This window comes from Ixodes scapularis, unplaced genomic scaffold, assembly GCF_016920785.2.
Source record: "Ixodes scapularis isolate PalLabHiFi unplaced genomic scaffold, ASM1692078v2 PGA_scaffold40__2_contigs__length_1045541, whole genome shotgun sequence".
Classification (NCBI taxonomy): Eukaryota; Metazoa; Arthropoda; class Arachnida; order Ixodida; family Ixodidae; genus Ixodes; species Ixodes scapularis.
In genome coordinates, this window is record NW_024609869.1 from 803,966 (window position 1) to 876,054 (window position 72,089).

General features: G+C 44.6%; 2 protein-coding genes across 2 annotated transcripts; both read right to left on the minus strand.

The window, feature by feature from the left end:
• Window positions 1-941: 941 nt before the first annotated feature.
• On the minus strand, window positions 942-36,696 carry LOC115309677. Its single transcript, XM_040209883.1, has 5 exons — window positions 36,583-36,696; window positions 34,916-35,082; window positions 29,454-29,539; window positions 28,147-28,218; window positions 942-1,084 (listed from the first exon to the last, which is right to left on the minus strand). Exons 1-5 carry the CDS (start codon window positions 36,694-36,696, stop codon window positions 942-944), a joined length of 582 nt encoding a protein of 193 aa, XP_040065817.1.
• A 15,521-nt stretch (window positions 36,697-52,217) lies between these two features.
• LOC120839579 lies at window positions 52,218-66,832 on the minus strand. Its single transcript, XM_040209888.1, has 5 exons — window positions 66,719-66,832; window positions 65,266-65,436; window positions 63,311-63,389; window positions 62,121-62,192; window positions 52,218-52,372 (listed from the first exon to the last, which is right to left on the minus strand). Exons 1-5 carry the CDS (start codon window positions 66,830-66,832, stop codon window positions 52,218-52,220), a joined length of 591 nt encoding a protein of 196 aa, XP_040065822.1.
• Between the last annotated feature and the right edge of the window lie 5,257 nt (window positions 66,833-72,089).

Here is a 72,089-nt window from a genome sequence, read left to right on the forward strand (position 1 = left end):
AAGCGTTGCAACACATGTGTTCTTGTTGTAACAGGTAACGGCGTTTTTTTTTTTTGTTTTTTTTTCCTTTTTGAATTGCGGTACTTTTGTTACCAAAAATAGTGTTTCTGGCCCTCAAGTTCTGAACAGCGCCTCTGGCGTGCTCTATCGAATATTTAGGTAGCATTTTAGTTTTGTATCGTCACGCTCATTCATTTTGCCCATGAAAGCTAAGCTATCACGAATGACTACATTAATTAATAAGAATATAGGAGGGAATACAAAAAAAAATTGCGAAAATATTTTTTACGTTTTGATAAGACCTGGCTGCAACAGTATTTTGTTGATTTCGAACTTATATTTGTTCTTTCTAATTCTCTGTTAGCGCACTTAAACAGACGCTCCAATAAACATATAACTCTTATCGAAAATTTATTTAGGTTATTTATGTTCTCGCATGTTTATTGGATACAAACCCTGAACTCGGCTAATGAGTCCTAAAACCTGGCCCAAAACGCAGTCAAATTGTTGCCGAGGTTCCAGCGAAATGTAGAGGTGGGGGCAGGCTCTTGGAGGGGGCCGAAGTTCTGACGTACTAGAAATACAATGTTGTTATAGTCACCTGGTGCTCAGGTTGCCCTTATCAAAAGGAATAACAGTGAAAACATCATGGTGCTGTTTGATATAAAGACTGTTTTGTTGGTTTGTTTTTATTCGGGTTGCGAAACCAAACGAAACGCTTTTTGGACAAAGCAACCTTCCGTTTTATTTTATATGTAAAGACCATACCTTCGACCCAAATCCGTATAATTTAATTACACGTGGTGCTTTTTTACAGTAAAACTTCCCTTTACGCTCATGAGTTCGTTGACAGTTCTCTCTTTTATAGTGCTCAATTCATTGCTGGTACATAATTGCATATGTACATATATATGCATGGAATAAGGCAGCATTACTTTCTTTTACGGGCACGTTTCATTGTAGATATAATATTTTGGAATATCTGTAAGGCCACCAGTCTCGTTCACTTTTTCGTTGTAAGTAGAATGGCAAGTCTCGTGTATCCCTGTCATATTTGTCTTTCCAATTATCCACACCTGCAAAGCTGAAACAAAAGTGTTTTTCCGTTAATGTACTTAGGGAGTTGTAGAATTGTGCACTGAAGTTCAGCACACGTTCACTAACGCGTGCCGGAAACAAAACACGTCTACGCTAACTTTGGCGCAGACTACGTCAGAGAGATTTCAAATGGCGTTCTACCCCCCCCCCCCCCTCCCTTTCCCTCGGCCCTCTTTTTCAAAAAAAAAAGGAAGAAAGAAAGCTCAAGCATTTGCAGCGCCACCAAGACACAAACTGTAGACGCAGCTTTTACTGTGCACGCGAACTACAATAACAAGATAAATAAACCAAGAGTTTGCTCTGAATAACATTTTAAATTTGTTTAAATATGAGGATACAACATGAGTGGTTGTGTGGACGAGTCCGCTCACGTCAAGAGGGAGTTTTAGCGAGTCGTATCCACACCACAAGAGCTTTAGGCTTACGATAATGGGAGGCGATTTGCCATCCTGTAACTCTGCTTCGTTTGACAGGTTGAATCAATCAATTTCGACGGCGTCTCACAATGGTATAAGCTATAGCGAATGCTGTAAACTACGCATTCTAGTAATTGTTTGCTTGCGATCTGCGGGTTGAATTGCTGCCGTGGCGGCCGCGAGCCGACGAAATTATTTGATTCGATGGCACACAACGTGAATGATATCATTCAAGATCAAGATGACCGAGACACCACCTGCCATTGCTGTCGTTCAGAAACTTTTTTCTCTATCTAAATTTCAGGTCTTGAAATTCAGGCCGCAAATGTTACGTCGGTCAGTCTTGTTTACATCCGTTGTACGCCGGAACCACGAGCCGCCACGGTTTTGCACGCTGCAGAATGTTTCACATGTTTACTAGAAGATAACGCTGCCGGTCAAACGTAATCATCATCGTCGTTTACACGGTTGCGGCAGTGTACGGTGCGCTAGAATATGTTCAAATTCACGTCCGGTTTCACGGAATGGACCAGCTGCGCCGTTCATGATTTCGAAACCGTGTGCTCCAAAAACGACTCGCTAAAACTCCCTAATGTTCTTGGATCACATCGAGACGACCACGCATCGCCTCGGCAAGAGCAGTCTCGCATTGTCATGAATGACAGTTAATAAGGCGACGAATGACTGAAGGAAAAGAAACGTTTATTTATGTAGAATGGCGCCCAGAGCAAAATAAAAAAAAGGCTAGCGTCACAGGCGTCGACAGCGGCGTAACAGCAGGCTCGAGCGCTAGGGTGAGACTGACACCGTAGGGCGCGGTTTCTTTTGAGCCTTCCCTGGGAGCCTAGAACATTCTACCTCGTTCGTTTTGTAAGTGTACCTTCTGAGTATAAACAAGCAACACGGCTCTCCACGTCGAGAACCGAAAGCGAGTCACCGGCACATCAGTGCTTCGTATGAAGCGTGGACTCCAATTCAAGGAATCACCATGGCACGCGACATAAGCAGCAGGGATGTCCTGGTTTCTCGCTGCCGCAACGCAGTCAAACGCAACTGTCTGAACCAGGCTTTACTGCTGCCATAACCTCTTCTATACTGACAATGCCTGGCAGATCGCCATGAGAAGCAGCCGCCGAAAGTGAAACGCTACAGCGGCACACAACGGATGAAAGGGGAGATATGTAACGGGCGCCCCGCTGCGGCGAGACGCCGAAACACACTTGTCCCGAGTGATAGAACAAATACTTTACTAGGGGAATACATTCAACTCAGCTCATTTGCATTAGACAGAACGCCTACAGCGCCGAACCCAGCCCTGACGGTATGGAGATCCGCGTCAGTCCACGCCCAAGTGCACGTGGATGTTCGCGGCGGCCGCGGCGGTGTCTTCTCCGATCGCACCTAGAGCCCCTGCATGTTTCAAAAGTAGCGCAAGGTGCGTCGATGCACGAGGCACGTGGAACGTGCGACCTTTGGGAACATCATGGCGGCACAGCACAGCAAAGTATTTAGCGCACCACTGAGCTAGAGTTTAGACGCCATGTTATTCATAGAAGTGGCGCGCGGCACGTGTCTCGCTCATTGCCACAACAATGAAAGAAAGGTATGTAGAACATCAATATCATCGATAGCCGAGACCTCCCCGACGATAGATGGCCCTCGCCAAGCCCAGAAAACTAGAGTGCCTTCATACACACGCGCGCTTTTGCTTGAGTGGTGACATCTCAGCCATTTTTCCGCCCAATCGTTTTTTTATGCATTTTGAAGTGCACGAAATACGGTGTCACTCAGCTCGAGCGCGTAGCTTTGGCTAATGCATAGACGCCATTTTACAGCCCAAGTCTAGCACCGAGTGCGCGAGAGCGTCACGCGCTGTCACATTCAGGTCAACAATGGATATCTTCACCCAGAGATCAGTGCTTCACCCTGAGACAGACAGACATGCAGGCACCCTACCAGAAAACCTGTCCGTGCCGAGGCTAGTGTATTTGAGAGGAGTGGAATGTATTCCCCCTAGTAAAGTGCTTGGATAGAATCTGCGATCGTGCTCCTCGCGCTCCTCGCGCTACCGCTTCTTTTCTCTTTGAGTTTGAAAAACTTGTTGGGGTCCTTGCCTCTGCAAAAGCTGTGTGCTGAATACCGGGTTCCCCGAGAAATGCGCTCTGCCACGGCCACTCGATCCCACCTGTTGGTGCGGCCAGCCGATGTCTTTCCGGAAACAAAAGAGTGCGCGTGAGAGGAGAACTTCTTCCATTTTCCGTGGGGGCGCTGCACATCGGTGAGCGGTAAAGCCCCTTGATAAAGGTGTTTTCACAAGTACCGCCAACCATTGTTGTGGAAATGCGCAAGACACGTGCCACGAGCGGGTGCTCCGCCGCCATTCGCTTCCAAGGGCCGCTCATTTCAGTGCTGCGGCGCCATTTGCTTCCAAGGGCCGCACGAGACCTGGGCCACGTGCGCTCGCGCATTTGGCACTACTTGCAAACACAAACAAAAACATATCGAGGGGCTTTAGTGAGCGGTCTTGTGAGCTGAAAGCTATACTCTGTTTCACCCAGTGTACCGCAGGAAAGGCTGTAAGCGCGAGCTCCTAGGTCTGGGGCAGATCTCGACGGCACAAGCTCTCGTGCAGTAACGGCAGCTGTCAACGCTACGAGCTCGCGCTTCCAGCCTCCGCTGCGGTACAACATAAGGTGAAACGGAGTATAGAGAAGGCGCATAACGCGCTCTTGCTCCGCTACCCAGATAAAATATCTGCCTGTCATTGGCTTCGCCGATACCGAGGCGCTGCCGCGGTTGCACAAGGCAACAAAACTCGCTTTCCCCCCACCTATGCACCGCTGTGCTCGGCGAAAATATCGTATATGTCACACTGCGCTCATGTGTGTGGTTTGTGTTGGCATTTTGGAAGCTGCCGGAAATGTAAATGCGCGTTCAGTTCTGAGTGCCAGACGGCGATGAAATGTGCCATCTCCACTCGCGAAACAGGAAATCCTGCAGTTGATGAAGTACAATAAAGTCTTTTCCGAACTTGAGTTCGCACCGCTGACTTACATGGCTAACTACTTGGCCTTCGTTTGCGAACAAAAGGTGACCATTTTTATTTGTAGAAATTTTCGTAATTTCAAAGTAATTAGCTGAAACATTCAACCTAGCAAAGCACTAAGAGTTTCCCAGTGAAAGCAAGGAAGGCTAATGTGTAGAACCCGCTAAACTTTGCAGGTGACGTGTCCTGAATGCAAGCGCAACTTAAGGAAAATGCATCACGTGACGGAGCATATTCGTCCATGTTTAGCCTTGACCAAGGCGGACTCAGCTATCCACAAACTGAAGCTGTCTGGCTGTGCAAGCTCGTCTGCACCTTTGTCGAGAGGGCTCTACAGTCGGCAGAGTTTCGTGGTTGTGGAAGGATTTGCCAGGTCCTCTCGAGCGCTGTGCTTCCACACCTTATAGACTGCCCGCTGATGTGGTGTGTTAACTGCCGAGACCCCTACCACAGCGAAGATCTCTGCGAGCTATTTCTCAGAAAACTCCTCAGACCTTTTTTGGCAAACTGGGCTGGTAACCTAAACAGCCCACTAGACAATATATTGAGGCTTTCGCGGAAGCCTTCCCGAAAGGTACTCCGCTTGTGAACTATATGACTCCCTTGGTCTGTTTTTTTGTGAACAATGAAGTTTGTAATGCTGAAGTTATGCACGCGGAATCCGATTTTATATTGTCCTTCACAGATGAATAAAAGGCACAGCTCGCGCGTGCTCGAGCGTCGGTTAAAACCGGAAATCATACGGCCTAGCTATATCCAACTATAACTCCTATATTACAGTGGTAATAGAAACGGGGCAACAGTTACCAGAACAAGAAAACGACAATTCCCTCATACTGCCAGCAGAATGGAGCTTTAACGCGCAGCATGCAGCTGAGTGAGCTTTTCGCAGAAAGATTCATGTGCTTTTATTCTACACAGACTTGTCACATCATTCATGCAATCTGGCACTCGTTTCAATTGAGACTTGCGGCTTCACGAAAAAAAAAAAATCTAAATACCCACACCGGGCCGGGCGTACTGCTCCTCTCTCACTATATTTCGTCTTACCTTAGCATGGACTAACCGCGAACGCTGTGCTAGCGCGAGCGGCTAGCCTTTACTGCCTTGACTGGAGCACTCGCTGCACGAGCGCTCATGCAACCGCCGGGGCTTCCTTCGAAGCAACTATCTCGCGCTTTTAGCTCGCGCGGCTTACAAGTACATACTAACGTGAAACGGAGTATAGAGTTCCTCGATATGCTCCGCCGAAAGGAACTCTATCTCTCACCGATAACGAGCGCCAAGGCTGGCGCTGCGGGGTAAAGTAGAACTATCGCTCTCACCGGCGGAGTGAGGCATACGGCAGGCCGCTCCCAAGGGGAGTCCTAATCGAGTGGCCGTGGATCTGCTATGCTTTCGTTTCAATTCTGCGACCTGCACTCATGGCTCCGTCGTCGAATTACCAGGCATTGTGCGTATAAAGGAGGCTATGCTGCTGCACACCCCGGCACGTGCGGGGTGTGGATGCGGTGCGGTGCGTGCGTGCGAAGGGAGCATAGAATGTTTGTTCACGTACACCAAAATCCCCGGAACCCTAGCCATAAACACCTTCGTTGTAAAAGGCAAGTCATACTACACCAAACAGTTGATGTCGTTCACACATTATTGCGTCGACTGCGCTGCTCTGCGTTGCGTCGTCCAGCACAGCCCATCCCCATTGGCTTGTCGTAAGGGTAGCCATAGCAACAGCTCGACGCATGCCATCTTAACGCAGTCAAACGCAGATGTCTGAACCAGTGTTACTGAGAGATTGAGCTTATATAATTTACCTGCAGTGTTTACATGAGTCAATTTAGCCAATCACTACCTAATAATGATAAGGTTTTCGAGCTTTTGTCAAGATCATTTAGTAAGGATTAGCGATATATCTATACGGTTGGTAGCTTTCGGGTGGAAATTTAAACATGTCTATCACAAACATAGAGACGGTGATGATTAAATCGCATAGCTGTATGTGGGTCACCAAGCAGGCTACTATAACCGGATAAGCCTTATTGATTTAAAAGGTATATAGAACACGCGATATAGCTGAAGTTAACTACTATGAAGAAATAATGAATGGACATAAACTTTACTCCAACACTAAAATCCAACATTTATTTGATATCAACCATTTACACACAGCTTTTTAACGTGCAATTTAAATTTATCACACGTTCGGTGACAAGTGTTTAACACCAAGATGACAACTAATCTTCATGACATTGCAGAAGTAAGCCCCCAATAACCATACTGCTGGAGAAAATACTGCACTTAATCTTATTGAGAGTGTCAAACGTTATACTTTAAGCACAAACGCCACAGCCACATAGCACACAAAACATGCTCCATACCAAACATCACATCTAAAACAGTTTTCACATATGGGGTTACATATAGTTGGCAAAAAAAATAAATATATATATGTATATAAATATATCTTGCAAAAATAAAAAAAAACTCTACACTTCACACGTACATGAATTTTTTTTTTAGTATTAAAGAAAATGAAAACGTAAACATTTCTAATGGATAATTCAATTAAAGCCACATTTCAAGAGCCTCACAACCTGAATTGAGAAAACGACGGTATGTTTGAGTGGGAGGGGTTTATGCATAAAACATCAAGTGAAGAAAACATGTGCCGCACTCAATACGTTTTTAACAACTACCACTTGAATGTACAAATTATTGCCTAAATAGGCCCTCTTCAAAATCCCGCCAAGCGTCATTAGAGGTCGTAATTTTTTGGGCAGGGAGTGTTTGATTGCATACCCATCCTCGCCGAACGCTTACACCGCACTTGTTTCTAATACACGCTTAGCTGTGTTCACGACGAACACTCAGGCATCTCTCTAAAGCTTTGTGCTCTTGATTACTACGATCGATTTATTAAACGCCCCTTTATAGTACGGACAACAGTATTAGAATCGGTAAAGGTGTTTACCAAATAGATCATGCCTCAGGTTTATATGCATCTGACTGTTCATTCTTCACATTTTTCCCCATACATTTGAAGCTCTTATAAGAAACATTTTCACTACTCAACTTATTATTTTCCTTTCCCCTGTTCTGTGCTAGAATATAGAAATCAAATCACTTTAAAATATTTTATTAAATGTAAGCCGAGCCAGGTAATTAGATGTTTTTTTTACGTCTGGAGAACGTTTTGCTCTAAAAAAATACTATCCCATTCGTCTTTAATAGAAGGCTTACCGCAGTTCCCTTCGACCTCCGGCCCGACGACGAACCTTTTTCGTCGTACCTGCTATTCGTATCCTCTGTCGTGACGGCTGTTTACCGATCACCCTCACACCTTCTGTGTTATTTCTGCATGCCAGTCGAACTACAGCTGATTCGCCAATGAACACCAAAATCGAGAAGGACACTCCCACGAGCCAAGCAAGAAAATAGGGTCTCAGGTCGCTGAGATTGAGAACCAGTTCTTCCGGGTGCATCAAACTACGCTCGTAAAAATGTCTTCTCTTGTATTCCGTGAATGCGTAATTCCTTTCGTAGAGGCCAGCCTCTACCGCTCTACTCAGCGTCGCATCGAAATCGTGGCGGTAGACAGATGATGCCCTCATTTCCGGTCCTACGGGGTACGAAAACACGGCGTCTTCGGTCTCGACGTAGCCTTTATCATAAAGCTCTCGTCTCCGTTCCTCGCTCAAACCCGTTCGAAAGTTGAAGGTAAAGAAGGTGTCCTTCCCGTCGGCGGCGATCTTGATCTCTCCATACTTTTTTGAATTCGAGTTTAGAATGTGGAAGCATTCACTTCCTGTCTTGATGGAACTTCCGTGTTTGGACCTCCATGCTGTTGAGTCATGTCGAGCAGATATGGAATGTATATCAAGAACGCAGATCCGATGACCTTTGATAAGAAGGTCCTCAAATGAAGAAAACTGAGCGACCTCTCCGTCGAGCGGAAGGTTGTTTAGAAGCGATGTGATGCGGCCCCTGAAGATAGTCGACATCACAACAAACATCAAGGCCATCACGCCGTAAAGAACCCGGTACGGTTGCCTGTTCAGCAAACGGCTGTGAAGTCGCACGCTTTGTTGAAGGAATGCCGCCACCATAAGAAATATAAAGACTACCGCATCGGCCCTCGGCACTTGCGTCACCTTCGCAATGAAGCCATAGGTCAAGACCAGGAAAAGGCAAGATACGAGAAGTCCTGTCCATACCTCTTTCAAAAATGGCAAGATAAATATTGTCTCCTTGGGAACCGGATTACGCTTGCGAACATAAAAGGAATAACCAGCCGATCCAAAATGGTGGAGAGCAAAAAGGACGTCTGACGCATCTTTATCTGGGCGATTGTTTAAGCTACTTACAAACGAGCTCCGATACATATCATTATTTGAAAAGGAGTCTCCAGGGCTAATCGAAGCATTGCGGTACGCCAAAAGCATTAAGGTAACGTTAAAGCTTGGATGCTCGCAGTCGTTATGATTGAAACATTCAAAATGTACCTTGTTCCCGTTGAGCGTTCGTCGCCGTGTTGACAACAGCTCACTTGCGAGAGTCTGGTGTTTAGCGACATTCCTTTCGAACTCGCTAGTCAAAAAAGTACTGCCGTTGTAGAAATCTATAAAGTAGCTACCGCTGGCTCTACGATAAGGGGGTAAAAATGCTACTTCTATAGACCATGAACCATCACTCGGATAATGGCAGGCGTTTTCCGCTACGACGAAAGCAGTCATAAAGTAATGTAGATCGACGGTACCCATGAAGTAATTTGATTCGCATTTTCCGCATATGAAGAAAACCATATGAAAAAACAGCTGCCTAAACTTCTCGCACGGCTTCCCATTGCAAGCGTCCCAGTGCTTCTTGCCGTCAGTCCACAATGTTACAGTTTCTTTTCGGGACTTGAGGAAATCGTTGAACACCGCAGAGTTGTCTTTGAGGCAGTCAGGGGGAACAAAAACGTTCAAGAACTTGTTCCCAGGATCGAAGGAGAGCAGAATGTCGTTGAGGATGTCTATCAATCTACTCAAGACACTCCCCAGATTTTCATACTGGTTAGTTTGAAAGCTTGCATGTGCTGCGAGGAGCACAGCCAAGAAGATAACCCTTTCCGGAAACGAGAACATGTCTGAGTGTCAGGGAGAGCTATATTTTTCTGAAGGATCCTCTTATCTTTCCTGAGAGTTGAGAGAATAACGGGTATAGAGGATCGCATATATATTCAACCGTATATCTAATGGTTTTTGGCTAGCGCCATTGTCAATAAAGGAATGCAAATTCATCACGATTGCGCGGACCTCCCCCGGCGTCTCTAAGTGCTCCGATCTGAGGCGATGCCACTCCGACTCATATTTTTGGTCGATACAAACTAATTTCCAAAGTGTAGAAACGGACGCCTAATGGACCTGCCAGCCGTACGCGGAGTGCTCAGCAACCTACCACAAAAATGCATTAATGAGACACACTGTATTGTGTCATGCGGATTGAAATGGCGAAACAATGTTTGACTCAGCTTGCTTGTTCAAAATTAAATCTTTTCGTCTCGCTGCAAGTCATACCATACGTAAACTAATACCTACTTGACAAAAAAAGAAATAATACGTGGTGCTTCTTTTCTTGTTACATAGTTGAATTATAATATCTTTGAAACGCGTGTCCCTAATGCAACGCGCACGTGTCAGTGTGTGAAAAAACTAGATAAAAATCATTTGTTTGTCGAAAGGGTGTTACCGATACGCATTAACTATTTTCCTGTATATGCGAATATGTGCGCACGCATGTCTGTGTGTGTGTGTAGGGGGGGATTCCGTGAGAAAATTTGTGTTATACTTACTTCGATTAAATTATAAAGTATCTCAGGAGGTGCCAAATTAGATCCAAACGGTTGCCGAGTTGATTTACTTGAAATTTTTTGTAAATTTTATGCGTTATTTTTCCCATGACGCCAGAGGTGCCGCCTACATTTTACAATGGCCAGCAACGTTTTAGAACGCAGCTCTTAGGCGCCCGTTTCCGGCTCGAGCGGACTCGGCGTCGGCGTCGGAGTAACCGTAAGGTCACAAGACCCCCCCCCCCCCCCCCCCCTGAGGTCACGTGACCTCAAGGAGTCACCTATCGCTCAATACGCTTCCATCCTCCTCCTCAAGAGCTGCGCTCTAATCCGGCGTTACAGGGAATTGTAAACGGCTTTCATTTTTAAATGCTCCACCAAGGTAAATGCAATTCTAAATATCACGTCCTGCAATCTCCGTCCAGAAAAGAGAAATACCTAAAAGCAGGGATGGGCAGTATTTCAAATACAAGTATTTAAAATACGTATTTCAAATACTTTGTGTATTTTTAATTTGTATTTAATTACAAATTGGGTAATGTATTTGACATCTGTATTTAAATACTAAAACGTGGGTATTTCAAATACAATTGTAATTAAATACAATTTTGTAAGCGAAAATACATCCCTCAAAATTATTGGCACTGTCCACAGCAGGAAGAAACCTACGTTCTGCACCGAACGCAGTGTCTCTGAATCATGCAGAAGCGTTTAGTGACTTTGTGATTACGGTGCCAGTCCAGGGCAAGAATAGTGACGAAATCGACGTTCACAGGCAGACTGGCTAAATAAGTGCTTCTTGGCAACTTGTGATGCTTTCCAGCCTGATTTCCATCCATATGTTTGCCTGGAACATTCTAAACGCGCGGGTCGTCCAGATTTTCGTAACTGGTGCGAGCTGCAGCAATAAAAAAATTCTCTAGCTAGTGCTGCGCGTCTTGGTCTTCTGGGTTCTTTGTTGGGCTATACCAAAATGTAATCGACAAAAAAGCTGCTTGTAGCTCTGTACTTTTTTCACCTATTACGTCCAAGCTGATTATATTTTTTGTCGTTATATTTCTATTACGTTACTAGAGCCTCGCACACTAACTCCCGAGTGTGCAATGCAAAATTAGGATGAGATACCCAGAAACCCGTTGCAGGTGCCTTGAATTGTCGTTGACGCAAATTTTGAGGAATGTATTTGGAAAAGTATTTGGAGGTGACCAAATACATTTGGTTGTATTTGTATCTTGTTCTTAAATGCTTTTCTGGAAATGTCATTAGATTTGTAATTAAATACATTTTTGACGAAGTATTTTGTCTTTGTATTTCGATACATATTTGCATGTATTTTGCCCATCCCTGCCTAAAAGTAATCTCAGGTTACAGGAATAGGGATGCACCGGCATAGGTACTAATATTTAAGGTTTTACTTAGACTCACGTGGGACGGAAACTCTTGTTCCTCTGGAGCAGGGATGGGCAAAATGCATGCAAATGTGTATTGAAACACAAATACAAAATACTCCGGCAAAAATGTATTTAATTACAAATCTAATTACATTTCAAAAAAAGCATTTAAGCACAAGATACAAATACATCAAAATGTATTTGGTCTCCTCCAAATACTTTTCCAAATACATTCCTAAAAATTTGCGTCAGCGACTTCAGGGCACCTGCAACGGATTTCTGGGTATCTCATTTTAATTTTGCATCGCACACTCGGGAGTTAGTGTGCGAGGCTCTAGTAACGTAATAGAAATATAATCACAAAAAATGTAATCAGCTTTCCAGTAATTATCTGCTCCGATCAGTATATCAATGTCAATGTTTCTCTTGAGCCCTGAGCATGAAAGATCGGCGAATTGCAGCGTGCACGCTTGAGCTGTCCTGCAAAGACTTGCAGGGAACGCACAAGAACGGCAGATGGCAGGAACTTCCAGAGCCTCAATTCGTATGTGTCTCCGATCGTATTGGCTTTGGAGCCATACCTCTACCTTCCGGAGTTTACTCGCACTACCAAGGGCAGTATTGCCGAAGAGTGTAATGCTCAAATCGTCTTTTCCTAGAACCTTACAAGACAGCTCGTTGACTAGCCTGGTCGTCACAAACGTCCACTGGCTTCCTCCATCCAGTAAGCACCGGAACAGGCGGCGCTTAGTCTCCCCTTCTGCCCAGATTGTGGCGGTTTGCAGAAGAACTGTTTCGACGCTGTTAGACACCGCACTCGTTACTGACACCTCCAAAGTGCCTGGCTCTGACGACGAATGAGGACTGTCTTTGGTGGGTTTCAGGTCAGGATCGCAGAGACAAGTCATGTGTCTTCCTTGGCAGCTAGCGCAGCGGAGAAATCTGGCATTGCGCCAATCTCTTGCCCGGTGATATCTTTTGCAGCACCTGAAACATCGGCCGTCTCTCTTCAGTATTTCGTTTTTCTCACTGATGGAACACACGTTGCATTGGTCGAACGAGTGCTCACGTGCACCGCAAAACAAGCATGGGGCGTTTTGAGCGTCCGTTTTTGCAACTAAAACTGCTGCCGATGGAGTGATGTTTGCTTTGCGCACCTGGTTTGATGAGTCTTCCTTTTGGTCCTTTGATTGATTGGCTTGATTGAGCTTTATTTCCAGGACGCGCTCTCGGCTCTCTACCTCGGACTTCAGAAAATTCAAAAACGTTTGCAGACTACCGGTGCTATCCGTGATGTCGGTGGCTCTTTGCTGGAGGTAGCGGAGGACAAGATCGTCAGGAAGTCGCTTCTTCACGGCAGCATGTAGCAGCACACTGTACTCTTCCACCCTTACGCCAAGTGCTTCCAGGCTGCGGACATTTATCGTGATATCATCATACAGCCGTCTCAGAGCCGTGACGTCGCTCGACGTGGTAACATTTTTTAAATTCAAGAGTCGCGTCATGTGGTCGTCAATTATCGCCTCGGTCTGGCCGAACCTGTTCTTCAAGAGATCCACAGCGATGTTATAGTTGTTCTCCGTAATTGACAATCCCCGTATGCTGTCTTCCGCCTTTCCGAATAGATAGCTCGTCCAATATCTAAATTTATCAATTGGAGAAAGGTCGGGGTTGTTGTGTATAGCCCCTTCAAATTGATCCCAGAAAGGTTTCCAGTTACGGAGATCTCCTTCGAACTTTCGGATCACTAATCTTGGAAGTTTGATTGCTATCGTTCTTGACCTTAGATGACCTTGGTCCCGATCCTGTAGTCGTTCCATAGCGTTTGATACGATGTTAGGCGTGCGCAGGGCATCCAGCTTGAGCGTGGCTCTTGTCCGTAAACGGCAGTTCGACACTTGATAAGCCTCTACGCTTTCCATCTCTTCTTCAAGGTGATCAATATCAACCATAGAGTTATTATAATAAACGCTAGAGGCTCAGCTGGCGCTAGTGTCTATGGGACTTCCGGTTGCAAATTGAAGCAGACAGCATGCAGTCTACTTTTCCACTCTCCCTGTGTATTCTTATGGGAAAACGCGCGTGAATTTTGTCTCGCCGCCGGAAAATAACATTAATAACTTTTGTTATTTCGGTTGTACCGGATAGTATGTACCTTTAATAATATTGTGAAAGTGTAATTGCTTTAGTTACAGCATTTTTTCTTTGTCACTGAACGATGTTAAACTTCGCTATATTTCAGGCCCAAAACTCTGTTCCATGGCAGGTATGTAGAAACGAGCGACGATTCTAAGGAAAATAACGATCGAAAGGAATGTAGAGTGTGTTCAAAGTTCGCCAGAATTCCGTTGGTGCTTATATATTGCTAATATGCCTGTTCTCTCACTACATGAAAATGACCCCGTCGTGCATCTTTACGAGTGGTTAAAAAACAAACGTTCGAAACGTAAAGAATAAAGTACGTGGGCTACGAAAGGTGTGTTTTCTGATTATTTCCTATGTTTGGCAGTTTTTATCGTGCACCTGTTCTCTGGCTTCCCCCTATTTGCAAAGATTTGGAGCGTGCGGGTGATGATTTGAGCACAGAACAAGCATCTTCGCATATATTCATGAGCGAAAGAATAAATCAGTACTTATTTATTGCAAATCGGACTATATTACGTGACTTTCAATTTATTTTGATCGTCTGCAAGCACAAGGAGTTACTTATCCAGTGTTACTGCGTAGTCTTGCCCCCTCTCTTAGTTTTCCAAGCTTCGTTCGCTTGGCACGTATATCCCCCATGCCGGAAAGCGCTAACGCCGTGTTCGCGCTAACAGTGTCCGACACTGCACATAAATACATGTACGAAGCGGTTTTAGCACCGTTTTTCATGCCACGATTTTAAAATAAAAACGCCGTAACTGACCAATTATTTCACCTGCGTGTCTGGGAAATGTTCCAATGTGCCTAGTAGGTACGAATTATTCGTGATATTTGCTCTTATAATCGAGCGCAGAAAGAAAATGCACTCGCTTTTTCTCATAGAAATGCATTACCGGAAGTCAATTTCTGACTGCTTGCTGTCTGCTTCAAAATGCAACACCACACTAGCGCCAGCTGAGCCTCTAGCGTTTATTGTAATAACTCTATGATATCAACCCCATCTTCAATCTCGCCGTCAACTGCCTTCAATGCTGCTTCCTTCAGTTCGAGGATATTCAAGTTTTCTGTGAGCTCACCAGCGGTTGCATCCGAGGAATCCAATAAAGCTTGCAACTCGTTGGTGGCTCTGGATAGCTAGGTTCGACATTGTACATGTTCCTTTTTTTAGTACACGGAAGTGACGTCATCACGTCTGATTGGTTGGAAGCAAAAGTGACGTAATTTCCCTAGAAAAATGTGGGCGGAGTCGGCAAAACTGGGCGGAGTCGGCTACCGGACGTGACAACAAAATGACGTTTCGTTTTGTACCGAGTACGTTTCAAAAGGTACTTGCTCGGAACTAGGTGTCATTGGCAGCATGTTTTCGGCGGCGAGGCGTCGCCGTCTCGTCAATTCGTCTTTTTCTTTAATATAGCTTTTTTTTTTCGCCAGAAAGGCTGTATCGGAAACACCGCGATGCATTCGAGCTCCCGGAGGAGATCTTTTGGAAGCAATACCGCCTGCCCAAGATCGTGGTGCGGTGGTTGTGCGACGAACCTCGCGAGGAACCGGAGGTGGTGAGAGTGCGTACCTCGTGGACGGTCATGACTGTGGAGCTTCAAGTGTTGTGTGCACTGCGCTTCTACGGCACGGGGACCTTCCAAGGCATGGTGGCGAGCGACGAACACGTAGCGCGGGACCAAAAGATAGTCAGCGTTGCGGTCCGCGCCGTGTCCGTCGCTATCGTGCGTCGTCTCGGGGTCCAGCGTGGCTGGATCCACTTCCCCGAGAAGCCGAGCGAGAGGTTCGACGCGGAGAAGGGCTTCAGGCTGTTCGGCAGGATACCCGGCGTCATCAGTTGCGTGGACGGGACCATGGTCTCCATCGTCGGCCCGTCCAAGAACGACCCCACCGTCACGAAGGCGGCGTACTGGTGCCGCAAGTACTTCTACGCCCTCAACGTGATGGTGGTAAGTACACCGGGCTCTGTATTACCACCCTTCAACAGCCACCGCCATTATTTCGGCATGTGCAGTGCTCCACTACATCTGCCTTGCATCGAGCGAGCCAGAACCGGAGTCAGACTCCGACCCTGAAGAGTCAGAGTTGGAGTCTGAGCCGAGCTCGGACGGTTCTGAGCCGAGCTCGGAGAGGTCAGCGTCGGCTCCCGAGAGGCTGGCTCCTGCCGGCCCTCCAGTCGGCCTTCCGGTCGGCCTCTCGGACAGGGGGAAGGCTCTGAGGCAGCGCCTTGTCGCCCGGTTCGGAACCCGCCCCAGACGTGCCCGTGCGGAGCGCCACACGCAAGGGGTCCGCCGCCACGACGGTAGTCCCGACCACCAGGGACTCCGTCGGGAAGCCCCTCAGCGCCCTCGCTGCGGTGGTGCCCAGCACGGACGCCGCCAGCGACAGGGAACTTCTCGCCACCACGACTGAGGTCCTGACCACCAAAGACCCCGTCACATTCTTGCCCTCAGTGAAGCCCTCCCCGTGGAAGCCGTAAAGTGCAAACTTCGCTTCCTGCTCCACAGTCATGGCCGTCCACAAGCTACATACTCTCTTCAGCTCCTACACCTTGTGAAGTTCGTCGCACAGCCAGCGTGCTGCCTCCGGATACGTGTCGAGTGCATCGCGGTGAAATCGATACAGCCTTTTTTTTATTTTTATGAGCAGAAGGCAGGAGACGCAGTCGACAGTGACAGAAAAGGTTCGGAGGTTTAGTTGCCAGACCAACAGGTCATCTGGATTGCCCCTGCAAAGAACTCAGAAGTAATTTAGACTACCTCTAGAAAGAAATGCTTGCTTTTGCAGAGATTGCTTTCTTAGTTGCTGATTGAACCAGGGATATTGTTGTCATGGACATTGTTTCATCTTACAAATGCTTCAAAGTGTCTTGCCTTCTGCTCCATTTTATTATCTCTTTTATGGTACTTCATTAAAGTTAGGTGATTTTGTTATCTCAAGACAGTGCACATGTAGTTTGTTTTGAAAATTGCTTTATTTCTTAAAGAAAAACCTGTGACTTCATGAATAAAAGTGTGATAACATGGAATGTAATATTTCATTCTTGGAAGTAAAACTGAGCATCGACTGGAACCATGTAAGCAATCGGGCAATCTTAAGTATATATCACAGATATATTGTTGAACACTCTGGTCTTATTTGAGCACAATAGTTAAATTTCGAAAGGAAAAAAAAATAAATATATTTTCTGACTAGCATACCACCATATAAACACTGGACCACTTTGAAAGAATTATCACAGATGTTGCGCCAAACACTCTTATTTGAGCACAGCAATAGCAAGTTCTCGAAAGATAAAAAAATTGTTTCTGACTAAAGCAGCCGTCACTCGCGCGCTCCCCGTTGGTTCCGCCGACCCCTCCGCTGCCCCCGGCACACCCGGCTCCTCGTGGTTCGACATTTTGGTTTGAAGAAGGCGCGTAGCGCACATCCCGCATAATATTGGAACAACTTTCTCTCCAATTATTTTTAAATGTATTGCAAAAGGGTACAAAAAAGCGGTTTGTTTTAACAACGCCCAAAAGGTTTTGATTGTTTTTCAATACTTTTACCTGTACTAGAACAGATGCGACGGCCAGCGACGCACAGGATTGGTTGCCGTTCCTTCGCTAAACGCAGGAACTGCTCCCCGCGTCGTAGTAAATCCTACCCCGTATCCCGCGCGTAGGGACGCCTCAGGGAATGCGTAGCTACTTCCGCTCGTCGGTGGTTGGCTCCGGACGTCGCTGAAACGGGTGACGGGTGTCAAGTTTGCGATGACGTAGCGGCGTCAAAGTGGGCAGAGCCGCCACGTGAGTGTTGCTAGGATACGCTCCTCCTTTGCATTACGTCACTTCCATGTACCTTTTCTCAAATGTCCAACCTAGCGATCCTGGATCGCTAGGTTGGACATTTGAGAAAAGGTACATGGAAGTGACGTAATGCAAAGGAGGAGCGTATCCTAGCAACACTCACGTGGCGGCTCTGCCCACTTTGACGCCGCTACGTCATCGCGAACTTGGCACCCGTCACCCGTTTCAGCGACGTCCGGAGCCAACCACCGACGAGCGGAAGTAGCTACGCATTCCCTGAGGCGTCCCTACGCGCGGGATACGGGGTAGGATTTACTACGACGCGGGGAGCAGTTCCTGCGTTTAGCGAAGGAACGGCAACCAATCCTGTGCGTCGCTGGCCGTCGCATCTGTTCTAGTACAGGTAAAAGTATTGAAAAACAATCAAAACCTTTTGGGCGTTGTTAAAACAAACCGCTTTTTTGTACCCTTTTGCAATACATTTAAGAATTAATTGGAGAGAAAGTTGTTCCAATATTATGCGGGATCTGCGCTACGCGCCTTCTTCAAACCAAAATGTCGAACCACGAGGAGCCGGGTGTGTCGGGGGCAGCGGAGGGGTCGGCGGAACCAACGGGGAGCGCGCGAGTGACGGCTGCTTTAGTCGGAAACAATTTTTTTATCTTTCGAGAACTTGCTATTGCTGTGCTCAAATAAGAATGTTTGGCGCAACATCTGTGATAATTCTTTCAAAGTGGTCCAGTGTTTATATGGTGGTATGCTAGTCAGAGAATATATATATATTTTTTTTCCTTTCGAAATTTAACTATTGTGCTCAAATAAGACCAGAGTGTTCAACAAGATATCTGTGATATACACTTAAGATTGCCCAATTGCTTACATGGTTCCAGTCGATGCTCAGTTTTACTTCCAAGAATGAAATATTACATTCCATGTTATCACACTTTTATTCATGAAGTCACAGGTTTTTCTTTAAGAAATAAAGCAATTTTCAAAACAAACTACATGTGCACTGTCTTGAGAGAACACAAACACCTAACTTTGATGAAGTACCATAAAAGAGAGAATAAAATGGAGGAGAAGGCAAGACGCTTTGAAGCATTTGTAAAATGAAACAATGTTCATGACAACAATATCCCTGGTTCAATCAGCAACTAAGAAAGCAATCTCTGCAAAAGCAAGCATTTCTTTCTAGAGGTAGTCTAAATTACTTCTGAGTTCTTTGCAGGGGCAATCCAGATGATTTGTTGGTCTGGCAACTAAACCTCCGAACCTTTTCTGTCACTGTCGACTGCGTCTCGTGCCTTCTGCTCATAAGAATAAAAAAAAGGCTGTATCGATTTCACCGCGATGCACTCGACACGTATCCGGAGGCAGCACGCCTGCTGTGCGACGAACTTCACAAGGTGTAGGAGCTGAAGAGAGTATGTAGCTTGTGGACGGCCATGACTGTGGAGCAGGAAGCGAAGTGTGCACTTTACGGCTTCCACGCGTAGGGCTTCACTGAGGGCAAGGATGTGACGGGGTCCTTGGTGGTCAGGACCTCAGTCGTGGTGGCGAGAGGTTCCCTGTCGCTGGCGGCGTCCGTGCTGGGCACCACCGCAGCGAGGGCGCTGAGGGGCTTCCCGACGGTGTCCCTGGTGGTCGGGACTACCGTCGTGGCGGCGGACCCCTTGCGTTTTTCGCTCCGCACGGGCACGTCTGCGGCGGGTTCCGAACCGGGCGACAAGGCGCTGCCTCAGAGCCTTCCCCCTGTCCGAGAGGCCGACCGGAAGGCCGACCGGAGGGCCGGCAGGAGCCAGCCTCTCGGGAGCCGACGCTGACCTCTCCGAGCTCGGCTCAGAACCGTCCGAGCTCGGCTCAGACTCCAACTCTGACTCTTCAGGGTCGGAGTCTGACTCCGGTTCTGGCTCGCTCGATGCAAGGCAGATGTTGTGGAGCACTGCACATGCCGAAATAATGGCGGTGGCTGTTGAAGGGTGGTAATACAGAGCCCGGTGCCTTTGCAGACACCGGAATCTGTTTTTCAACAGCCCGATGCAGCGCTCCACAACAGACCTGATCGAGCAATGCGCCTTATTAAACCGGCCGCAAGCGGTGGAGGTCGCGTGGTTCCCGGGGACAGGGGTGATGAGCCAAGGCTCCAAGGGGTAGCCGCTGTCACCTGCACATGTAGAGGATGGAACATATTACATTCTTTACTTTTTAAAATAAAAGGCAAGAACCCAGCTGTGTGCAACTATGTCAATTATAATGTAACTTAAGTGGGACTTAAAAGTGTGTTAATATTTCTGCACTACAGTATCAGTTTACATTATGATTAATTAGCACCAGCTTGACTGCAAACTCCCTGTTATTTCATGTAACTATGTGTTTTCCTGGTGGGTTGTATGGGATGTGTGCACGATTCCTTAGGGGTGCTGTGTTGTATGCAAGTGCATAATTAGGCCCTTGCATCCGACAGATAAAAGCTCTGTTGCTTTTGGGAGTGTGGCCGTGACCTTAGGCACGGGCAGAGCAGAACACGCTGGCCTTGTCTTTGGCAAGCAAGGGGATAAGGCGCCAGTTCGACGAACCTCTTTCCTAATCCTCGGTGGAGTTGGAGATGGGGAAAAGAGAGGGGGTGGTTAGATTGGAAAGGAGGCAGGTCCTGCTGGGACACGGAGGGTCTAATAGGAGGAGCTATATAAGCAAACCGAAGAAGAAGGGTCAGGGAAAAGAATCCAGTGTGTGGGACAGAGACGACCCGAGGACAGATTTGGCGAGCCCCAAGTGGCCAAGGAGGAATTGATGCCATTCCGTACAAACTGACGACCGTCAAAGCGACCAGGCGAGCCCCCAGGTATCAGTGAAAGAGCTCCAACTTCATGCAAAAACCAACCAGCAAGAGGGTACAGGCAGACAGTAACAGTGAGTGGGCCGAACCGGACAGCGACTCGCACTGCGGTCGCATGCCTTGCATAGTCTATCACTGTCGTGAGATTGGTGTAGTGTGGCTTTCGTAGCCTGCAGAGTGTGAGAGTTATGTGGACATAAACAGAGATTAATGGCCAAACTTTGGGTGTTGTCTCACTTCAAGGAGTTCCAGCAACTGTGTCTGTGTGCCTCACAACAAGCACAGTATGTGTGGTACTGTGGCTTTCAAGCAGTGGGAGCCACCGTGTGCGTAAGGAATGAATTTAGTATGCTCACCATGCAGGAACCGGCCGTCGCGTGGCACCTGCCCTTGCTCGAGTTGGTTTCGGAGCCAGGAAAATTGCCACACGAAGGAGTCGTGCACCGACCCGGGATACCGTGGGTCGATGCACATTATCCGGCAGTCGGCGTCACACATCTGAAAGTGAGAGAGATATTGACATGTAATTACCTGATTCCACAAGTAGTAGATTGTACTTATGGTTCACAAAGCAGTCGCAATTTCAGAACCTTTTAAGTTATTTTGTCTGACACATGCATGTCAACACACCTTCCTGGATGCAAGGTACAACTAACTACCTTGAAACAAAAATAATGTGTTTTTTTTTTTACGGAAGCTTGCACGTTTTAACAGACAAGTATTATTTTTGGGAGAAGAGTCTCACGGCTCACATGCTACGTAGAGCACACGCTCGCGCAGTCGTGAGACCCCACAGCCCGCAGTCATAAAACGGCATACTTAAAACGTATCGGCAATACGTTTTTTTTTCTACAGATTTGGGGCGCGTTTTGACAACGTAACATGAGTGTACTTACCACCATCACGTTGAGGGCGTAGAAGTACTTGCGGCACCAGTACGCCGCCTTCGTGACGGTGGGGTCGTTCTTGGACGGGCCGACGATGGAGACCATGGTCCCGTCCACGCAACCGATGACGCCGGGTATCCTGCCGAGCAGCCTGAAGCCCTTCTCCGCGTCGAACCTCTCGCTCGGCGTCTCGGGAAAGTGGATCCAGCCACGCTGGACCCCGAGACGACGCACGATAGCGACGGACACGGCGCGGACCGCAACGCTGACTGTCTTTTGTTCCCGCGCTACGTGTTCGTCGCTCGCCACCATGCCTTGGAAGCTCCCCGTGCCGTAGAAGCGCAGTGCACACAACACTTGAAGCTCCACAGTCATGACGTGGTACGCACTCTCCTCACCTCCGGTTCCTCGCGAAGTTCGTCGCACAACCACCGCACCACGATCTTGGGCAGGCGGTATTGCTTCCGAAAGATCTCCTCCGGGAGCTCGAATGCATCGCGGTGTTCCCGATACAGCCTTTCTGGCGAAAAAAAAAAAGCTCTATTAAAGAAAAAGTCGAAGTGACGAGACGGCGACACCTCGCCGCCGAAAACATGCTGCCAATGACACCTAGTTCCGAGCAAGTACCTTTTGAAACGTACTCGGTACAAAACGAAACGTCATTTTGTTGTCACGTCCGGTAGCCGACTCCGCCCAGTTTTGCCGACTCCGCCCACATTTTTCTAGGGAAATTACGTCACTTTTGTTTCCAACCAATCAGACGTGATGACGTCACTTCCGTGTACTAAAAAAAGGTACATGTACAATGTCGAACCTAGCTATCCTGGTCACCGCTGACCGGATGACGGCTCGTTTCCTCCGCAGTCGGTCCATTCTCTGAAGGCGAGTTGTTGTCCGGGTTCCGTGTCTGTCAGATGGGGAGCTGTCACTCGTTTTGTCGGGCGTCTCCTAGATCCCGGGTTTCGGCACCAGATGTTTGGGATCTGGAGAAACTACGACCCGATCGACGTGATGGTAACGGTTTATCAGAATGAGAGCATGGCGTAAATCCCGCGCGTGACTTCGTGGCCCACTTCCTCGTCGTCCCGTGTCCATTCTCCAACAATAGCCTTAGCCCACATGTCCAGCCCAAAAGTGGAGTCACTTTTTGGGAGAGACATGTGCGCAAAAAAAAAGGAAAGCAAAAACAAAAAGGTTTATTTTCAGAACGACGAACAGGAACGACGTCCAACAAAATGGCAGTGATCCCATTTCGTTGGGCGTCGTTCGCAGCGCATGCTCAGAACCATGCTCGAGTACACCTTTATCGGGCATTTCAGGAGAAGCGAACACGGCTCATGCACTGCTTTGATCGATGCTCAAGGTTCGAGAGGGCACGGGTATAGCCATAGCTTTGACTTCACTACCTGCGAGGAACGCACGAAGATGCAACGTTCAACGTCCATTCCGCACAATCGAAATTGCAGTTCTTGGAAAACGATAAATAAAGGCTAGTTCGGAGCACGCGCTGTGAAGAGGGTCCAACAATATGACGTCCTCGAATGCCCCCTGTAGGACACGTGATGCCCATTTTTACGCTAAAATTGGCGGGGAAACTGAATTGGTCTGAATGTCCGGTGACGCCAGTCTGCTGACTGTCTGAAAAGGAACGCTGAGACATTTCAGAAGTGAAGGAAATCGAAAAAAAATCCAGTCATTGCCGCCGGGAGCGCACACGAGCAAGAGATGGGTCGACAACGTTAAGCCTTTCCTCGCCGCTGCTCTCGTGTGTGGTACTGTTGAGACTTGTTTCCTTCTTCCCGTCGTTTTTCTGTCATATCCGCAGTCTCAGGTAGTTTTATTATTTTTTGTGTGTTCGCTTAATACAACGGCATTTACGTGGATACGTCGAACAACTGCTGCTACGGTTTGAGTGACATGTGTACAGCTAGTCAACGATGACACTGGTCGATTATCGATAGACCTCTCTCTCGCCACAGAGAGACTTCTCGGAGTTCGTATTCAAACTTTTTCGTCACGGATATTGTAAGACGTATGGATAAGATCGACAGGAAAGAAACAACTTATTTACGGGCTTTCTTTGTCATGTAGGACGCGAGTAAAGTGCTGCAATCGCTTTTTTTATATCTCGTGATAGAATGGTATCTCGTTCTTTGTCGTTATTCGTGTGCAGTTGCGTCGACATTTGTAAATATGCGTGGTAATCTAATTTTCACTGGAAGGTGAAAAACAAGTTCGTGTGATTATTGAAAGTGCGTTGTTTGTGGTTATGTACGTGGTTATTTATACTAATATTATTTCATTTCCTTTACTGCGTTTAACTAGAATCTTAACTGTATAAAGGTAATAGTATTATTGTATACAAAACAAGTTATGTTTTGTTCTAAGGCAGCTCGAGCCCATAGGGAGAAGTAAATTAGGAGACTAAGCAGTAAGTTTAGTACCCCTGCCACACGGAAAAGTTGATAAATTTTTATTCAGTGATATAGGATTTAATCAGCTCGCGGTCTTGAGTGATTATACGAGCGCCTCAAGCGGGTTTGTTGACCCCATAATGTCATTCGATCGAAATTACGTTAATTTTGCCATGTGGCCGGGGAATGATGCAAGAATTCAGTGACTGCACGCGATAACGTCGCTTAAATGATCGTGAGAAACACTTGTCTTGCCTTGTCCGCGTTGGCTACGTCTACCTGATTTGTAACTGTTCTGTTTTGCTGTTTCCAAATCACTGCGTGTCTCGCCACTTTGTCGAAGTATTTCTGTATAAAATATGCATTCCTACAACAATAATTGCATGACTCAATGTTTTCGGCTTAAAACAATCACATTTTTCTATAGACGTCTTATACGCATAACCTCGTGCCATTTCGTACCGATTATTTAGCGGTGTAATGTTCTGCCCGTGTAATAAAGTGTTTCTTTCTGAGACCCGTTGCTATGTGGAGCTTTCATTTTAGCTAATAAGACCCGCGTGTGTGACTAAAAGCGCGTTACGACGGTCGATCCACGCGCCTTGCCTTCGCTTCGACGCGCGCCCCCGATGGCCTTCCTTTGTGACGTCACGAGAAGAGCGCTACGGCCTTCTTCTCCAGGAGACGTTTATTTAATGCGTGCCCTCTCCCTCGTTTTACCGAGTCGTCATTTTTCCACGTCGTCAAGGTGCAGTCACGTGACAACACGGATCACGTGACCACCTACGTGCCCTTTCTTCTCCCCCCCCCCCCCCCCCCCCCTCCCTTCTCGGGCCGTGTTCGACCTCTGTCCTCCTCTCCGGCATTTTATTCTCCCTGCTTGTGCTTTTTGCTTGCCACTTTGTTTTTGTTCCTTTTTTGTTTGTTTTAGAGGGTGGATCATCGCGTGGAGGGATTTTTTACAAAGACCACGTTGGTGGAGTCGCGCGCCCAATGTCGGATAACGACGAAATAGCCGTGCTCCGGAAGTACAGTCTCCGACAATATGAAAGACCCATTGGGAGCGCGTGGCCGAGGCGGTGGCTGGCGGGGGCGCTGCGAGCGCTCCGGGCAATTCCATTCTGCTTTGAGGGGAGGACGCTCGCTCGGGGCCCAGCACAAACTGATAAGCGCGTTTCGGTTTAGCTGAGCCCGAGTGAGCGTCCTTTCCTCGAAGCAGAATGGAATTGCCCGGAGCGCTCGCAGCGCCCCTGCCAGCCACCGCCTCGGCCACGCGCTCCCAGTGGGTCTTTCATATTGCCGGACAGTATACGTGCGAAATCTTAACAAGGTTAAAACAACACAATTTGTTGCAAAATACACCCCAAAGAAAGCCCCCCAAAGTGAGAGAACAATGAGTCACAGAAATGTCTGGTGGCATGCATTGTAAAATTTGTAGAGAAGTCAACGCCCGATATCCTCGACAGCATAATCATTCCCTGGGCTACTAGTTCACCGCACGCTTAATATATAAGCAAAATAAGTGAAAGGCACAAGTGAAAGCGCAAGTCAAAAAATAAATTTGGAGACTGCACTCATTAGTTTGCTGCATGTCACCTCTCACTGAGATGTAATTCTTCGGTCACATGTATTGTCAAAAAAAGAAAAAGAAGATTTTACGTTGAAAAATTATATGGAAAACCACATCTGCGTTAAACAAACACGATTCTTAGACCCGCCACCATAACGGAAAATTTCAAGTGCTTCGCTGGCAAAAGGAGGTTAGCGCGCAGTTCACTTCTTAATATCAACGCGATGCCAGAATCCCAGCTTGCAAGAAAGAAAAAAAAGAAAGGAACTATCAAACGGTTCTTTATTTCAAATGTGTGTTTTATTCTTGCAGCTTCAGAAAAAAACGAAGCAGGCCGAAGACACTTAAGACTGTTCACGTGTGGGAATGCGAAAGGGGCGTTATATTTCCAACATCCTGTTATCTTGGAAATAAACATCATTATTATAGTCCTGCGGGTGTAATTTTTTTTAGTAATGTTCCCACACATATTAAAGCTGCTTCTGCCAGTACTGCATTTGGTGTGCGTCTTCGCGTATTCAATAGAGGTCGTTTATGTAGACGCGGTCGCCTCCCAGTCCATCGCACAAAGCGCACAACCAGCACAGGTGAAGTCCGAAGAGCAACTGACGCGTTGGAGGCAGCGCGCCACGTCTTCCATTTGCACACGGCGCTCCGGCGGTGACATCAGGCTCTCCCACTGTGCAGGCGCGGCGCCCCCTCCGGCTTCATGGCTTTCGTGACGAACCATCTGCGTTGCTGTGCTTTTTGTTGAGTTTTATTTCTATGACGCGTCCGCTTTAACGTTGAGTGGCGCGTGCTTGATGACGTAATTTTATGGCCATTTTTCGGGCACAACGCCGACGCCTTTTCCCGTAATAGAACATATAAGGAAATGGTCCGGAGTGAGAGAACGCGGTGAAAATAAAAACAGGAACTGAGAAGTTGAGGAAAAGGAGGAGGTAGGGGGCACATAGGTGCTCACGTGATACCTGTTGTCATGTGACTGTGCCCTGACGAAGTGCAAAAAAGGCCTCTCCATTTTACCCCTCCGAGCCTGCTGAGGTTCCCATATTTGTGTAGTCGAACAAAATGGCGCTGCCCTGAGAGCTGTTACTGGAATGGTCTATACGCGAATCAGCTCATTTACGTGACGGCGCGGTGGTGGCGCGTTGGGCGCACTTCCGGTCTAGGGCTGTTGGCGGAAGTCACTATGCGGGACGTGCATTCCTGCTTTGTTTTGAAAGGAACCAGACAAAAACCTGCCTTTTTGTCAAAACGCCGTGACTGGAGCTCTACCAAAAGTGTCGGGAAAAGTTTGAATGCCAGTTTTTATGTGTTTTAGTTTTCTTCTGCTCGCTTTATTCGAGAACGTGGATAGGAGCCGTGAAAAACGTAAACCAGACGCCGTCCGACCGCGATTGCTTCTGCGGGAAGTACTTTGGGTTGAATTCACGGATACATGTGGTCGTCACAATTATTTGTTTTGTTCCAACCTGAACTCGGGAAACCCGCCAAGTTGTACGGGCCACCTGCTGCCTCTAGTTCAGTGTGTCATCAAGTTCAAACGGCCGCCTGATCGTTCGAGCTGTCGTCTGCTCTCTCAAACATTTCTGCTTGTTATCGTCTGCAGGTTCAAACGACAGCGGCCCGTAGACCAAACGTTGACCCGGTAATTGCGATAAGAAGTAAGTGTTGGCCTCAAGAGGCTTTTAAGTTTGAAGGATGGTTGGGGCAAGCAGGCTAAGTGTAAACAGTAGGTACAAGATGATGTTGATAAGTATTACCAGTGGCCATCACCGACTTGTTATGTCTAATTCACTTGGTCCAATTCGGCTTGCGATTTTCAGTATCGACGTCGACATCTCAGCTACGGTTCAGGCTTCTGCAGCCCGAGCGACATCATGACTGAAAATAGCGAGCAGAACCTCACCATGTCAATCAAGTTTTAGCGTCCATTCTACGGCGTCCACGCAGAATGAATCGCGGCATGTTATTCACGCGAAGGTTTGCTGAGTAATGAGCCTCATTAATTTCGATGAGGCCGCTAAAGTAGTCAGACATCTCCAAGAATACGTAGAATCAACAATTCCAACGCGAAAAAGAGCACGGGGGCTCACACCGACGCCGATAACGTCGCATTCCAATGCTTTGTTTATGGGCGACGGCGAGCTTCTTGCCCACACTCCATCGCGCATGCGCGGCGCCGGTGGCGTCCGCTAGAGGCGCTTCGGTTTCTTTGTAAATATGAGTTGGTCTGCAAGTTGAATCAGAAATCACAAGACACTACAAGTTGAACACCAAGCCCATTTTTAGTTTGGTGGTGATAGACGACCTATCTGTCTCGCGCAACTCTATTATGCATTCTGTAAAAAAGTGTAAGGTAGAAAAAAGACATGTCCAGGTTCCAGATTCAAGTTTTCTAATTATTTATGCTGCTAACGGTAAGTGCTATTCCTTTTGTATTGCGTTATGAAACGCTTCCCTGCGAGAAGCCGGCTGAACGGAATAGCAACTAGGTGTGCACGATATTTCGATTAAATTAAAATAACATAATTATTTTAAGATTACTTAATTTTCAGCGAAGCATTCAAGAACTGTCTGCAACTCTAGTAGTCACGGCGCAAAAGGAGCGTGTCAAAAATATTTAAATAATGTTTTTCGGAGTCAAAGTTGTAGAAAATGAGCCGGCGTATAAGATTTAGCATGTTGAAAATGTAACGCAGTAGAAAGATTTCTTACTTACCTTTGTCATGGAGCCTTATTAAAGTAAAGCAGGTTTGATAATCGGTAAAAAGCAGCCGATAATCCTTGAAACCTAAATATAATTTGCAAACATAATTCAGACGTGCCGAACATATATCATACGGCTATCGATGTAAACATTATGAGATTCTCTTTTGACTCTGCTACACAAACTAAATTAAAAAAAAAAAAAAAATCAGGGCCGTCATGCATATTAAAGGAAACTTCAACTGTCTCCTTCTGGGGTCATAGAATTTTTTATTTTTTTATTTATATTCAAGGTACTTATGTCGGTTTAATCAACTTCCGGTTAGTCGCTTTTCTAACCAGCACAAGGCCGATTTTTTTTTTCGTTGATCAATTTTTAAGGTACTAATATTGGTTTAATCAACTTCGGGTTAGTCGGTTTTCTAACCAGCACAAAGCGAACAAATTGTGGAAATTCTCTGTCCAGAAATCCACGCTCAATTGGGGTTTATCTCGTATGCTGCTTGCACTGTTCTACTAGATTCAGTGACTGTCTTTTTTAATATAATTTTCACGTAGAACCTGTTTGAGGCGTGAATTTCGTGCGAAAATCGTTAAACACGAGCGTAACGAGAGACCGTTACATGGCCGAATAAACATAAAGCACACATAGCCCATAATAGGCGATGCAAAATCATAACAAGCATAGAATGCGTACTTAGGCCATGGTTAGTGAGACTTCATCATTACTGAGAACAGTTGATTGTAATTGACGAAACCGAATAAACGGCTGAAATCGAGTCTCGGACAGCGCAATTCGCAGCCCCGCGCTTCTGCTCGACGCCACGAGGAGGAAGTGAACGAGAGCACAAGCAGCTGGACTAAGTATAACCCATGGAGCAGCAGGCGACTGCCGGCACGGGCAGATAACTCCCCTACTGAACACGTTTCAATTTGCCTTAATCATTCTGATAAGACAGGGGACCATATTAGTGTGGCGTGCGTGCAAGGCGTTTGAAACCACCCCGATCTCCCGGTAACCAAGCTTAAACAATTATAATGCGCGCGTAATGCACGCACAAAACATTCTGCGCTCACCGTGTTTATCAGAATTATCGAGATAAAATTAGAGTTTGATAATTTGTTTTGCTTGTTTACAAAAAAAAAAAAAAACTTGACCCTTAGTCTTGCATAGCGAATGCATGCTTCTGTGCATCCAGGTTGATATCGGTGAAGTTAATTATCTTGGCAATGCAGTACAATACGTTTCTTGATTTAATAAACAAAAATCTCGTCGTTTGGCTAAACGGTTAGTGTAAAACAATATCAGTAATGGCTTACCTTCGTCATCAAAAGCGTATTTCATCGTCACTAAGTTTTTTTGTTTCTCAGGTTTAACTTTGATCCACATGTGGGGCTGTGGATAGCTACAGCATGAAACAACGAAACGAAAATAATTATGCAAAGAATCATAAAAGACAAATATCAATCTTCTAAATATTTTATAAATCCAGTTTTTATAGCAAATATTCGTTTAATAGTTATATCAAAAATTTGATTACGCCTAATTAAAACTGGGCTACGATGCGTAAATAGTTCTAGAAGTTTGCTCTTAGTCCCTCAAAATATAAATAAAGGCACAGAAAAAAACATAACTATAAAATGTTTTTTTTTTTTTTGTGCTTAGCGATATGTGACAGTTGACATGATGTGTTGTTGTGCTGTGGGCTGATCGAAGAAGCAAGGAACGGGGAAAAAGCTGTTCGGGGTTCCACGTGAGAAACCAAATAAGAAGAAAAATTTGGTTGTCGCGAATCCGATGGAAGGATTTCGTATGCAAACCCACGTACAGGCTGTTTGAGGTAAGTCACAGCTCCTAAGAGAGTGTTGTTTACTGTATATCCCAATACTACAATCTGTTTTGTCATACGTACGAGTTTGTATTGAAGGCCGCTTTCACGTCGCGAGTATGCGCGCGTGCGTTATAAATACAGTTCGGACTCTTTTCGGTTTTGAGTGTTGTTGTCTGTTCCTAGTTTCTTTCTCCGATTGTCGCCGCTTCTGGCTTTCGCACGAGATAATTAACCGAAATATGCTGCCGTCTTAAAATGAATAAACGACAAAAACCATAGGCCTGTGTTTTCTGTGAACTGCTTCCCCAAGTGCCTTTAGTACAGGAAAAAATTGTGAACGTTTTGTTTGTTTTTTTTTAAACCAGAATGCATATTCTTATAAAAAAGAAAAATCAGGACTTCGCCAAAAAGCTCGAAATGTTGAAGGTATGTGGGAGCAGAAGTGTCGGTACGCGAGCGGCGGTAAGCCAAATCAGGTGATAAAAGATTATTTGTGCGTTGAATGTCTTCCTCGTTCTGTATTCAATAAAAATGTATATGGTGCTAATAAATGACTGGTGCTTTGCATTGAATTTTCTGATGGACGGCTTCAATGTTTTTCTTACAGCATTTGCTATAGGGAACTGTATTGTTTACAATTATAGCCTACTTAAACTATGTCAATCTTCAAGTTGGAGATTAGTTTCATCACTAACAAGTGAATGATCAAATTCCTTCCCTAAGGTTTGCGCTAACATCATTCACAAGTATACTGGAGACTCCATTTATGAAAATGCTAATGCTTAAAAATCCTCAAAACCCTTTCGTTATGTATTAGTACGCAATTAATAGCAAGCTGAAGTCATCTAGGTCAAATTTCGTCCGTACATTCTTCGCCTTCAATGTACCCTACTCGCACATGTTTACAAAAAAAAAAAAAAAAAACGTATTTTGCATTTTGTTATGGTGCACAGTGGTGGTTCCTGCAGACGTTTGAGCGCTCTCATAACTGCTGCAGGCTGTTCTGGACAATTATACTTCGTTTCGCCGTACCTGCGCGCGAGGCAAAAGCCGTGAGCGCGAGCACGCACCCTAAACAAAACTAGTGCCCGTACTGTACCAGCTCGCATGCGAGCCAGGGATGTATGGGCGAAACAGGACGCTAAACACATCATTCGGGGACTATTCCTGGCACCGTACCGTCACTTCAGTAACGAATAGGAAAGGCGAAATGTATAGGCGAACACGCGAACTCGAATGCTGAATCCAGCAAGCAGACGGGATTCTTCGATTTTCGTCAACTAAAGTTAACAAGGCGAATTTAGCCAAAACCAGACGCGCCGGTGCGAGTGTGACGCTGAGAGCAGTAAAGTCTACAGCCAAACGTTTGACACCACGCGCAAAACAAACCTGCTGTTCTTTTTTCGTTTTTTTTTTTTTTTTATTGCGAAAGGATTAACCGTTTTATGAAGAAAACCGAAGTTATCAACTTTTGAAGCCACGCGCGAAATGGTACCTAAATTCCCCTGTCCGAATAAAGCGAAGCCTGTCGTCTGCAACAGCGATCAGATGGATAGGCTCCCATTGGCTGACGCGCGTTATAGTTTCAAGGAACGAGGCACCCATTGGCTGGCGCGCCTCATATCTTCGAGGAACACCTCCCCATGGCGTTGCGGGCCCCGCGCCGGCAGCGGGCCGGTAAAAGGAACACGGCTAGCGCGCTCGGTTTCATGTGCTCCTCTCGACTCCGAAGAACATGGCGGCGCCTCAAGCATCTACATCGTCGGCGGCCGCAACCTCGGGAGCAGCGAAATCGGCCCGTCCACGCCGTGCACCGTAGACGAACTAAGGGAGTGGAATAACGCAGTACGACGAGCGAGGAAGCGGGCAGCGAAATCCTCCATTGTTATCAAGCCTCCGAATACACGGCGGGTGGAACGAGCAGCGGCGCTGCTGGCTAGGAGACAGAACAGAGCCTTTCGAAAGCGTGAGGCGCAAGTGGATCGCGATTGAAAGCGTCTCAGGCAAGAGGACGAGGCTCTTCGACAACGCGAGACGGAAACAATACATCGCAAGCGGCATGCTTTCGCATTCACAACTCAAAAGATGTGCTTAGGTGTCCTCGAATATTTCTTTTTTTTTCTAAGGGATAGGGTTTAAGTATCAGGTTTCGAAATATTTGGTATGGAGTAATGACGAAACTCTCTTATCACCCAAAAAGTCAACGAAGGTGTGTTGATATTAGAGAATACTACAGTTCAGTACTTTGCATTCTCCCTGTCACCTTGAGTTGCTAACTTAGAGCAGCTTGTGTTCTTTTTTAATTTTTACTCGTCCTTTTTTTTAGACATTCATATTAAAAATAGCGCAAAAAAGACGGGACAAAAAGACGAGGAAGCACACAGGACAAGCGGTCTTTTTAATATTTTTTTTAGATATTCTCAATGGCTGAAAGAGGATAACCAACTGGCCTTGTATATTTTTAACTCATTATCGATGATAAAATAACATCTCACAGCTGAGAGACGAATCTGTCTTTGTAAAGCTATGTGTTCAGATGGCGACACTGTTAGCGCGAACAAACGATCGCCGATTTTTCCAGTTTTTCTCTTTGAAACCAAAGGATGTAATCCAAGTTATTATTGCTGCGGAAACAGTTAATTTATTTCTATAACGTTAGCGATAAGATTCCTTGCTCGCTAATACTATGTAGAAGTAAAATGCGAAAATGCACCTATGTCGTGTTCGCGCTAACAGTGTCGCGATGTGTGCATGTAAAGTAGCAGACAACGAAAAAGGCGGCTTGTAGACTGCGCATATTCAGAGGCCATGCTATAACGCAAAAATGATGATTTTTAAGGTCTATAAGATCAAGGCGGTCATCCTATACTTTAAGAAAATATTCACAAAATATTTGAAACAAAGCCAACTACTATTCATTCCTCTATTGTTCATTCATTCATATTCATTCGTCTCTAATTATAATTAGGTCTAGCTAAAATAATATGCCAACAAAATTTTTTTGACTAATTTATATATAGTCTCCTCGTCATTATGTAGGGCAAAGCAAAAAATAGCCGAATGTACGGATTATGACTACTATTTCGTGTTTTCGGTGTTTCTTTTATGTGATACTGGGGGGGGGGGGGGGGGGGGGGATTGTTCATTGTGCGTTTTTATCAGAAAATGTGGAATATATTGGAGTTTTCTTTTAGATTCCGAATTTGTTCAAACTTTCGCGTATAATAATAAAAAAAAATAATAAAACATACTCGTACACGAATGTACGCTAAATTCTAAGAACTCATCTGTTCGAATGTTCTTTCTCCAGCTGAGTTTGGCATTGGTGTCCTTTCTATTAGTAATACTCACTGTCCCACGGGGAATCTTGCAAAAAAGTATTGCTCCAATTAACGTCCCTACTTTGAAATAACTAAACACCTGGAAGTAGCCGGTGGGAAACATAGAAGCACCGGCTGCCCTGCCTAAGCATCTGGACGTATGCAAATTACAGGTTTATAGTTTTTATCGTTATAAAAACACAACCCCGCCTCCCTCTAAAAAGCACAAATAGTATGCTCCTAGAAGAGAAACGGAACAGTGACTTTTGTCGTGACCCGTCGTTTTGAACGAACCTTGGCAAGATAAATGGCAAACCCCCTTTTGTCGATAGCCGGATATTCAAAAAGAAAACTGAAGTTTCTTTTTCAATATCGGAGTTTTTCGGGATTCGGAGTTTTTCGGATATATCTGAATTGACGAAAAATTTGCCGGCAAGTGTTTTCTTAACTTCTTCAGATATTCGAAAACACGGAACACTAGTTACGATATCCAATCATGATCAGATGTTGAATGTGAACACGTGAATCTTGAGGATGCAGGAGTTTGTATCTTTAGGAAACAAAATTATTTCGGGCAGTCTAGAAAAATTTTATCCATATTTTAACAATTCAACTTCTTAGGAAGCCACGTCGTGTCGGAAATTTTCAACACACTTTCTACAGACTTTCTTTATATCGAAGTCTATGGAGTAAACCCGATAGAAATGCAAAAAAATTTGATTGCCACGTTACAATAGACATTTTGTGACCATATTTCTATAGAATATATATAAACTAGACTCGATAGAATAATAAGGTGCTCTGAGGAGAAGCGACATCACACCCAGTTAGAGCCTCCTTGCGGAGGATTTTTTTGTTCGACTGTGATAAATAATTATTGCCCCTTGCAATGCTTTATGGTTGGAGTTGCAGTTCGCCAACCCTTATAAGGAACATTTCTTATACATTACTAGCGAAAAAAAAAACGCTCACTTCGACCAGTTCTCCTCCACCAACCACTGTCGCTTATTATCTTCAGGGTGGTCCTCATTCATATGATTGCCTTTCAAGTGTATGATATATATAGCGATGTAGAGTCCACACCACCGAATTACTATAGCGCTATGAGTTCTCCCTGGCGTGTGTATTTCTCATGTATACGCATGTGCACATGGCAAGTGGCAAGTGAAGTCTCCTTGGACTTATTGGGACGCAACTTAAAATCATTGTTCGAAATTAAAGTTGCTGTTTTTGTTTCATTCAAAACTTATTAATTGTTGTTACATAGGGGATAAACGATGTTAGAATCTGTTTTCTATGTAATTTCTATCTAAGTTTTGTACGTTAAGCTCTATAAAAAGTCTAATAAAATCGGCCAAGAAGCAATAGACAATGTATAAAAAAGTGGATACATTTTCTTTAGTATATATATATATATATATATATATATATATATATATATATATAATGAAGTCTCTATACACTATAATCTGTGGAAATTCTGTAGGAAGTCGATATATATTTTTGTAAGGTATCCCCATGGTCAAATTTTTGGCGAATATGAAACAAAAACGAACGCGTAGATATGTTTTATTTTTTTATTTTAACCGCTGCATATTTGTTCTAAGAATCAGTAAAAGATGATACGTACAAGGGACTTCTATAGATACCTTTGTAATTGAAATAGTACCACATCAGTTTTTCGCCGTTCCAACACGTTATGAATTCTATTTGAACACACGGCTTGACTCCTCCGTGTGCAGTATCGTTTTCTACGGAACGATACAGAAGGTAATATTTATGTCTTGCAGTAAACAGCTGAAATCAAACAACACCACCATGTAATCAAACTTCTCAAACAATTGCACTCGAGCGCCGATAATCAAACGCTCCATCAGCAGGAACACTAATCGCAAGAAGTAATTAGGCGCATAAATGATAAGACTCATTTTTGATTTACTCCACGCACACCAACCCTTCTCTGGCGTTGGACTCGACTCTATAAAGCGCCGTTCACTCTTGCGACCGGGTAATACAGAGAGAGACCAGACCGGTTTTTAAGCCTCTTGCGATCTCTTTGGACCAGCTCCGCTGCAGCGCATCGGGTCCTAAGAAGTCGCAAAAGGCTTAAAAATCGGTCTGGTCACTCTCAGTCTTACTCGGTCGCAAGAATGTGAACGGCGCTTAAGGATGAACAGCGGCGTATTTCAAGCATCGCAGCTTGAGAAGCTCTTTCTCAGGCTTTCTCAGGTACGCATTGAGCGATGGAAAAGAATGGGATACATTAAGTGTTATCCGAAGGTATAAGACACATTTATTTAAACAATTAAATTTTAATTTAGATGCATATTGTGAATACGACGCTCATCCAAGGAGATATTACGTTTCTTTATGACAGTGACCAGAAAGTAAATTTGCTGCAGAAGTTGTCTTAAATAACAACTGACACAAATATGTCGGTCCTAGCAACACTAAATCATACCGTGATATTTTAGATGGCATTAATCAAAAATGTACAATTACAGTGTGCAATCCTCCTTGGGAATATTACAGTTTTTGCAGTTGTAGGACTACAATGACATTACGGATACGAAGCAGGATGTTCTAATGCTTTACAGGAACTCAGCTCCGACTTGAAATTTTACAACGACAAAATTCACCATACGTCTTTGATAACTATTAGAGCGTGTAACCCACACGCCACGACGTTTCTCGCTTGTTGCTTTGCAAGTTCTTCGGTTCATAATTCCGCATATCTTATAGACGAAGCTGCTACATTGGCAAGTATTTATCTTACAAAAAAAAATTCATTATATAAATGACAAGGTTCGCCTCTAAAGATTGATGCTTGCAGCCCGTCTCCCACCGGTGTGGTTGGTGATTTATACCACCCAACCTTCGGTGTGAACGATGGATGGGTAGCGTAAGAGGACGCAGATGTGACTGTCGTTTTGGCGTCCCAAACTTTAATTGGTGTTGTCTATAGCTACATTACGACTGCTGAGCAGAAAGGTCCACTTGGACAGACGCGTGGTATCAATCCACATTTATGGCTGTGATAGCGCGAGCATTTCAGTGCAGCGCAGAGTTACAAAGCTATGACATTTCTTGGCGTACTCTAGGGGACATGATAAGTACATAATACCAGAAGAGCACACGTTCCAGCCGGGCACCAGAGCTCAATGCAAAACCTTTACCAACTAAAATTAAAAAAAATTAAAATGGCGAAGTTTGTTCATTATTTGAAATTTTGACCTATTTTCCTCTTTGCACAAGCAGTAGCCGAGCCTGCCCACCTCAACAAAACAGGGTACGTACCAACCAAGCGTTATTGGAACTCTTCATTTGAAGTTCTTTCCTCTGCTGTTCCGATAATTTTGCAGCATCGGAACATGCTAGCAAAGCTGCAACTACACAAAGAAATACAAGCATCGTCTCGTAAAGTCCTCGCTCAAAGATGCATCGAAGGAAGGGAGACTTATTTATATAAACTCTAAAACTGCAAACGTTTGGAAAGGTCATTTGATACTGTCTAGTTGACCAACAAGGATTCAACAGCTAGGCGGAAAAAAATGCTGATGCTTAGTAGAGTAACGAAAAAATAAAATCCGTAGGATCTGAATTGACGAACAAAAAAAGAAAAAAACTTTCCCTATAATGCGCAGCCAGCGGTCACACTGGAGCCTGTTAGTTTGTTCTCTCACCAAACAAAAAAAAATATCGCACAAACGCACGTTTTTCTACACCACAAAGTAAAGGGCGGAACCTCAATTACAGATCATTTATAGAATATTTGCTGTGCGATGATTTAGCAGGATTAAGAAAACGTTAGGCTTAGTTAACTTTAGGTTTTTTTAGCGAAACGGTGGCTGCTATTCTGATACTACCGGAAAGTAACATTCAAGTTCAGATTTTGTATGACAGCCAATAAATCCAGAAGGATCATGCGCCGCTAACGCCTGATTTGCTTGTTGCGATTTTGTAGAAGAATCTGGAGTTGGGCAGGTTGGTACATCTTAGATTCGAAAAGCGCCAGAAGACAAAGACAACAGAAGGAATAGACGAAACGATGCGCTACTTTCAACTGAATCTTTATTCATAAAAACCAACATATATATACACACTCAATCACCCATTTGCTTGTAATCAAACTTCTCGTGAGATGAATTCAAATTCTTTATCTGATAAAAAGACCGAGAAAGTGCTGATACATGCATCGCCCTTCACCCTGATATTAAAAGCCTCGAAGATTTCTCTTCCTGTTCTTGTTTTACATCGTCCCAAAATCAGCGTTTCATCGAGTACAGGAGAACATGGGAACCGATCACAATGAACGACCAAGTTTCCCGAGGGTGACCGCCTAACAGAAAAGTAATGCTCCCTGGCCCTCTCGTTGACGCACCTCCCCGTCTGCCCTATATACGTTCTCCCGCATGACGTTGGTATCTCGTAAACCACCGCTGTTTCTCATTCTACATATTTGTTGGCATGCTTCCGCCTTGCGTGACTGATTATTCACCCTTGGACATAATCTGGCTAACTTCGACGGGGCTGTAAACAATACAGGAACGCCGAAACGCCCGGCTATCTTTTTAAGATTATGGGACAATCTATGAATGTACGGCAGAACCGCCACTTCCTGTTTATTCTGCGTGATGCCTTCCGATTCACGTTTTCTTTTTTTCAACTTTAACACGAGGCTTTCGGTGATTTACACAAGATGTCCCTCTGTATACCCCGCGTTTTGTAGGCGGCAGACTTGGGTGAGGAAGCTTGAACCAACAACATGTTCACATGGTTTTTCTAGCGCTGCGAGCATCAATGAAGTTGCCACTCCTCTCTTTACCAACTTCGAGTGTGCAGAATCGAAGGGAAGCACACCTCTTTTTGATCTTGGCTCATATCTCCAGCACACATGATTTTCCTCAAACTTCAGATTTAAATCCAAAAACCGGAGGTGCCCTTTTTTTCATTTCTTCATGCGTGAAAGTCAACCCATTGGCATTGTTCGAGAACACTTCTAACACGCGTTTTATAGACTCTTCATTTGCACTCATGGGCCGATTGACTAAAACCAAGAAATCGTACACATACCTGAAGATTCTAAAGCCCCCTGTTTCCACTAACTCCCTGCTGATCCCTCTGTCACATTCCGCCAGAAATATGTCATACAAGACCGGGGCAACCCGGGACCCAATACATATCCCTCGTTTTTGTACATACAACTCGTTGCTAAATGAAACCACCGTAGACTCAAGGTGCAAGGCAAGCAGTTCACAGAAAGACTCAACACTTCTTCCACATGAACTCCTAAACGCGGTTTCTCCCGAACTCTGAATGCACTTTTTTACAGTGGGAAATAGTAGTTCGTGCGGAATGGAGTAGAAGAGATCTTCCACATCGATGGAAAAGGCAGAGCTATAGCCGAACCCTCTTTCCCTCACATGTTCTATGACCTCCTGTGAGTTCCGGACCAAGAAGGGATCCCTGAGCAGAAGCCCTGACAAATGTACCTTGAGAAAACCACCCACTTCTTTTTGCCATGAGAGGCTCTCTGTCACTATGGTTCTGAGCGGGCACTCAACATTGTGGGTCTTAGCTGTAAAAAACACATCTAAATTCAGGTTTTTTTGCACCCTTCACTCTCCTGGCCAAGTTGGATAGTTGCAGCCATTCACAGATCTCCACTGCCTTTTTCTTGATCTTTTGAAGAGAGACACTTGCCTGAAGTTCTTTGTGATGGCTTTCGATGACTTCTCATCGTAGAGTCCCTGAGGGAGTACCAAGAAACCCCCTTCTTTGTCACCCGTGAGAAGCTTCAGGTTGTTCTCCTGAAGGTACAACACGACGCAGCTGATAATCAGTCCACTTCTCTGCACTGTCGTCCGGAGCCGGAGTGCGTCCACTGTTTCGGAGAGACACCTTTCTTTTTCTTCTGGCACAACGTGATCTGCAAGACTCCTAACAAGGGCAATCTTCTCGATGGGATTCAGTCTTGGTTGCGTGCAGAATTTGGACCCATGTTCAAGTACCTTCTTCACCTCAGGTGGAACTGTGGCATCCCCCAGGAGCGTGACCTCGCATGGAGCAGGAGCGCACTGCTTCTTCTTGCGGAGCGTGATCCTAAGCTTTTCCCAAAAGAAATTCCCCGTCTGGAAGGCCAACCGGAGGTGTTCCTCGTACATCCTTTCGGACGCTCTTTTGCTGTAACCCGTGCGAAAACACCACACCTTCAAGGAGTCTCTGAATCTGCTTACTTGCTTCCACATTTCTGTTCTTAGAATCCTGCACATCCTCTTGGCATGCCTGGGCGAAGGGGGCAAACTTCCGAAGAGCGCGTTCACTTCCTGCGGGCAGTATCCAACGCGCAAGGAGTACGTGTACTCACGAGCACGACAGTTACAAACTGCGATGCAGTTTACCAAGGAAACCCCTAAAATGGGAGCGTTGTTAGACGACGGAAAAGAGCCCGATGTAGAGGAAATAAATTGTAGAAGAATCTGGAGTTGGGCAAGTTGGTACATCTTAGATTCGAAAAGCGCCAGAAAACGAGGACAACAGAAGGAATAGACGAAACGATGCGCAACTTTCAACTGAATTTTTATTCGGAAAAACAAACATATATATACACACTCAAGCACCCATTTGCTTGTAATCAAACTTCTCGTGAGATGAATTCAAATTCCTTATCTGATAAAAAGAACGAGGAAGTGCTGATACATGCATCGCCCTTTACCCTGATTTTAAAAGCCTCAAAAATTTCTCTCTCTGTTCTTGTTTTATATCGTCCCAAAATCTGCGTTTCATCGGGTGCAGGACAACATGGGCACCGATCACAATGAACGGCCAAGTTTCCCGAGGGTGAACGCCTAACAGAAAGGTCATGTTCCCTGGCCCTCTCGTTGACGCACCTCCCCGTCTGCCCTATATATGTTCTCCTGCATGACGATGGTATCTCGTAAACTACCGCTGTTTCGCATTCTACATATTTGTTGGCATGCTTTTTTGTGCATGCTTCCGCCTTGCGCGACTTGTTATTCACCCTTGGACATAATTTAGATAACTTCGACGGGCTGTAAACACTACAGGAATGTACTGATAGTGCTGTAGCTCGACACTTGGACGCGCGTTACTATTTTAAAGGGCTAGGCCAAATGAAAAGGCTGAGGATTCCGGAAAAAAAATGTAATAAGAAGAAAATAGAATGTAAACAGCGACGCAGGTGATCCTTCTCTGGAGTGGGATCCTTGTAAGATGGTAGCAGTTCTTCGGGAATCCAAACAAAATATATTAAAATTTGTTTACCCACATCTCAGAGTCCGAACACGTGTTGCTGATGCCTGCAGCGTGCATATTGTGTCATAAAATAATCGAAGAAGTTAACAAAGCTCACGCGCTAACCAAGAAAACGAAAATGCCAGTTGCCGGCGCTTTGTGTTCGGGTGGAGAAGGTCACGTGGTGCGCCGCGGTTTTGGTTTCCGGTGGCGCCGGCGACGTTTCGCCGGCGATTGACCATTTGAATCGCCATTAGCTTTCATCCTCAAGTCACGAATTGTGTATTGTTTTAACACCTCCTAGAACAGAAGGCCGTTGCGGTCTTCTCGTGACGTCGCAAAGGAAGGCCATCGGGGGCACGAGTCGAAGCGAAGGCAACGCGCGTGGATCGACCGTCGTAACGCACTTTTAGTCACATGCGCGAGTCTTATTTGCTAAAATGAAAGCTGCACATAGCAACGGGCCCAGAAAGCATTTTATTACACGGGAAATACATTACACCTCTAAATAATTGGTACGAAATGCACAAGGTATGCGTATGAGACTTCTATAGAAAAATGTGATTGTTTTAAGTCGAAAACATTGAGTCACGCATTTATTGCTGTAGGAATGCATATTTGATACAGAAATACTTCGTTAAAATGTCGAGACACGCAGTGATTGGACACAGCAAAACAGATCACAGTTAAGAATCAGGTAGGCGTGGTCAACACGGACACGGCTAGGCAAGTGTCACGATGATGTAAGCGATGTTATAGCGTGCAGTCACTGAATTCTTGCATTACAATCCGGCCACATGTCAAAATTAATTAATATTTGATTAAATGAAATTATGAGGTCCACAAATCAGCTTGCGACGCTCGTATAATCACTCAAGACTGCGATCTGATTAAATCCCATATCATTTAATGAAAATATATTAACTTTTCCCTGTGGCAGGGGTACTAAACATACTATTTGCAGTCACCTAACTTACTTCTCCCTATGGGCTCGTACTGCCTTAGAACAAGATATAATTTATTTTGTATACAATAATAATATTAACTTAATACAGTTAAGATGCTAGTATAAACGCGGTAAAGGCAATACTATAACAATAATATAAATAAACAGATAAGCACAAACAACGCAATTTCAGTGTTCACACAAACCTGTTATTCACCTTTCAGTAAAAATTAGAATATTACCGAGCATATCGACAGATGTCAACGCAATAGCAAACAAATAACGACGAACAACAAAATTATGTTCTATCACGAGATTTAAAAAAAAAAAAATGATCGCAGCTTTTTACGCGTGTCCTCCATGACCAAGAAAGACCGTAAATAAGTTGTTTCTATCGTGTCGACCGTATCCATACGTCCCGGAAAATCCGCCAAGAAAATATTTGAACACAAACTCCCAGAAGTCTCTCTCTCTGTCGAGAGAGAGGTCTATTGATAATCGACCAGCGTCATCGTTGACTAGTTGCCACACATGTCACTTAAACTGTAGCAGGAGTTGTTCCGCGAAGCCACATAAATGCCGTAATATCAAGCGAACACAAAAAAAAAAAACAGAAAAAAAATAATCCGAGATTGCGGTGACGACAGCAAAACGACGGGATGAAAAGAAGTATCAAAAGAACCACACACGAGAGCAGCACCAGCAGTGTGGGACGAGAGGCTTAACACTGTCGACCCATCTCTTGCTCGTGTGCGCTCCCTCCCTATGGCAATGACTGGATTTGTTTCGGATTCCTTCTCTTTTGAAATGACTCAGCGTTCCTTTTCAGACAGTCAGCAACTCGCACACAACGTAAATTTACCGGAATCGGGGCCTGTTCGAGGGAAGAAAATGTCGCACCCCATCCGGTTCATTCGAAAAGTGTGGGGAGCTGCCGGATTGCACGTAGACCCGCGGTTAAGGGGATAATCATAAATATAACTTTGATACTTTAAAACTTAGTAATGCGTTGTATATTACGTTTATATTATATATATAATAAATTGTACAAGACTTCGCTTTTAAAATTTATATTAATGTCGGATAAACGCGCACGAACACCACCGCGCCGGTCGACAAGGAAATTTTTTTTTCACGTCGTTACCAGATAATTTTTCACATCCTTGCGCCATGGCCTTCCGTGTCCGACCATGTGACGTAACCACTCGAAGCGCCGCGGCCTTCTCTTCTAGGAGGTGTTGATTGTACCAAAAAGTCCAAAAAGACGGAAAGGAGGGACTCCCCTCTTGCTCGGGCCCTCGTTTGCGTACCCGGACACAGCCACTCTCCCCCTAAAAGGCTAGCCGTCGCTCAAAACGTGGACAAAAGTTGCTTTCCCTACCCCGTTCACGCCTAAACTGACAGAGCTGTGTAAGCTACGTGCTCCTTGGGCCAGACACACAATCGTCACTCCACGGGTGCTTCGAACGGCTCGGGTTGTAACGCGTTGACGCTATTGACACCACCATAACGCTGACGACGGCACCAACGGCAAAGCCCATAACCACGTCAGCCTTCCTACGTCACAAACACAAATTTTTTTTTTTTTTTTTTTTTTTGCGGCGGATATTTTATGCGCGTTACGCTTTCCGTCCGCTTCTCTTCGAGCGTTTGCTCGAGTGCACCACTTGGAAAGAAAACCAAAGCCAGTCGTTCAAAATAGAAATTTGCGATTATCATTTACGACTGTTATACGTCACGCTTGACTCATTTTTGAACGAAATTTGAATATTTCAATTTTCGTTTCCGTACTCCTTTAAGCTTTATTCCTACTTTTCATTTGGTTCGTCAGCAATGTAAGTTCCTATGGTAACAAAATCGGAACACAAACCAAAACAAAAACGAAAACTAGAAAAATAATGTCCTATTGCAAATCAGGTCAGAACGCGAAGGAAAAAAACCTTTAACTGACTAAACAAATCAAGCTGTTTTGTTCAAGTGTGTCAGGAATTACAGAAATAAAAAGTTAAATTTTGCTTTACATTCACAGACTTTATTTTTTTCTTCCAGTTTTAATGTGCTTTTTAGTGAAGGGGCGATTTAATCTAAAAACGTGCTATGTTTATAAAAACATTTAGATGTGATCTAGTCAGCATTTTTAGGTACAGTGATTTTAATCAAATTGACTTGATTTAAGTCATATTGTTTTGAAGCACCTCACTAAATCTGATTTATTGAACTTTTTTAAAGAAAATGATTTTTTTTTATTCTGTATAGAATTGGCATCTGCTGTGCTGAGCCGGTGGAAGGGAAAGTATTGTTTTTTTGTCAACGCATGCACAAAGTGGGTCGAGGTACGAGTGGTCAACAGCATGTCGACGAGGGACTTATTCAGAGAATATCGGAAATTCGCCGCCTTCGAAGTGCCAAGAAAGGCTTCTTCCGACAATGGAGCTGCTTTATTTTCAAAAGAAATTAAGTTCTATTGAATGAACGACATCATTTTAGTCAGTAGTGCCCCCAACTCCCGGCAACCAACGGGTAGGCTGAACTGATGGTGAAGGAACTCAAGCAAGCTTTGAAATTCAACAATTTCTGAATGATCAGAAGAGGACGCCAGGTATCATAATGCGCGATATGATCGTGGATAGTAAAACCCGTCACTGGTAAGGCAAGACGGCAACTGAATCGCATTAGACACCGTGCTCCGACAATACCTGCAGGCGAGACTCCTTAACCTCCAGGGTGGGCCATGTGCCTAGGAGATCATTATGACAGAAAGTCGGACGCAAGTGCATCAGAGCCATGAGCGAGACAACCCCATTGAGACGACTACGCACTCTCTGTACGATTGCCACCATCTCTAGGATCTGATCCTTCATCTGCGACGCGGGTGAGATCCCGGATGAGTCGTTCGCCGTGTTCTCCGCAGCTGAATCAAAAGATAAAGAAATATCACACCGGGAAGAAAAAAATATTGTGTATTCCGAAAATCTGTGTGGTTACTACGATAAACCGAGAGAGATCCCCTTGAACAATCATGTTGCTTTTTGTAGCACATTGTGTGTATATACGCATGTGGTATAAGAAATATTTCCGAACTCGTTTTATTAAAACCCAAATTCATGACATCGAGGGTTTTCAGCTTTGAAGTCCCTGAAAGTTGTCTCCTTGCGAGGTAATAAAACGGTCCCAGCGATTCTGTAAGTGTTAAAATGCTCGAGCAAGTCCTCCAGGTTATTCAGAAACAAGGATTGTCTCTTCCTAAAAATTCTAAATGAAAAAACAAATTGTTCATTGATCAGATGTATATTTGTTTAAATCAAAATTATGGATCATGCTGACAAAGACTGGTAGGCACATAACGTGTGATAGGGCTTTCCGGGAAGCAGAGAAGGGAGTCTGAATGGCACGGCCTACCGAAGATCCGCTCTCATTTCTGACACACGCCGTGAGATCAGGCCCCACGAGAGGAAAGTTCGGGAAGCGCGCGCCACGCAAATGACGTCGCTTTTGCGTGCTCCGACCACCAACCCTGGATAGCTCGTTCGGCAAAGTACTTGCCTCAAAATTTCGAGGTGGTTATTTGAAATACTGCGGGGGACTGAGGTCTTTTTATATGATTCCCTATGGGCATAGCGTGTTTCTGTGTCGGTTTATTTGTAACAACCAAACGTTAGAATGAGTCCATGAAAATCGGCTGATAATACACATTTTGACTTTAAAAATATCAGGAAAATATGAAGGGTTAGAAACGGAAATCATGTTCTTCTGAATCAGAAATTGTATCTATGAGGTCTCGGCAGATCTGATGCCTCTTTTTCTTCTTTCTGTTCGCTCGTCAGACTGCGTGGCTCAGATTTGGCAGAGATTCATCTTGTGATTGTTTTTTTTTCCTTAAACTATTTTTGAGTGAACTGCGACTAATATCAAGTCATTCACAAATATTCGAAATGCTGATCCGACTGCTTTCATAAATTAGCAGTCAGATGTTTTGAACGTTATCATTAGTTACGCTTGCCGAAGGGCGTCCTGTTCATTGTCTTCGGTCGATTCTTGACGCGGCTTCAAACGTTTATGCGACTCATATGTGTGTGTTCATCGTAGAACTCGGTAACCAAATGCTCGTTGAAGCAGTCCCTTGCTGTCTGGTGCGCTGTTTCCGATATTTACTGCAGATTTTGTGTTCCCGCGCTGCTCACATTTTTTAAACATTTTTTAAGAGGCGAGAAAGCTTTGAAATATTTCTTTTTCTAAAGCGAAAGGCGGGGCTTAGGAGAACTTTCGTTTGCTAAATTTAGGTATGGTACACTGACTGGCAAATGCGCCAAAAAGCGTATTTGTAAAAAAAATTAATAAAAAATTATGTTTTTTGAGTACGACAACAAGGCCGAATTCCTGCACATGGTGTGTTTTCGTGCACCTCACGCACCACTTCCTAGGTAAGAAAGCCCAAGGGCTGAATTTTTGTGCGTTCCTAAAGAAGGCCACCGAAGGCCACAGATTGGACACGACTGCGGCGTCAGCGTTCGGCTAGGAGTCGTGTTCTCACTTATTTGACACGAGTTCCAGCTGAACACTGACGCCGCAGTCGTGTCCAATCTCTGGCCTACTATGACCTTTTTTAGTGACGCAGGAAAATTCAGCCCTTAGGCTTTCTTATCTAGGAAGTGTTGCCTCACGTTGCCAACTCAAGAGGGAGAGAGAGAAGGTGAAGGGTGAGGTTTCAAAATGTTTTGCTGGGTGACTCATGCGCTAGAATTTAGTCGGATCTCAGATTTGCTTACTTGATGAAGAGTAATCAAATCTCAGAGTCGGCTAAAGGCTAGCACGTGAATCACTGAGCCTGGTTTACCTAAGCCTCGGCGCTCGTGCCCCCTCCTTCCCCATCTCCCCTCGTAGCCATGCAATGTTACGTCCATAAAAACGCGCCGAGTGCTTTAATTGACGCTGTTGTTTTTCTTTCCAATTTTTTTTTATATAAACGACAAGGAAGGATTGTATGGAGTCGCACCGCGTTACATGCGTTTTGTGCCTGTCCAGTCCTGCAAGTTTTGAAACTTTTTGTTAGAATTTCGTATTTGCACAAAACGACTTTGGTAACATATACCAAACTATATTTCGGTTTATTACTTCCAAGATTCCCCACTAACCGGCTTCTAAAGAAGTCAAAAAGCAAAATTATATAAGAAGAAGTCAAACTTCAACCGGATTTCCGTCTTCCAGAGAATTTCCGGGCAATGTTCGCTTCAAGGTAAAGGTTATCGATTGTTCATTCCGTTTCAGATTATACATCAGGCGTTGGAGCATATGTGTACTCTCTGCAACGCAGAACGCCGTTTCTTCTCTTTTTTTTTTTTGTACTTTTTTTGTTACGAAAATGTATTGCACAAGGACCGTAAGTTTTGAACAATGCCCCTTGGGTGCACTGCCGAATATATGAGTTGCGTTTTAGTTTTGCATCACCACGCTCATTGTCGTTTCTCATGAACGCTAAGCTATCACAAGCGACTACATTAGTCAATATAATTATGGGAAAAAATACAAGACATAAAGGTCGAAGGCACGAATTTTTGCGTTTTAACTGTTCAAGGAGGGCGCCAGCTGCAACTGTATTTGGTTGATTTCAGATTGTTTCTTCTTTCAAACGCTGTCCTCCGCATGTAAACAGACGCTTAGAGATCCACGTGTGTGACTGTGGTTAGTACATAATCAAATATACAGCACCACTTTATGGCAGAATTACACCATCAGGTATTGTGTGTCTTGTGGAAGCACTGGAGCCTTCCTGGCCGATAGAAACATGCCTGAACCTCGTGATTTATATCAGACCAGTTTTATATATTAACTAATAAATCACACCTTTTACGCAAAGATAACCCCTAATCTATTTTATTACCGTTTTTCTCTAATTCGATACTTTTGATATGCCTTTGTTGCGCATTTAAATCAAAGGGCCACCAACCAACACAGATTTATAAACGGCTGAACACGAGCAAAAAGAAGTGCTCTTTTGAGAAAATCGGAGCTTTGAGCTCTATTCATACCTTCCACTTGGTTCGTTAGCTACGTAGCGTCTTACTGCAATAAAGTCAGAACGCAAAAAAGGCACCACGAAAACTAGAAAGTAATTTTTTCTACTGCAATCAAGTCAAAACGCAAAAGTAAAAAGCAAAATAAATTGTAGCTGACAAAACAAATCAAGTTGTTTTTGTTCAGGTAGGACAGGGATTACAGCAATAAAAATTTAAACTTTGCTCTATATTCACAGAAGTCCTTTCTTTTGTATAGTTATCAGTGACTGTACAAATTGGTCAATCAATGTGCTACGCCTAAAAATATACCTAGTGGTTAAAGAATCACCATTTCCTAGGTACAGTGTAGGGTTTGTTTCTGAACGGGCGTCAAGAAGAGGACATTCCAAAGGCATTTTATGAAGGCAGACTCTCTGTGGCCGTTGTATTACCTCGCCGTTGTATAACCTCGCCATTGTATTACCTTGCCGATGAAACTTCTGGTCATCAATTGAACAGTCCTGTTTTTGAGGTTAATTTCTATCGTCCTGTCATTTTATCTGAATATAGCCAAAGGTCTTGTTTTCGTGGGGACTTGCTTGCGAAATGAGTACCAGGTGGGTGGAAGGAGGAGGAATTAACTTTATTATGGCGAGCCTTAGGTGCTGATGCCTGGGCACCCGCATAATAGGAGGTTGCAGGAAAAAAAAAAAGGTTGCTCGTGACGGTGTATTAGAACATACATAGTATAAAAAGCTTTTTTTTGCAGCCGATTTTCTAATACGCTTTGTTCGCAGAGACCTGTTTACGGTGCATTTTTGTATAATATTACATTTGGCATATTTAGGTTTGGCAGAATAGGTAAGAAAAGTACTTGTGAACTCAACTATACTTAGGGTTCTGCGTTTTCGGTTTCTATTTTTTCAAAATTCGGCGTACTTTTTTCGGTGTTTATTTTAAAATTCAATTTTCGGTTTTTTTCGGCGTATATTTATGCCTGCAAAAATTTATCGGCTTTTTTCGGTGAATATAAAATAAACACCAACGGACTCCGGATCAGATGATCCTTGTACGTAGCTCTGATATTTGTGATCACTCAAAGAATAACGGCACAGATACATTGAAAAATAAATGGACACGTCATTTGGCAAATGTGTGCAACTGTAAAAGAAACAAGAAAAAAAAACGCAGAAGTACAAACAAGTCAGATATGAAGCTTATGTCCGAAAAACATGGTACCTCACCTTCTGTACATCAGGAATACGTGATCTCATTATAGTACACACAAACATGTACTTTCCCAGGTTCTCTTTCTTGATCCACACTATTTCTTTCCTGTTAATATATGACCCTGAGCTTCGAGAACGCCGTCTCAGCGCTAACATTGGAAGCTGGCAGGCTGAGATGACGCGCTGCCTGAGCCAAAATCGCCGACGTTTTGAAGCACAACACAACATGCAGAGCTTGCATCCAGTCAGTCTTCCTCACAACGAGTTTGAAAACACGCTCCCCACGGCTCTGCCGTACGACTGGATGGTCAAAGTGACCTTTTCTGGTTAAAACTGAATTTTAAAAAATGAATTCGACGAAATTTTATCGGTTTTTATCGGTTTAAATCGAAACTGCCGAACCTAAAAACTGACCTTTTCCGGTAAAAACCGAATTTCCGAAAATGGATTCGGCGTACTTTTATCGGTTTTTATCGGTTTAAACCGAAAACTCCGAACCCTAACTATACTCAACGAAACGCCATGAAGAGTGCGTGTATTCAGGTTGAACTGAAATGTAGCAGAGCTTTTTTTCTTCCTTTCTTCCCCCTCCCCCTTTTCCTTCCCCTACCCTTCCCCTTGATGTCCCGTTTTCAATTCTGAGGGGTATGGTTACCCTAACCCTGACTAATATTGTGTTTTTCAGATACGTCCGCGATGCTACTCCGACTTCTTTCATAAATTAGCCTGCCGATGTTTTTATCATTCTCATTCGATACGCTTGCTGAACGACGCCCTGTTGTTAGTTGTCTTCCATGGATTCTTGACGTGGCTAGAAATGTCTATGCGACTCACAAATTTGTGTTTCTCCTTGAGCACGACCACCGAAGACTTGCCGTAGCGGTTTCTGTATTTCTTATGTGTTCTTGTCGATATTTACCCAATATTTGATGCGCCCACGCTGCTCAATGTCTTCATTATTTTTACTTTGTGAGAAAATTGTGATATTACTTTTTATACAAAGGAGCGCAGCTGGGAATCAATTTTGCTCCATACAGTGATTTTTAGCGTACAAACTGGCAAGCCGGGAAGCGTATTCGGAAAAGATTGTGCAGTAAGACGACAGGTGCCGATTCCAGCACTTGGCACGTTTCCATGGACGCCACGTCGCAAGGAGGCGGGGGGGGGGGGGGGGGGGGAGAGAGAAGGGGAGGGGGCGAGGCTTGGGAAAGCAGTGACGAGGGATTCACGCGCTAGTCTTTAGCCGGCTTTCAGGTTTGCTGACCTAATAGCGCGTAATCAAATATGGGAACCCAGCTCAACGCTAGCTCGTGAATGACTGAGCCGTGCTTACCAATGCCTCGGCCCCCCCTCCCCCGGCCCCTTCACTCCATTTCCCTTGTAGACCTAGAGTGGTATGCAAACTGGCTCCGTGGTCCGCGGACGTTTCATCGCTCCGTCAAAAAAGCTGAACTTCTCTCTGTTTTTCAGTTTGAAAACGTCAGCTAGCCGTGGCAAGCCGTGCTCAGTCCGAGAGGGGAAAGCGATGTGAAGCCTCTCTTTCCACGTGCTCGATGCGTTTCGCTGCATTCGGGGGCCCGGCCGGTAGCCTTATCGCGAATCCTGGCTGCACGTAAGCCATGCCGACCTCCTCCGAACCCTCGCTCATGAACGTGATCGGTAGCATCCAGTGCTTTCGTCAAGGAACACGGCATGGGCCGGGACGCCGCAGCTCGCCGGAGCGTGTCGTGGCGAGTAGTGGCAACGAGTGAAGTCTGTCATTAAAAAACGTTTTCAACATCAACATCCCCGGCTTTGCCGTGAACTTTCTCCGGCTCGCCACAGAAACAGCTCCAGATTGCATATCCCTTATAGGAGCTCCCCCGGCCCTATGCTTTTTCCAGTGACAACTTTTTGGTCCTATCGCTCAGCAACCACCGCACAGATAAACTTCGGTATAATTTTATTAAAAATATAATTTCAAGAAATGTTGTATTGTGGTCACACTTTTCCCGGTTTGGGGGCTAGAGATTTTCTACGAGAGTTTGAATTCTTTCAAACTTCCCCTTTTTTAACCAGCCATTCATGAGCTGCTCTGAAGAAAACAGAGGCACTCATAGATTTCTTGACAATGCGTTGCGGAAGGTAATTTCTCCGTTAACATGTCTTCAGTAAGATCTTCGTTCCATGTATTTCGATAGGGAAATAAAGAAGGCAGCACCCCCAGTGCTACCTGGATTTGTAAAATATCCCTACCTTAGGTCTAATTCAGCTGCGATAGCCTCTTAAACCGTGCGATGTGACGTCAATGATAAACACGCCAAGTGCTGGAATTGGCCATGTAGTCTATCTTTTCGGAATGACCCAGTGTCGGGAACGACGCCATGGAGTCGCACTGCGGTACTGCGTTTTGTTCCTGTTCAGTGCTGTTATTTCTGAAACATTTTTGTTTTCACTTGGTATTTGGATGTGAAAAAATTTTGGTAACATACCTAACGATATTTCGTTTTACTACTTGCAAAACCCCCCACTAACAAGCCTTTAAAGGAATAAAAAAAAAAAGTATGAATCCGGAAACTAAAACTCCGGATCATCTTTTCAGGGGAAACATTAAGTGTTGCAACACATGTGTACTTGTTGTAACACGTAACGGCGTTTTCTTTTTTTCTTTTTTGAATAGCAGTACTTTTGTTAACAAAAATAGTCTTTCTGGCACTCAAGTTTTGAACAGCGCCTCTTGCGTGCACTATTGAATATTTGGGTAGCATTTTAGCTTTGCATCGTCACGCTGACTCATTTTTCTCATGAAAGCTAAGCTATCACGAACGACTAGACGAATTAATATGAATATGAGAGGGATACAAAAAATAAAGAAAATATCTTTTTACGTTTTGATAAGACCTGGCTGCAACAGTATTTTGTAGATATCGAATTTATTTTTGTTCTTGGAAATTCTCTGCTAGCGCACTTAAACGACACTCCAATGAACATATCATCATTTTTATGTAAAATTTATATAGGTTATATATGTTCTCACATGTTTATTGGATACAAACCCTGAACTCGGCTAATGAGTCCTAAGACCTGGCCCAAAACGCAGCCAAATTGCTGCCGAGGTGCTAGCGAAATGTATAGCTGGCGGCGGGCTTTTGGAGGGGGCCGACGTTTTCAGGTACTTGAAACACAATGTTGTTATATAGTCACCTGGTGCTCAGGCTACCCTTATCCAAAGGAATAACAGTGAAAACATCATGGTGCTGTTTGATATAGACTGTTTTATTTGTTTGTTTTTATTCGGGTTGCGAAACCAAATTAAAAGCTTTTTGAACAAAGTAACCTTCTGTTTTATTTTATATTAAAGATCAAATCTTCCACCCAAATCCATATAATTGAATTACACATGGCGCGTCTTCACAGTGAAGCTTCGCTTTACGCTCATGAGTTCGTTGACAGTTCTCTCTTTTATTGTGCTAAATTCATTGCTGGTACATTATTGCATATGCATATATATATGCATGGAATAAGGCAGCATTACTTTTTTTTTCCGCACGTTGTTTCATTGTAGATATAATATTTTGGAATATCTGTAAGGCCACCAGTCTCGTTCACTTTTTCGTTGTAAGTAGAATGGCAAATCTCGTTTACATCTGTTACATTCGTCTTTCCAATTATCCACACCTGCAAAGCTGAAATAAAAGTTTTTTTCCGTTATTGTGCATAGGGAGTTGTAGAATAGCGCACTAAAGTTCAGCACACGTTCCCTAACGCGTGCCGAAAACGAAACACTTTTACGCTAACTTTGGCGCAGACTACGTCAGAGAGCTTTCAAATGGCGCTTCAACCCCCCCCCCCCCCCCTCTTTTAAAAAAAAAAAAAAAAAGAGAAAAGGAGAAAGGAAATTCAAGCATTTGCAGCGCCACCAAGACACCCAGCTGTAGACACAGCTTTTACTGTGCACGCGAACTACAATAACTCAGACATGTACAAATTACTCAAGAAAGGTAGTTAAGTTACTGAGTACCGGCGCCAAAAGTAATTGGAGTAGAGTAGAAATTACGAATTTGTAGTAGCAACGGAGTAAACTACAAACTACTGTAAAAAGTAGCGAGTTACTTTGAAGTTACTTTCGAAGTTCCTTTTTTATATTTTTGTGGTAGCAAAATGAACAGCAGTTTTGATCCGTGAAAAACCCTGCGAGCCTAAAATAAATGCAGTCATTTCATGGCTTGCTTGTTCACCAAAATAGTTTATTCGCTCGCAGAAGCAATTGACTTTCAAAGTTCTTGATACGAAAGTTTTCCCTTTTTCCTCCTAAAGACGTCCCAAGCCAAGCTAAAAAGACGTTCCACCGACGCGCTGGATAAACCGGCAGCGTTGAATTTCAGAAACAGGCTGTGCAGGGTCGGGTAAGCGATCGTCTGCATCTAAGGTGTTCATGACGAAACATGTGCGGTTTGCTTCGGCTAGACGGTCTTTTATAACAAACTCTCCTGCTTTTTTCTTTTTTCTTCGGCAAGTTCAGATTGTTATGACTGGCTCCTCCTTATTCCCACGACGTTTGGAGAGTACGCTGAGTGAGTGCACCGGACACTGACAGTCAAGGGTTCAAGTCTTGCGCCACGACGATGAAATCATCCGGACGACTGCGCGTCACGTTGCAGTGCTAGTGCTACGCTACTGAAAAGAAAAAAAAAAAATATTTTGGCTTAAAGAAAGATAAAACGAAGTACAATTCGCCGCTGACGCCTGGTCCAACAAAAGGATCTCCCAAGGGTGACTCGCTATCCTCGCCGGCGCCTGACACGCCTGACAAGCAAATCGTTTTAAGCAAAGAGGAGGTCTCCATGGCGTGGAAGGTCGGAAGGACGCGACTGGTTACGTGAACAAGCATCGTCGCTCGCACAATTGCAGCTGGAAGCGGGAAGGTGCTCCCATGAACGGATTATCCACGTCTAATGGTGAATTCCTCTCGCAGATCTCGAGCGCTCCAAAAGCGCTCCATTTGGAGCGCGCATATTCCGCTCGCAGATCTGGCTCAAGTTGATCATCTTCCGCTCGTAGATCTCTGGCAGCGCCCGCTCCACGGAGCGCCCCAAACTCCGCCGAACTTGCTCTGCGGGATTTCACGGATCTGTCCGGAAACTGACAGAGCGGCCCACGTGACTTCCGTCTAAATCGGCGGTGCGCATGCGCGGCGAGGTTGGAGAGATCGGCGGGCCGGTCGGGTCGTGGAGTTGGATCTGTTCGAGTGCGTCGGTTGTTTACTCTGGATTGTGACGGCTCGAACGCTTCTACCTCGCGTAGATCAGAGATAAAAAGTCGGGAATGTGGAGCGTGGCAAATCGTAAGCGCTGACGTCTGTGATCGTAAGAGGAAGAACGAGAAAAAGAACGACAGAAAAGCCGGAGGCAGACGCAAGGTTAGGCCTATTCATTCTGCAGCCAGTGATTGTTTACTTTTTTACACTGCATTCCGTCGGCGTTTTCTCGTGAAATAAAGCAAGAAGTGGTTAGGCAACGACCGCGCAAGTGATGGTTTGTTACCTCTGTGTTTATTAAAGTCGTACTACAAATCTGAACTCCACGCTGTCAATATCGCTGTCCGTGCCCCGCCGCTTCGAGGCGGCCGAAAGGTATGTGACGGTGCCGAACGCGGACGTCTTCGTTATTTGTGACATGGGCGCCGCGGTACGTATAATTTCGCCCGGCCTGTGTTGCGTGTTACTTCTGCAGCTAAGCAGTGACAGCCGTCACTGGTCGTTGGAAAGATCAGCCGGCTGAGGCGTTGGTGGGCTGGTCAAGTTCAAGCAGCGGCCATTTTGTACGGCGGAGGGAGAAGGGGTGGGGAGGGGTGTGGGGGAGGTCGCTCCAAAAATGCAAGTTTATCTTCCCCTCGGCGATTCGGAGCGGGTCCCACGGAGCGGTATTTTGCCTCCCTCGCGGATTTTGGAAAGCGCTCCAGATCTACGAGTGGAATTCACCATAAGTTTGTGCGCGGGGGAGTCCGGCTTTGCAAAGGCCATGCGCTGCCGACGAGGCGACCATGGGAACAGGCGCCCAGCTGCGAGGTCATTCCAGTAGAGCTTCCCGTGGAACAACCAGGTCGCTTGAGGCAGGACTCACTAAAGGCAGACAACATGAAAACAACAACCCTTGGAATGTCCCCGTCTTTCACGGTTGCACCTGGAGGCGCGGCGCCTGCGTGCATTACAGGATTAGGCCAATACCCGACCAAAACTTGTTAAAGGGGCACTGACACATCAAAATCATATTTTTTTTATTATCCGAAACGATTGAAAACGATGCCGGGACATTACCCTCAAAATTTGAAATTTGGGAATTCAGTATTTGTGAAGTAAAAAAACAATTTCCAAATGCCGAATTCGAAGTTCCCGCGCGATCGGCGCCGGTGCCTTGACGTCAAAAATTCCGGAGTCCTGAGAGTCCACTTTTTTTCACCACTCCCTGCTGTTGCCATGGCGACCCAAAGCGAGGAGGAAAGGAGCGAGCGGAGGCGTTGCGGCGGACCGGTTTTGAGCGGTGTCGCCTGTTTTCTGTTGGAGGATACAAATCCAGGAGACAGCACCACAACAAACTCCGGATTTTTGGTATTTCAAAAAGAAGGGCCGTAGTGCGTTCGCGATTGCGTTAAAAAACATGTTTTAGGATTGCCGTAATTAAATGTTATAGAGATGTCGCCTACAAAGCTTCTAAATTTCATGATTCTTGACGTCACCGATCAAATGAAGCGAGGAGGCGAGAGGCGGGAAAATCAAACGCCAAAAATAAAAAGGCGCGCGCGCGCGCGGGAAAATTTTTTTTCGCGATGCGGTTTTTTTTTGCGTGTCTATGACTGCAACTTGCATCGTTTTAGACAATAAAAATAAATACGACCTTTGGGGTGTGAGTGCCCCTTTAAGTATTTCTTCCTGCGTTCGTGCGCGCCGGTGTTATATTCTGGCCGTTTGTCGCCACCTTAGCCCAAGGACGCCCCTGATGCAGTTTCTACGGCTGCCGAGTATAAGTACATGAGAACGGAATGTGAGGGGTCCCTTGTTCGGGAATGCCACTTGATCTGCCGGCGTCTTACTTATTTCTGCGCTCAAACTTTTGTGATAAGCAAAATTAGAATTAGATTTCGAAAGTAGTTAGTAATTTGAGTAGAAGTTACCTGAAAAACGTAGTTAAATTAAACTACTAATTACCCAAATAAAGTTGTAATTGAAAGTTACCAAGTTACTCGGAAAGGTAATTAAACTACAGTAGTTTGAGTAGAGTAGTTGAACTACGTCCAAGTCTGCGGGAAATAACTAGATAAATAAACCAAGCTTTTGCTCTGAATAACATTTTAAATTTGTTTAAATATGAGGATACAACATGAGCGGTCGTCTGGACGAGTCCGCTCACGTCAAGAGGGAGTTTTAGCGAGTCGTATCCACTCAAACGGTTCCTCCTCGAACGCATCGGCGACATTACTGCGCATGCGCGGGCGAGTCGTTGGTGGCTTTGGGAGGCTCCTCTCGTTCGTTTCTCCCACTCCGGCCACAGGAGTCGTCTTCGGAACGCTGCCATAACAGTTTGCGACTCGGGTAAAAGAAAAAAGCTTTAGGCTTACGATAATGGGAGGTGATTTGCCATCCTGTAACTCTGCTTTGTTTGACAGGTTGAATCAAATCATTTCGAGGACGTCTCACAATGGTAAGCCATCGCGAATGCTGTAAACTAGGCATTCTAATAAATGTTTTTTTTTAAGATCTGCGGGCTGACTTGCTGCCGTGGCGGCCGCGAGCAGACGAAATTATTTGATTCGACGGCATACAACGTGAATGATATCATTCAAGTTAAAGAAAACGGAGACACACAACCTGCCTTTGCTGTCGTTCAGAGAATTTTTTCTCTATCTAGGTTTCAGGTCTTGAAATTCACACCGGAAATGTTACGTCGGTTAGTCTTGTTCACATCAGTTGTACGCCCGAACCACGAGCCGCCATGGTTTTGCACGCTGCAGAATGTTTCACATGTTTACTAGGAGATAACGCTGCCGGTCAAACGTAATCATCATCATCGTTTACACGGTTGCGGCAGTGTAGGGTTCGCTAGAATATGTTAAAATTCACGTGCAGTTTCACGGAATGGACCAGCTGCGCCGCTCATGATTTCGAAACCGTGTGCTCCAAGAACGCCTCGCTAAAACTCCCTAATGTCCTTGGATCACATCGACACGAGCACGCATCGCCTCGGCAAGAGCAGTGTCGCATTGACACGAATGACAGATAATAAGGCGACAAATGACTGAAGAAAAAGGAACATTTAATTCGGTAGAATTGCGTCCAAAGCAAAATAAAAAGCGGCTAGCGTCGCAGGTGTCCCAGGCGTCGATAGCGGCGTAAGAGCAAGATCGAGCACAGGGGTGAGACTGACTCCGTAGGGCGCGGTTTTTTGTTAGCCTTCCCTGGGATCCTAGAACATTCTACCTCTTTCGTTTTGTAAGTGTACATTTTGAGTATGAACAAACAACACGGCTCTCCACCGTTCTAGAATCTTCTACTTAAAAAAATTAAACAAAGAAACGACAAGCGGTGGCGGGATTCGAACCCTCGGCCATCTGCGTGGAAGCCACGCGCACTGCCTATACTTGGCTATATATGGTAGAAAGTTGGGCGATTTGGTGGTACATGTTTAACGAAAAAGTAAAACAGCGCCAAAAAACGGAGGACAAGAAGACGAAGTGTACAAACAGAGCGTTGACTCTCAACTGATTTATTGTAAGAAAACACAAAATGACACGCATCACTGATCATAAAAAAAACACCTAGTCACCACTCCCCGCACGTGTTAAACCTGCTCAAGAATGCCAACTCCTTGTCAAATAATGCACTAAAAGACAAACTGACGCACCTATCTCTCTGCTTCAAAATATAAAATGCCTCTTAACTTCATCTAGTCACCTCTTGATTGTGTCGTCCTAAAACACTCGTTTTATGAAGAACAGGTTTGCGATGCCCTTTGTGCCCTGGCTTTAAACATCGGATAATGGAACATCCGCTGCACCGCTAAATATCAGACTAAGGAATGTCAATTGCCATCATTAAAAATTAATGAAATATAATGTAGCCAAGCACAAGTGTTCAAGTCAAAATGAATTCAACCGCTGCATTTGAACACACAAATAAGCAGTATATTCTTTGCAGCGAAGCCGACCTGCGGAAACTGCGTTTGGCCGTTCCGAGAACGTGGGAGCGATTTCGATCACTTCTTGAGAAGATACAAGAAAAGGGGAAAATCGCATCAAGCCAATTGAAAGATCATATAATCGGCAGAAATAATAAAAATAAATTGAACGAAATAATAAATGACCTTTTTGGATAAAGTGGGTTGAAAATATCAATTAATTTCATTTTCGACGATATTTCAAATTTTATATAAAAAATTAGGTGAAAATAAAATAAACTAAACTTATGCCCGTCGATATTCCATGTATAAGGCTACACCAGCATAGTATTTGGTGAGCGACAAATATAATAACTGATGAGTTACAAGGCTCTGAAGTTGTCACCGCATTGTCACGTGGGAGCAATTTCGATCACTTCTATACTTCGTTTCAGCTTCGGTCCGAGCGCGGCCGATGTTATGAGCCGAAGGGCCAATCAAACAGCGAAAAAGGCGCAACGTCTGGCGTGCTCTCTGCAGTTGATAGGACCAGCCGGTATTCGCCGTTTCTCTGTGCGCGCTCCACCGCCGGCTAGTCCTATCAAGCGCCGAGAGCACACCATGACGCTGCGCTCTTTACGCTGTTTGATTGGCCCTTCGGCTCATAACATCGGCCGCGCTCGGACCGAAGCTGAAACAAAGCGTAGAGAAGATACAATAAAAAAGGGGGAAATCGCATCAAGCGAATTGAAAGTTCATATGATCGGCAGCAATAATAAAAAAAATTGAACGAAATAAAAAATGGCCTTTTTTGATAAAGTGAGTTCAAAATATCGGTTAATTTCATTTTCGACGATATTTCCAACTTTATATAAAAAATTCTGTGAAAATAAAATAAACAAACCTTATTGCCGTCGATAGCCCATGTACAGGGCTACACCCGCATAGTATTTAATAAGTGACAAATATAATAAATAATGAGTTACAAGGCTCTGAATATGTCACCTGATCGTCAAAGAGACAATGTTTGGAATTTTTTACCTCAATAAACAAAACTACGAAAGTATCTTCCTTTAAACTAAAAAAATAGTCCAAATAACATGCAAGAGCACAAAGAATTACTGTGAGTTTTGTATGCTTCCCGTATTCATACCAGCGTACAGAACTAGGTAGAAAAATCACGGAGTAAAAAACAGATTTTCACCCTGCTCCACTCAAAACTTTTTTGTGAAGCAAAATATTTTTAAAAAAAATTTCGGATAGCGGTTTTGTTCTTTCCAGAAATGGGGCAATTACATATATTTTTTCAAGAAAAATCAAAAGACCCACCCCGTCAAGCGTGTTCGATTTCAAATGAAACCACCCAACAAGAAAAGAAGTGAAAGGAAGAAGTGAAAGCGCAAGTAGAAAAATACATTTCAAAAACTAACTTATTAGCTTACTGCATGTCACCACTGACTGAGATGTAATTCTTCGTTCGCATCTATTGTCCAAAAAAAAATAATTTTACGTAGGAAAACCATATGGAAAGCAACATCTGCATTAAACAAACACGATTCTTAGATTCGCAAAACACAACGGATGATTTTAACTGCTTCGCTGGCAACTGTATGTCTGCGCGCACATCATACATTCATTCCAGCGCGCTGCCCAAATCCCAGCACGTAAAAAAAAAAGAAAGAAAAGACTAACAAACGGTCGTCCGTCCCAAATGTGTGTTTTATTCATGCAACTTCTGTAAACAAACAAGACACACCGAAGACCTTTAAGACTGCGTGTGGGAATGCAAAAGCGTTATAGTCCTGCGGGTGGAATGTTTTTGAGTAACGTTTCTACACGCATTAAAGCTGTTTCAGCCAGTATTGTATTCGGTGTGTGCGTTTGCGTATTCGATGTCGAGGCCGTAGATGTAGACGGGGTCGCCTCCCAGTCCATCGCACGAAGCACACAATGAGCACAGATGAAGTCCGAAGCGCAACTGACGCATCGGAGGCAGCGCCATCACGCCTTCCTTTTTCACACGGCGCTCCGGCGGTGACATCAGGCTCCCCCTCTGCGCAGGCGCGGCGCCCCCGCCGGCCTCACGGCTTTCGTGACGATGCATCTGTGTTGCTGTGCTTTTCGTTGAGTTTTATTTCTATCGCGCGTTCGCTTTGACCTTGAACGGCGCGTGCCTGATGATGTATTTTTATGGCCATCTTTAGGGGACAACGCCCCCGCCTTTTCCCGTAATAGAACCATAGGGCTTTCGCCTTAAAAGCAGAGAGGAATGCTCCTGAGTGAGAGTAGAACGCTTTAAGATAAAAAGAGGAACTAAGAAGTTGGGGAAAAATTGGCGGCGGGGGGCACGTAGGTCGTCACGTGATACCCGTTGTCACTTGACTGCGCCCTGACGAAATGAAAAAAGGCCTCCCCATTTTACATCGCCGAGCCTGTTGAGGCTCCCGTATGCATGGTCGAACAAAATGGCGCCACCTTGAGAGCTCTTACTGGAATTGTCTATACCCGAATTCAGCTCATTTACGTCAGGCACCGTGGTGGCGCGTTCAGCGCACTTCCAGTCTGGGGCTTTTGGCGGAAGTCACCATGCGGGATATTCATTCATGTGTTGTTTTGGAAGAAACCAGACAAAAACCTGCCTTTTCTTGTAGACGCCGCGACTGGGGCTCTACCATATGAGTCGGAAACAGTTAAAAGGTCAGTTTTCATGTGTTTTAGTTTTCTTGCGCTTGGTTCATCCAAGAACGTGGATAGGGGACGGGAAAAGGTGAACCAGACGCCGTCCGACCAAGATTGCTTCTGCAAAAGCACTTTGGGTTGAATTCACGGATACATGTGGTCGTCACAATTTTTTGTTTTGTCCCAACATGAACGCGGGAAAACCGTCAAGTTGTACAGACCTCCTGCGGCCTACGTTCAGTGCGTCATTAAGCTCAAACGGCCGCCTGATCGCTCGAGCTGTCGTTTGCTGTCTCAAACATTTCTGCTTGTTGTCGTCTGCATGTTCAAACAACAGCGGCCCGTAGACCAAACTTTGACACGGTAATAGCGATAAGTGAAGGCTTCAACAGACTTCTAAGTTTGAAGGTTGGTTGGGGTAAGTAGGCTCGTTGTAAACAGTAGATACAAGATGTTCCTAAGTGTTACCAGCGGCCATCACCGACTTGTTATGCCTGATTCACTTGGTCCGATTCTGCTTGCGATTTTAAGTATCGACGTCGACGTCTCAGCTACGGTTCACGCTTCTGCAGCCCGAGTGACGTCATGACTGAAAATAGCGAGCAGAACCTAACCATGCGAGTCAGTCTTTAGCGTCCATTTTACGGCGTCCACGGGCAATGAATCGCCGCATGTCACATCATTAGGGAGTTTTCGTACATCGTTTTCGCCGTCCCGCAAGGCCCTCCGCAACCCGCTACGATAGCGGGAACTCCACAGTCAAGGCTATCGGCGCGCAGGCTCAGTAGTGACTTCTTCGTTGCGGAACGCTTAGCGTAGGGGCCAGCGCGGTCTACGAAAACTCCCTATTCACGCGAAGTTTTGCGGAGTGACGATCGCTTCGTTAATTTCGCCGAGGGCGCTCAAGCAGTCAGACATTGTCAGGAAGACGTAAAATCAACAATTCCATTGTGAAAAAGAGCACGGGACTCACGCCGACGCCGACAACATCGCATTGCAATGCTTTGTTTATGGGCGACGGCGAGCTCCATTTCCACACCCAATCGCGCATGCGCGGCGCCGATGGCGTCCGCTAGGGTCGCTGCGGTTTGTTTGTAAATATGAGTTTGTCTATAAGTTGAATCGAATACCACAAGACGCAATAAGTTGAGCACCAAGCCCATTTTCAGATTGTCGGTGATAGGTGACCTATCTGTCTCGCCCTGACTCTATTATGCCTTCTGTAAAAAAGAGTAAATAATGTAGAAAAAAGAAATGTCCAGGTTCAAGCTTCAAGTTTTTCTAAATACTTAAGCTGCTAATGAAAAGTGCTATTTATTTTTATTGCGTTATAAACGCTCCCATGAGAGAGAAACTGAACGGAATAGCAACTAGGTATGCACGGTATTTAAATTAAATAAAACTAACATAATTATTTTATGTTAATTCAGTTTTCAGCGAAACATTCAAAAACTGTGTCTGCAACTCTAGATGTCACAGCACGAAAAGAGTGTGCCACAAATATTTAATTAATGTTTTTCCAAGTCAAAGTGCTTCAAATTGAGCAGGCCAATAAGATTTAGCATATCAGAAATTAAACGCAGTAGAAAGAAGTTTTCTAGCTTACCTTTGTCACGGAGCCCCATTAAGGTAAAGCATGTTTCATAATCGGTAAAAAGCAGCTGATATTCCTTGTACCCTAGATATAATTTGTAACCAGAAATCAAACGTGCCGGGAATATGTCATACGGCTAACAATGTAAACATTATAACATTTTTTTTTTACTCTGCTATATACAAACTAAATTTTAAAAATCAGTGATGTCATGCATATTAAAAGAAGCTGCCGACCTTTTTTTACTTTGGAGTAATAAAATTTATTTTGTTGATAAATTTCTAAAGTACTCATATCAGTTTAAGCAACTTCCGGTTAGTCACTCTTCTACAAAGCACAGAGTGAACAAATTGGGGAAATTCTCTGTCCAGATATCCACGCTAGGCTCACATGGGGTTTATCTCGTATTATGTTTGCAGTGTTCTACTATATTCAGTGACTGTCTTCTTGAATTTAATTTTGACGTAAAATGTGTTTGAGGCGGGATTTTCTTGCGAAAAACGTCACACTCAAGTGTAACGAGAGACCGTTACATGGCCAAATGAAAATAAAGCATACAGAGCCCGTAACAGGCATTGCAAAAGCATGAAAAGCGTAGAAGGCGTACTTAGGCCATGATTAGTAAGACTTCATTATTACTAAGAATACTCAAATGTAATTGCCGAGATTGAACGAGCGGTTGAAATCTAGTCTCGGACGGCGCAATCAGCATCCCGGCGCTTGAGCTCGACGCCACGAGGAGGAAGCGAACGAGAGCACAAGATAGCCCATGGGAGCCTGCAGTAGCAGACGACTGTCGCCGCTGGCAGCTGACTCCACTCCTGAATCCATTTTAAATAGCCTTAATCATTCTGATAAGACAAGGGGCCACAACGCGTTTGAAATCATCCAAAGCTCCCGGTAACCAAGTATAAAAATTTATTACCGGACCCGTAATGCACGCACAACACATTCTGTAAACTCAGTGTTTATCAGAATTTTCACGATAAATTTGCATTTTTATATTTTTGCTTGCTTGCTTACACAGAAAAGCTTGATTCTTACTCTTGCATAGCGAATGCAGGCTTCTGTGTGTGCAGTTTGATATCGGTCAAAATAATTATTTTTTGCGATGCAGCACAATACGGTTCTTGATTTAATAAATTAAAATGTCGTTATATAGTTGAGCATATTAATGTAAAACAATGTGAGTAATGGCTTACCTTCATAATAATCGAAGCGCATCCTCACTAAGTCTTTTTGTTTGCCAGATTTATCAATCATGAAGATCCACATTTGGGGCTGTGAATAGCTACAGTATGAAACAATGAAACAGACATCACTATGCAATGAATCATAAAAGACAAATATTAATATCTTAAATATTGAATAAACCAGTTTTTATAGTATATCTTACTAGTTTTCGTGCAATCATAATATCGAAACTTTGATAAAGCCTAACCAAAAAACTGAGCCACGATGCGTAAATAGTTTTTTGGAAGTTCGCTTTCAGCACCTCAAAAGATAAATGAAGGCTGAGAAAGGAACGTAAATATCAAATGTTTAATCCGTTTTTTTTTTTCTTCTATAAACTACGTCAGTATTTTCAGTAGAGACTTCAAGGGAAATGATACACTTCTAAGTTCTAACGAACCATTTCTCCACGCATACACCTGAATGTTGACGTTTTTCGCACGCGGATTTTCTTGCTCGGCAAAGAAACTACGCTGCACGAGAGTCAGATCAGGTGACTGTCTAAGGCCGTAGCGCTCTTCTCGTGACGTCGCGAAGGAGGCCATTGGGGGCGCGCGTCGAAGCGCCGAAGCGAAGGCAACGCTTGTAGATCGACCGACGCAGCTGCGTGTTTTTAGTCACATAAGCGTGTTTAATAGAACGATCTCGCTAAGGGTTTCACGCATGCGTAACGCCGCCATCACTGTAGTTCATAGGAGGCATGCGCCAGTTCACGAGGCAGCTCTTGCCGCCTCGTGCTCTGCTCGCGCAGGTCCTCAGCGGGATTGTCGCGCGTGCAGAAATACTACATCTCCCACGATGCATGGCGGCAGCGGTGGCGTAATAAAACTGGTGTGATGCGCGTGTTTCAAATCTCTCCGCAGTCGAAAGAAGAGTTCACTGGAAACGCTCCTTGTTCCGCTTCAATGGATTCCCACTTGTCTCCGATCCCACTTTTTAAGAAAGCGACCTTTGTATTCATCGGAGAGGGAACCGAGCCCTTGAAAGCAGCCTTTGTATCCATCGGGGGGGGGGGAAGCTAATCCCCGAAAGTCGTATTTGTTTCCGTCGGTGGGGCAGAACTCTAATCTCCCTCTCGTGGCTTCCACAATGCTAAGTCAAAGTCGAAAGATAAAGCAAATATGTACAGAAAGGCAAGACCCTCCTCGCGCGTTGGCCGCGACGTCACGGAAACGGTGGGACGCTATTGGATGCGGAGGTGGCGGAGGGATATCTGATTCCCTTTGAGGGGCATTTGCCGCTACCTTCTTAACCTGTAACTGACTATAGGCTGACCCATACACAGAGCTCTTTCGAAGGCGATTATTTTTAACTGCGTGTCTTTGAAACCAGGGTCACGCATATCAATTAAAAAGCGATGTGGTCATACCCAATCAATTAGTCGCTCAGAGTTCATGACTCTGGATCGCCTGCCCGACCCTTTGCTTGGAGAGCGGCTCTTTTACTTCCTCTTTCAATGCCAAAGGAAAAACAACAACAAAAGAATCCCCAGGCTATACTCCGTTTCACCTAAGGATTGACCGCAGCCTATGCTAGAAGCCGAGAGCGTCACAAGACATCTCGCTCCGCGCGACGCCTTGAACACCTTTGTGTTCGAGGCATTTTAGAGTTGGAGAAGGACCCTGTACCCTCTGTATTGCTGTGCATGCACACGCTTCACTGGCTCGTGTTCAGGTTGAGCAGCATTGATCAAAAGCCACGCACACTTTTATTGTCTTGTGATGTATCGCGATATATATATTTTTTTTGTTTGCACAAACACGGAAATCATATATTACTTCTCCTTTTACTGGCGGTTACAACTTCACAACTTCCCCTTGGTGAAACCTTTGGTGAATAAGCAACAAAAACGTACGTGTACATAAGCTTTATATTTCATTTTAACTGCTGCATATTTGTTCTAAGAATCGGTAAAATATGATACGTACAAGTGACTTGTATAGATATCTTGATAATTGAAATTGTACCAGAGCTCCAGACTGCGGTCCCAACACATTTTTAATGATATTTCAACACACGGTTTGAATCCTCCATATGCAGTATCGTTTTCTACGGACCGATACAGAAGGTAATATTTATGTTTAGCCGTAAACAGCTGAAATCAAATAACAACACCAGGTAATCAAACTTCTCAAATAATATCACTCGAGCGCCGATATTCAAGCGCTCCATCAGCAGCAACACTAATCAAAAGAAGTAATTCAGCGTATAACTGATGAGACTCATTTTTTATTTACTCCACGCACACCAACCCTTCCCTGCCGTTGGACTCGACTCTAAGGATAAACAGCGGCGTACTTCAAACATCGCAGCTTGAGAAGCTCTATCTCAAGTTCGCACTGAGCGATGGGAGAAATTGGAATACATTAAATGTTTTCCGAAAGTATAAGACATATTTATTTAAACAATGGAATTTTAATTTAGATGCATATTGTGAATACGACGCTCATCCAAGGAAATATTAAGTTTCTTTATGACAGTGATCAGAAAGTAAATTTGCTGCAGAAGTTCTCTCGAAGAACAAATGAAACAAATATGTCGGTCCTAGCGACACAAAATCATACCTTCATATTTTAGATGATATTAATCAATAATGCACTATTACAGTGTAAAATTCTCCCCGGGAATATAACCGTTTCCGCGGTTGAAAGACTACAATGACGCTAACGATACCAGGCAGGATGTTCTAATGCTTTACAGAAACTCAGCTACGACTTGAAAGTTCACTATTAGAAATTCACCATACAACTTTCTTGATAAATATTAGAGCGTGTTACGCACACGCGACGGCATTTCTCGCGTATTGCTTTGCAAGTTCCTCGATTTATAATTCCGCATACGTTATAGAAGCTACTTCACTGACAAGTTTCTATCTTGAAAACAACTTATTATTTAAATAACAATGTTCGCCTCTAAACATTGATGCTTCCAGCGTGTCTCCCACCGGTGTGGATGGTTTTATATACCACCCAATTTTCGGAGTGAACGATACATGGGTAGCTTAAGCGGACGCAGATGTTACTGTCGTTTCGGCGTCCTAAAGTTTGATTGGTGATGTCTATGACTGCATGACGACTACAGAGCATAGAGGTACTGTTGGACAGACGCTAGGCGTCCATCCACCTTTATTGATATGATACCGCGAGAATTTCGGTGCAGCGCAGAATTAAAAAGCTATGAAATTACCTGGCGCACTCTAGGGGACATGATAAATACATAATACCAAAAGAGCACACTTTTCAGCCGGGTACCAAGCCCGGTACCAACTAAAAGTAAAAAAAAGGTGATGTTTGGGTATTATTTGACATTTCGACCTATTTTCATCGTTACACAAGCAGTAATTAAGCCTGCCCCCTTCAACAAAACAAGGTACGTACCAACCAAGCGTTATTGGTATTCTTCCTTTGAAGTCCTTTCCTCTGCTGTTCCGATAATTTTGCAGCATCGGAACATGCTAGCAAAGCTGCAACTACACAAATAAATACAAGCATCGCTTTGAAACGTTCTGGCTTATGGGTGCATCGAGGGAACAAAGAGGCTTATATCAACCCTGGAACTGCTGACATTTACCGCCGAATTCACAAACCTCACCCCCCATTGAGGTGCCCTCCACTTCCTTGAGCAAGGCGCGAGGGCAGGCGCTGGCCAATCTTGACGACGGATAGGCGGCCTAGGCTGCTCATCCGTCGTCGCGATTGGCCAGAGCCGGCCCTCGCGCCTTCCTTGAGGAAGTGGAGGGGCGCCTCAATTGGAGTGAGGTTTGTGAAATCGGTGGTTCAAAAGGTCATTTGATATTGTCTTGTTGATCAACAAGAATTTAACAGCCAGGCGGTAAAAAGTGCTGATGCTAAGCAGTGTTGTACGGAACGGCGTTCCAAGGAACGGCGTTCCTGGAACGCGTTCCTTTTAGGAGGAACGAAGGAACGCCGCCGTTCCATTTTGTATCGCTGGAACTGGAACGGGAACGCGTTACATTTTCACTGGAACGGAGAGAGTAACGGCGTTCCTTTTTTTTGTCCTGTGGGGTAATTTTTATTTTGTTTCGAACAGGGAAATTTTGAAAGTACAAAAACAATATATTTACGAAGTGCAGGATCTTGTTAACTTTTTGGCTACTAATCTTGTGGATTATTTTGTGTGGTCCTCGCTTGCTAACAGTTTCGTGTGCAGGAGAGCTGGTGTACATTGATTCTTCTTTGAGTGCCCGAAACTGCGGTTCAAAAAGCAATGCTTTTAGTCGTAGGAAAAGACAAAGAAAGAGGCTTGTTTCAAGCTCAGCTACTTTTTTTTTGGTTCCACGAATCCTCATACACCCAGAAATCTAAGGCCGACTACAGCCACTTGTGAACTTCCATAACGAGACCTACAGTTCCAACAGGATCACAGACTGCCAGAGATCGAACGCACCCTTGTATCCCGAACATTGGTCACTTAAATGTTACACAAAAGAAAATGGCCATTACTTCTTCTCTTGTCGCCCCCACCTTCAAAATGAACAACAAAGCGTATTTGTAGTTTTTAAGACTGACCTTCCAAAAACCCTACCCTCTCCTCGACTTGCTCGTCTTGCGGCCAGCAACATCGAGAAGCAACTGTTGTGAAGTTCGAACAAGGGACTTTGCTCTATTGAAACGTGTGACGTTGCTGTAAAACGCTCGTACAATGTTGGGTAAAAGTACATTCGGCTCGTCTGAATCGTCCACTACAAACATGAATATGGTTACAAGCTGAGATTTTTAACTTGAATATATCAACAAATGAAACCGTGCTTCCGCTTGCTTTCTTCTCCTGTTGCCCTTCCATAACGACATACAAACTCGTATGTTGACTACTAAAGGTATAGATAAAAAAAGTCTGCTTGAATAAACAAAATATAGTAATTAGTAATATACGAATGTAACGTATATGTAACGATACGTTCCATTTTTTAAACTGTAACGGGAACGAGATCCTTTTTCACAGATGTAACTTGTAACGGGAACGCGTTCCAAAAGTCAGAAGGAACGAGGAACGAGCTTTCGTTCCTTTTTTGGAGGAACGTGTACAACACTGATGCTAAGTATAGTAACGAAAATATAGAACCTGTATGCTCTGAATTTACGAAAAAACAAAAACTATTTCGCAGCCAGCGGTCACACTCGAGCCTGTCAGCTTGTTCCCTTATCAAACCAAGAAAATAATTGTACAAACGCACGTTTTTCTAAAATATAGAGTCAAGTGCTGAACCTCAATTCCAGATCATTTGTGGAATATTAGCTGTGCGATGATTTAGCAGGATTAAGAAAACGTCAGGTTTACAAAACTTTAGGTGTTTTTCTTTTTTTTTTTAGCGAAACGGCGACTGCTATTCTGTGACTACCGGAAAAGCAACATTCAAGTTCAGGTTTCGTATGAGAGCCAATAAATCTACAAGGATCGTACGCCGCTTACGCCTGATTTGCTTGCTGCGATTTTGCTTTCAGTTGCGCAGTTCCGACAAGTGGGAAATCCAAAATAAAATCTCGTCAGCCGATTCTAAATTTTTTTCTTGATATTTTTTTCGCATTCTTTAGCTCTTCACAACAATCAGGTTTCGGACGTTGAAAACTGGCTAATATACTTTCATTTGTGTTCGCTTAACCATTACTGTTTACGATACGATGCTACTGCGGCCGGTACGGCAATCAACATATCTAGCACAGTTCTGTGGGCAAAAATGTTGTCTTTGTCTGATAATTTAGAGACCTGAAATTTCAAGAAACACGAGGTATAAACAAACTTGATATTCGTTATCCAGAGTCTGGGCATTTCGACCTTAACTTTAGAAGACGTTCCAGAGTTAGGCATCACTGCAGTCGTTCGGTTGCCACCTGGCTTTTTTGGGCATTAGTTTTTGAGGAAATGCGAGAATTAGGCTTCATTGCTGGTTGTCCGATTGAAACATGGCATCTTCGGCTCATGCCTAACACTCATGCGATTATGCGGAGAACCGAAGAAAAAACACAGCAAAGCCAAAGAAAAGTACTTTGGCACAAAGTAACGGCTTGGAGCAAACCTAACTAGGCCCCAGTTTGGCACCTCGGATTGTCAAACTCGGTCCAAGTTAGGCGGTTCTCTGCCGTGTTGCCTGCGGAAGTTCACTAAAGCTTCACAGGAGAATTCAAGAAGTTGTAACGCAATTAGTCTTACATGCAATTAATTGCTGGGGCTCAAACGGGCGTTGATGTTCACAGAAAGTTTGATACACAGGGTCAGTGTTTTCGGGGTATAATTCAGCAAACCCGTTTATGCATAGGGTTCCATGGATGTTACGTGTGCGTCAACCAAAACTCCATTTTCGCCACTAAATTTAGCGGGGAAATTCCAGCTAAATTTAGCTGAAAAATTAGCGCGAAGGAGGAGGAGGAGGGAAGCGCACCACCCTCTCTTTGTCGCCGTTCTAAGCGCTTGCGTGCCTAGTTTCCTTTCCTTCTGCCGGGTAGCGGTCCCGTCACGCGTGTCTAGTTTCCTCCGGCTCCTAGGGGCGACGATAGTCCTCGACATGAGGGTTTGTAGCTTTCGTCCCGATGACCAACGATCAAGACAATAAATGTGTTCGTACCCTTGTTCAAAATTTTGTGTGACGTCTGTATCGTGTATTAAACAGGTTTGCTGGTCATTCACCTTCACGGAGTAGAATGGCTCATGTTTTATTTTGTAAAAGTAAATCATAATTAGGGGTTTTTGTTCTTTATTTATTTATACAGCTGGTTTCTTTCGAGACCGTATCTAGGAAGGAGTTTAGTGCTGCGCTTTTGGTACAAAGCGCTAGAAAATCTGTAAAATTGCTACATTTACGAGATCGGGTAAAATTTGTTCCAATCAGCTGTTTTTCCTGGAAGGAAGTAAAGTTTGAATATTTAATTTTTGTAACCAAATGGCTTTAAGGACTAGAAATGTTCTGGACACGCTGATGCCCTAGCTGGTTGCTAATGCAACCATCTTTGAACTTTAGTCCTGCAAAGTGCTTAGGCTGAACGTTCTGCTTTAGACTTAGAATAGGCCGGTACAGTTAAAGCGACGTAAACGTCAGTGCGGGTATCACTGTAACTGAAAGCAACCTCCGCCGTGAACTCTAAGCAATAACGGCCGTGCCTCATGCGCTTCCTTTTTATTTATTTATTTTTAAAACGTATTGAGGTTTAGATGGAAAATATGTCTTAACCACGCCCGCAGAACATCCTTGAAACGTCGGTACACATTTAGAACGTCCGCGGAACCAAATCTTCTGCCAGGCGGGTCATTGCCTAGAACCCCCATTTCGCAAGTTTCGTTCCCAGTGCGCTGAGCTGTGAGAAAACCGTCTCAATGTGGTTGAGTTCTGTTTCATTGCTTGGTAATGAAGTGTGGGATAAACATTTGCAGTGTTTTGTGCACGGTGCAATGGTAATTGGAAACACCCAAATCAAAGTAGGTATTCAACCCTGTGGGCCTTGAGACTTAAGGGAGAGTCACAAGTCGGAAACTTTGTGTTTGGGATTTTCTACTTTGCCCCCAAATTTCTGACTCAAAATATTGTACCTTAAATAAGTTCGCCCGCGTCTTTTTTAACCTGGTTTTCAACGCATTAAAGTGTAAAACGGTCAAACTGAAGTGAAGCAAGAGAAGGAATATGCTCAAGGGGGTCGTCCCGATGGTTTAACTGAACGATCTTTATTCTGGTTGTTTGTTAAAGGCTTATCTCCTAGTAGGGGATCATTCACCGGTGTAAAGATCCGTGCATATGTTAAACAAAAAATGCGGCTATAATAGCATATTTTGTGAAAATGTTTTCTTATTGTGTATCGCGCGTTTATTTGGCCGAGAAAGTCACGGGCACAAGCTTTCGGTGCATGTTATGTCACGAAAGCTGGGCGCGAGTCTATGCCACAAGTCGGTCTCACAGCTACATTTCCTTTTGATATGTGACCATCAGAACGGTTTATCAATCAAACCTGTGCTGGAGATGATGGGCCAGCACAATCCGGTTCCTCCTATTCTATCGCCACGCATGAAACGGTGGTATGTTAAAATCGCAGTTTATGAAAACGATCTGATCTATTCATAAGAAGAAAAAAAACATGATGTAGACGCGGTGATCAGACAAACTTTACCGGACAGCGGGGACGCCGATTAGGGCTGAGAGCCCAGCAGAGAACACCAGAGATGTCGTTGTGTGTGCGACACCGTCCAAAGCGGAAACGTCAGAAAGCTCAGAGCAGGCGTGTTGCAGCCATTCTAGAGCATGGACACTGAATCATCGACACAACGAGGATGTTTACCATGGGGGTTACGTGTTGTGGTACCAACGGCGCTGCTTAGTGAGCCTTTTGTGCTAGAAGTTTCATGGGATGGCCAGAAATGGATCAAGATATCAAAGCATGTGTGGCGGAATGTCTATTCTTTGCCAAATAAATCAGAAAACCAAGCTAAAGGCACCCATGACAGGTTGGGAGCGACCATTAACAGCTTGGGATAAACTAAAAAATAATCCTTTCTTGAAAAGCTCAATTTGTCGCCCCCAAGAGCTCTTTCATCCTGTGAAAAACGGTTTCACCCCATGCACTGTCGCCCCCTGGCGTACTAGAAAGACAAATGGGCCATGAAGGGCTCTTTAGCATAAAAAGGGAGATTAACAGTACCCCTCACACGGTCTTCACGAAGAGCGTTTTTCGCGTTGCCTTAAAATAACTCTTTAGGCTGTAAAATATGAACAAGCCGAAGAAGCGCGAAGAGTTTTTTTTTGGACAA

Bases quoted from the DNA above. Each gene is read 5' to 3' on its own strand.
- LOC115309677 (XM_040209883.1), bottom strand. From the start codon at position 36,696: ATGCTTGTATTTCTTTGTGTAGTTGCAGCTTTGCTAGCATGTTCCGAT. The intron at 28,219-29,453 runs GTAAGCCATTAC...AATTATATTTAG, and splicing joins ATACGCTTTTGATGACGAAG to GTTTCAAGGATTATCGGCTG. The intron at 1,085-28,146 runs GTAAGTAAGAAA...CTTTTGTTTCAG, and splicing joins AATAAGGCTCCATGACAAAG to CTTTGCAGGTGTGGATAATT.
- LOC120839579 (XM_040209888.1), bottom strand. From the start codon at position 66,832: ATGCTTGTATTTATTTGTGTAGTTGCAGCTTTGCTAGCATGTTCCGAT. The intron at 65,437-66,718 runs GTACGTACCTTG...ATTTGATTTCAG, and splicing joins ATACCAATAACGCTTGGTTG to CTGTTTACGGCTAAACATAA. The intron at 62,193-63,310 runs GTAAGCCATTAC...AATTATATCTAG, and splicing joins GCGCTTCGATTATTATGAAG to GGTACAAGGAATATCAGCTG.